This window comes from Candoia aspera, chromosome 1 (assembly GCF_035149785.1).
Source record: "Candoia aspera isolate rCanAsp1 chromosome 1, rCanAsp1.hap2, whole genome shotgun sequence".
Classification (NCBI taxonomy): Eukaryota; Metazoa; Chordata; class Lepidosauria; order Squamata; family Boidae; genus Candoia; species Candoia aspera.
The window spans coordinates 162,831,637-162,894,242 of record NC_086153.1 but is presented as its reverse complement, the minus strand read 5'-3'; the positions used below and the strand labels follow the sequence as shown (position 1 = coordinate 162,894,242).

The 62,606-nt window shown below is 39.6% G+C and overlaps 1 protein-coding gene and 2 pseudogenes across 3 annotated transcripts; all 3 read right to left on the bottom strand.

The window, feature by feature from the left end:
• The window catches only part of LOC134507072 (cytochrome P450 2K6-like), a 14,483-nt pseudogene extending 6,432 nt beyond the window's left edge, over positions 1-8,051 (bottom strand).
• A 14,315-nt stretch (positions 8,052-22,366) lies between these two features.
• On the bottom strand, positions 22,367-26,082 carry LOC134507015 (cytochrome P450 2K1-like; annotated as a pseudogene).
• Positions 26,083-30,810: 4,728 nt separating this feature from the next.
• On the bottom strand, positions 30,811-59,780 carry RHAG (Rh associated glycoprotein). Of its 3 annotated transcripts, XM_063317316.1 has the most exons (11): positions 59,593-59,730; positions 51,963-52,053; positions 45,260-45,443; positions 41,791-41,941; positions 38,909-39,056; positions 37,865-38,031; positions 34,636-34,773; positions 33,728-33,849; positions 32,865-32,938; positions 32,250-32,323; positions 30,811-31,016 (listed from the first exon to the last, which is right to left on the bottom strand). In XM_063317316.1, the coding sequence occupies exons 3-11, from the start codon at positions 45,421-45,423 to the stop codon at positions 30,936-30,938; spliced, it is 1,119 nt and encodes a 372-aa protein (XP_063173386.1). In that variant the 5' UTR covers positions 45,424-45,443; positions 51,963-52,053; positions 59,593-59,730; the 3' UTR covers positions 30,811-30,935. The 3 variants fall into 3 exon arrangements, with proteins under 3 accessions (XP_063173386.1, XP_063173378.1, XP_063173369.1); XM_063317308.1 differs by lacking the exon at positions 51,963-52,053 and having other exon boundaries at positions 59,593-59,780; XM_063317299.1 differs by lacking the exon at positions 59,593-59,730 and having other exon boundaries at positions 51,963-52,166.
• Positions 59,781-62,606: the final 2,826 nt, after the last annotated feature.

The window sequence follows — 62,606 nt, the reverse complement described above, 5'->3', positions numbered from 1 at the left end:
TATTTCATTGAATTATACTTTCATTTAACTAAATATTCAAATACTGAAATCCAACCAAATGAAAAGTGCTTACTTTGAATGTCAGGATACTTCATCATTAGTAGTACACCCCAGCGCAACGTGGTGGAAGTCGTGTCCATGCCAGCAGCAAATAAGTTATTCATAACAGCAATTAGGTTTTCATTATGAAAATATATTTCTGTCTTGTTTTTCTTCTCCTGCAATATATAAACAGTCTACCTAAGCATATTCAGTGTGCTCATATCAACTAAATAGCAGAGAGCTGGAGGACACTTAACAGCAGGAGTGTTTCCCAGAGCTTTGGAGTTCAGTCCCCAGGTTTCTAAATCAGTGACAAAGGATTGTGAGAATTGCAGTCCAAAACAGCCATAGAGTACTGAGTTCCCTATGATTTGTGATTCAGACATTCATAGGAATGGAAATAATGAGCATGAAATTCTAGAAAAAGTCTTCTAGAAATTCTTTCTTTCTTTCTTCTTTTGCCTGAAAGTCCCATGACTAGCTTACAGAGGTGAGTCAGTGAGTCTTTGCTTTCAGCCTAAAAATAAATGATAAGCAAAGGGGGCAACCAACCAACCAACCAACCAACCAACCCCACCCACATTTCTAAGAGTTGGAGATCTTAGAATGACAAGCTTCTGGGATGGAAACTCTTCCAGTCTTCTGATGGAATGACTACCAGTGTTGACACTTGAGTGAGGGCTAAAGGAAGCTTCTTCCACCAAAAAGGCCAAGGAAGATATCTCCTTCCTTCCTCTCCCTCTGCTTTGAAGCCTCAAAAACTGAGTTAAGTCGGTAAATGAAATAATCCCAGAGGGGGGAAAATATCTGGGGTAAGCATAAAAAAAGTCTCTCCATCATACTGAAACTTCTTCAGACATGAAAAACCGAGACAAATGAATTATTCAGTAATGTTTTCAAAAGGACCCTACGTTGAGTTCCCACATGACCAAAAATCATGATTTCATAATTGCCTGATATTCTATTAGTGCCTGGACAGGGCTTTCATTAGATAAGACTTTTACAACTACTTGCTACTTTTTTAAAGATGTCTTGAAAAAGAGATGTGACTTAGGAGGTAATTATTTTTAAAAATAGATCTCATTTCCATTGTACCTCAATCAAGGTCTAGTAGCAGGCATAACAGCTCAGATGATTACACCAAATTTAAAAATTATTATTATTATTATTAATCATAATAATAATAGCAACAGATTTGTTTAGATGGGCCTCATTCAAATTGAGCAAATTAATACTTTAGACAAATGTTTTGCTACAGGTAATTTACACTACATAAAGCATTTTACTATAATCTTCAAAATGTACTTTTACAGGAAACCTGCTTAGTTTTCACTTTAGAAGCTTCAATTGTCAGTGAAAGAATGAGATTTTATTTCCCATATTTAAATTTGTACCAGTAAGGGCCTGGAGGATCTTAATGAGCTAAAAGTATGAACGTGATATGAAAAGCTCAGTTGGAATTTCTGGCATACTTAAAATATTTCCTCACCTCTTCCTGTCGGACAAGAAATGAATCGATAAAACTCCTCTGGTCATTTTTATCCAGAGCTTTGAGGTGTTCTATGAAAGTGGCCTTTATGAAAGCATGGATTTCCTTTCTGTTATTCAGGATTGTGTTACGAGCACCAAAAAGGAAGCCAAATATGGGGAAGATATTATAGGGCTGGAAAAATACAGAAGGATAAAAAGAGTTAAGAAGAAACCCCAATACTTTCAAGACCTCTTCACGTGGACAATGCAAACATTTTTATTAAAACTGTTCACATTCCATAGTGGGAAAAGGTTGTTTTGCATGCATAAGCCATCAGTTTTTATCTGTCATAGTGAATCTTGAAACAGACGGAATACTAATCACAAATCCTACACTACATTAAATATGACACAGTGATACACAATAAACTCTTCTTAAAGTGGAAAAATAATTTACCAAGACATTAGGGCTTCCTGCCAGTTGGATGTTTTTATTGATTAGCTTTAGTAGTCTTTGAAATGTGGGATCTTCATACTCATATCACTTGCCAAGTAAAATGGACACTATGGTATTGCCGACAGCGGAATTCATAATTGCTGTGTTCTCAAATGGTTGTCCTATATAGCAAATATTAAAATTAAACAAAGCTATTAAAATAAAGTACAACTATGAAAGAACACCAGTTTTAAGGGCTCTTCAGTGCCTTAAGACTCCAAAGTCTTCCTGCCCACACCCACAGTACATTTCTCTAGGAAACGGATAGCCAGTGCTGGAGAATATGGAGATTTAGGCAAAGAAATATTAAATAGGATTTGAGTACATGAACTTCATGGGTGGCTCTAGAGGTAGGCTGTTAACTCTTCTACAGCAAATCCCTGGAGGTCTAGCTCTAGGTTTGAACCATCAGAAGGAAACATCAACCCACCTTCATAAGATTCAAATGTCTTTATCAGGATACTGCATTCCTCAATTATTTTATCCTCTATAGTCCTCTTGCCCATTCCATAGTCCCGTAATGCAGATAATGTAAACCGGCGCATCACTTTCCAATTCTCCCCGTGAGAAAAAAGGATACCTAAAGAAAAGGTGCAGAACTGAAAGACATGTTTGCACTACTGAAAATTTCTGCCATTGTAATGAAGAGAATGTGTGTGGAAGTTGTTTTAGCATTGCACAGAATCAGAAAGTCAGTGTGGGAAGTACATGTGAAATTTCATGTGAAACTTTTCTGTAACTCAGAAAATTACGTTTACAAAATCTATCCAGCTTGGAGACCAAATTGCCCAAGAGTGGTTGATTGCCCTATTGGAAATCAGGAGAAGTTTAGCTTGAAATTTTGCAGGATTGTCTTCAATTATCTTTCTCTCCTCTTCAGTCTTATCATATGGCAGGTGGGATCTTAGCTTCTATCTTGTCTCCTATGTTCTCCAACCCATTCTCCTACATCATTTCCATACTAAGCTTAGTAAGGAATTTCCATGGCTCTGGGCAGATATTGACAAGGAATACTGCCCCCTACATAGAATGAAAGAAGCTTACCAAAGCCTGCTGCAACTTCATCAGAAAGCTGGATATTTGGCCTCTCTGCAAATGCATCAGCTTGATTCACCAGAGCTTCCTTTACTGTTTTGTATCCAGTTAGTACCACCATTTTCTGGAATCCCAACTGAATCCTGAAGATTGGGCCATATACTTTTGATAACTAGAATTCAACACAAGAAAAAAAAAAAGTAGAGGTCATTCTGATCATCATGTAAACCCCTTTATGCACAAAAACAAGCCTAGATGTAAATCATGATTCATAGATCTAAGAGTAAAATCATGCCCTTTCTCTTATTGTCTGAAATCATACTGTGATGCTGCACTTGCTGTTCAGGGACCTGAAACCAAAGACCTGCTAGAACCTGGTAAAGATGGCAGAATTGCCTGATGGAGGCCTCTTCATTGAAAGCAGAGTGGGAAGTGGCAAAAATGGATCAATCCCAAATGATCTCACATAGAAATATACATCTGCCCAGAGTTGGGGCAGGGAGCACAGCAGGAGTCGAAGAGAATGGTGGAAAACCTGAGAACAATGGGAGGCAAAAGGAGAGGTTGGAGAAAGTGGCAAGAAGCACAGCAGAGGACAGAGGGGGAGATCAGGAATCCCACCCGTAGAGGTGGTGACCCAAACGAAACATTGGAGAAATGCAGCCAGACTGCAGGAGATAAGTCTTAAAGTAAGTCCACGCTGTAAAATCCAGCACTTTCTACAAGATAAATTCAAATTAATGAGTTCCATTTGGGGATATTATTAGTGCTTTGTATGGCCAAAACAGCCTCTGTATGCTTTGAAACTGTGTGGTCTAAAAACACTTCCAATACGTTTTCTATCACGTTATGTGCATGAATTTACTGATGCGGAAATTACAGGCAGAAGCCAGCCCTGCTTTTCAGCCCTTAGTAGTATCTTATCCTACAAAGAGTTTCTGCCTTTGTGGTTTCAAATGACAGATAGGTAGAAATTAATGGGGAAAAACAATATCTAACTAACCAGTGGTAACAATTCTTCTCATATGTTTATACAGCATTTGGCAATTATATCAAGTTTGCATATTCAGTTATAAAATAAACTTTAGTTTAAGCAAGGGTATTAGATGATTTCACTTTCCATTTATGCTTCAAAAACCTAGAAAATTAAAATATTTAACGTACTGTGCAGTATAAGTTGACTTTAGTCAGACATACAGTATATACTGTAACAGATTTACAAGTCAGGCTCCCAGAACGTAAAGTTCACATTGATCTATCTATCAGATATTCAAGAAATGCAACTTCCCTGGCCACTTGGGAGTGACACCTCTGAAGAAATTTCACCTGATAATTCCACAATCCATCCACAAATACTTGCAACACTTTTTATTATGACTGAATACAACATATGTCTTACAAGCGTAAATATTCAAGGACATTTGGACACCTTCAACTGAAATAGAAACCTCAAAGTTATCCTGATGCTGCAATATTTTAGCCTATTGGAGTGGTCAGTAGCTCCATGTGTGAATACTAAATAATAGCATCCCTATACCTTATGACCTAGATTAGTTTTATTTATTTATTTAATTTCTATCCCACCTTTATTATTTTTATAAATAACTCAAGGCAGCAAACATACCTAAGACTCCTTCCTCTCCTCTTTCCCCCACAACAGCAACCACCCTGTGAGGTGAGTTGGGCTGAGAGAGAGGACCTGGCCCAAGGTCACCCAGCCGGCTTTCGTGCCTCAGGCAGGACTAGAACTCTCAGTCTCCTGGTTTCTAGCCTGGTGCCTTAACCAATACATCCAAACTGGCTCTCCAAATACTCTCTCTCAGGTTCTTCCTCTTTAACTCATATAACTTATTTTAACTGCCATCTTTAATGTACAGTACATTTTATGTATTTTACATATGTGTGTGTATATACATACAGTATATACACACACACATGCATGAATACATAGGTACACATATACATATATACACATACACATACCGATACACATATACATGTATACATTTGGTCAAAGATGGTAATAAAGGCTTACCTACCTACCTATTCGCAAAAGGTGTGCTTTTTGCTGAGAACGAGAATGATTTGCAATGAATGTCCAATACATTGTATAAATCCATGAAGGGTCTGGATTTTAAAATGAATGTACCCAAGACCAAACTGGCTGCTTTGACAGGGAAAATGGAACAAACATTGCACCAAACCCTGCAGCACCCCACACAGTAGGGGCCAAGGGCGGGACCTCTCACTCCGATCAACACTGGCTGGTATTGGCCCTGCGGGAAGGAAGAGAACCAGCACAATACATTGCCTCCCACTCCCAATCCCCAGAGCCAATCCAGAAGGTTACCATGGTTGGCAGTATTGAAAGCTGCCAAGAGGTTAAGCAGAGCCAGGATAGATGCAGTACCCATCCTGCTCCCACCAGAGATCATCCAAAAGCACCAGAGATCATCCAAAAGCACAATCAATGCAGTCTCCATCCCATGTCCAGGCCTGAATCCTGACTGAAAGGGGTCCAGATAATCCGCTTCATCCAGCAGACACTTCATTCGTCTGCTGAAGCTGCTGTGTGACCACATTCTCCACATTCTCCATAACCTTCCCTAAAAAAGGGAGGTTGGACAGTGGACAAAAATTGTCCAATATGGTGGGATCCAGCAATGGCTTCTTGAGGAGAGGGTGAACGAATGCCTCCTTAAGAAGCAGAGGAACAGCCCCCTCTCTCAGGGATGAACTGACCACTGCTAGAACCCAACTATAAGTCACCCCCCTGGGCAGACAAGAGGAGCATGGATCTAATGAGGAGGTGGCTGAGCTCACAGTCATAAGGACCCTGTGCACTTCCTCAGGCCAAAAAAGTTCAAACCATTCCCAGGTAACAGGGCAAGACTGTACCCCAGGCAACTCCACAGGACCTGCATCAGTCTAGCTACTCCACGCTCCATGATGAAGTGAGCTGCAGCTCACAAAAGCTTATCTGTTAGCCAGGAAAGGTGCTGCCAGATTCTTTCTGATGTTATGTAATCTTCCAGATATTTTTGAATTCTTAATTTCCAGATGACAGAACTTGAGAGCTTGATATAAAATGTATTTAGTAGCAGGAACTGTTTCATTCAATTCTCAAGTTGTGCCTTTCCTAGAAAATGCAGTTAATCGATATTTTGAAATAGCAATTTATCTGTAATCAATTGTTTACATATTTTCCCAGAACAAAGTGTATTCTGTATTCCTAAGCATGTATAAAATTGCAAACTAAAAATAGTACAAGTAATGGCCTATATTTGAAAATGCATGTTGAATGCTAAAAGCTTTGTTTTGTTTCATAAACTTTTCCACCCAGAAATTGTATGTTGTAAGGTGAAATAGCTATGTGTATTTGAGAGTGCTGTGGATTCAATTTATTCCTTTGTGGATCTCTTCAGCTACCATAGCTGAGTTGTTGAATTATAAATAGAGCTGTGAGATTGGGGCAATAAAAATCCAGAGGTGTTAATTTTCTGTACTCTTTGCTTTCTGTACTCTAATGATCTTCTGGTACCCCAAATCATAAGAAGAGGGGGAACAAGACAACATATCAATTCTTGTTTGAATTCTTGTAATTTCTATTATCAATGCAGCAGGCATCTCCAGTTTTGGAAGTGAACTTCCTTTTATGTAGATAAGAGACTAATTTATCTAAAGAAAGAGTAGGATTGGAATCAAGTGATCTTCTAATCCCTGGGGGAACCATTGTTCTTGGTGCTCTCCCAAAAACTGCATGTTAGCACAAGCCCAAATGCATCAACATTCATCATGGTTAGTATTTCACCTTTCAGTTTGAAAGGAAATTTTCCATATGGCCCACAATGAGAAAAGCAAAAAGCCACTTGCTTCCTTACAAATGAAGGCTTACTTATGTAATTGTAACTGGTGACTTCAATGCAAGGCTAGACTCAAATGAGATCTTCTTTGACATGTTCCATCAACATCCTCCTGATTCAGATATACCTTTCCCTTTACTTACTCAGTAATCCAGGGATGAAATAGAGGACCATAAAGGGACTGTGTTTATTTCAAACATTTAATAGGCTAAATTTACAGTATATTCATCAGATGGATCAATCAGCAGCAGTGCTATACTGTGCTCCACCATCTCTGTAAGACCTCAATACCTCACACCCTCCTGAGCTTGCTGTACTCTTAATGGACATGATGAGACCTTCCAGTCAAACTGCCATGGAAAAGTCCTTTGCCAGTAACCAGCACAGATCAACTAAAAAGAAGGATGTTGGATATTTGTGCATTTGTTCATTTCTAATGGCCATAAAAATTATTGGAATATAATGTTTCCTATCCATTCCCTCCCAGAGATCTCTGTTGCCAAAGCATGGTATTCCTAAGGTAGGAAACCAAGTAATTTTGACACAGTGTAAGACAGTGGAGCAAGAGCCCTGTTCTACCACCTCTTGCAATGCACTAATTTTGACCTGAGGGAAAAATAAATTAACCCCTTGCCCCGCTTTAACAACAACCAAAAACCTCTCTCAATTTATCTGTCCATTGATAGGATTATGTCCACAAAAGGCACAACTAGGCCTGCCAAGATCTTGTAATTCTGCACATAACATAACATAGTTACAATCACCATTAAACAATAAAATAAAATCAGAATAGCTCCAAAATCTCTTGACCCGTTTTGTTGACATTTGGTAGTGTTCAAGAAATATCTAGTTGCTTCCATTGCCTTCAGTCACAATTTCAGTACTTTACCTTTAACATTGTTCTGTGGGGCCTTTTCAGATCCATAATGTGGAGATTTCCAAGAAGGGGTAAAATTCTTGGTCTTGGTGGAAGATTTTGGGGATTGTTATTCCAGGAACTGCTTGTTTTCAAAAGGAATACAGTCAGAAGAATAAAGAGGAGTGATATGGAAACAAGTTCAGTCCAATCCATTTCCTTTCAGTAAACAGTTTCTGTAGTACTTAAAATGAAAAATACAATAAAATTTGATCAAGGATAGTTCCTATACAATGATCTGCACTGATATCTGAAAGTGTTGCACTACCCTATATTTAAAAGCTTAAATACGTTTCCAGTGAATCATTATCTTGCCCAACATAATGAGGCATCTTTCCTGGTTTGTTTTGTTTTGTTTTGTTTTGTTTTGCTTCTTTTCAATGTGATTACTTTGTAATTGAGGAGGGTGGAATCTACATACTCCCAAAAGTTAGCCTACAGTCATTTGGACCATAGGTAAACCAACATCCTGGATTAGTAACCATAAATTTTAATTGATCTTGCTGAGTAAAGGGAAATTGTGAAATTTACTTGGGTAATTATTGAACTGCAAGTTGTGAGAGATTTTTTTTAATGTGTATTACTACTTATTTTGAGCAAACTAAGTTGTCATGCGCTGCCTGCCTCTGAATAATGCTCAGACACTGGTTCGATGGATCAGGCTCTGGTTTATTCACAGCGCAGTTACAGCGTCGGAAGAAAAAAGCTGAGAGTGACAGGAGCGCGCCGGTGCGGGGTTTAAATACCCCGCGCCGGTCAGCGCCCCCTCACTCGCGGTCACGTCACCCCCCTTTGTCCAATACGTTGCCCTGCCGGTGGGTGAGGGGTTGCGAGGCCCCGCTGGCGTTCCGGGATCGCCCATCATCGGGTTTTCTATTCATCCGGTGATTGCTGTCAGCTGGGCGATCCCCGTTGTATTGGCGCTGATGGCTCGGGTGTGCTCCGTGATCTGTTTAGTTATTGTTTGTTGGCCGTTAGTCGTTGTGAGTTGATGGTTACTTATCTTGAGCCCCTTCTCCTGTTTCCTTGCTATTGTCATGTGTGCCATTGCGCTGATGACTTCAGCTCAACGGCACTCATGACATAAGTTTTCTTGATGCAGCTGCACTTTGCCTGTGGAATACCATGATCTGGATTATATAGTGAACAGAGGGTGTGGATTTTTTAAACCTTGTGAAAAAGACTGGATTAATTTGCTATTCTTCAGATGATTTGGTTGGTCTGCCAATATTCAACCAATATTCTCTTGAGTTCTTTACAGATAAAAACAAGCCAAGTAAAAAGAATACTTTTGCTATCATGGCTTCCTCCCAAAATACCACAGAAATACCACAGACAGCTTTTAATATCATCAGACATGTAACCTTCTGTACTGCTTGGTGAAAATCAGCTTTGGAGGCAATCAGTATAATGGCATGGCACTGGCCCTTCCTGCTCACCCTGGTCTTTTCCTCCTCTTTCTTTCCTCCTCCTCCTTTCAATTTTCTTCTTATTCTATCATGTCATCCGCTTTGTGACTCAGGTGACATGGCAGCTCCCCTAACCCTGCATTTTCAGCTTTTCTCTTCCTCCACCAAGAGAAGCCATCAGACCATCTAATGGGATGCAGGCAGCGATCTTAATGACATCTTGGAGGCTCTCTTGGGTCTGCCCGTGGGTCATGTCCACAGCCCCAAGGCTCCAGCCTCTTGGCCCATCCAACTCTCCAGGCCATGGCTTTACTTCTCCAGCCATATTGGATAAGGCATTTGCCTCTCTTCTCCACAGGCATCACTTGTCTACCAGCTGCTCATTTTGCCCTTCAGATGGATCTCAACCACAGCTCCAGCTATCTCCAAACTTGAATGGTAGGATTTTATTAACTTCAAGCTGTTGTTTTCCCTTCCCCATTTTTCCCTACAACTTTCCCTCTTGTCCCCAAGGCAAGAATGCCCTCCATTCTCATGGCTTCCCGGGAGCTAATAGATACCCGATTCTTCCAGATAGCCTTTTGTTATGAGTTCTTTGTTTGCTTTGTATTTTATTTATTTATTTTGCCCACTTATGCTTTTGATTTTAATCCTATGTCAGCCACCCAGAGTCACAATTGGCAGCTTGGGTGACCATACAGAATGGTCTTTGGGGACTGATTGTGCAGCCATTGGCACCTATAAGGAATTAATGTAATGTATGGTTTATTGTTGTTGTTGCTCTAATATTATTAGTACCTGTAAGCTACCTAAAGTCCATTAGTAGTGAAGAGGGGATCTCCATTAAATAAACAAATTGCTCAACATTCTCATGAATGTGCTAGGAAGGATATTTTTAAGGATTTTGAGTGTGATTTCAGTCCCCAGCTTTATCTCCTTTACCATCAATTCTAGGAAAGTTCTAGATAAATTAATATTTCTTGAGGTCAGTAGAGAGCTATTGTGCTGCTCTGAGCCTCTTCTGTGAAGTAAACTAGGTAATTGCCTAGATGGCAAAATGAGAATTTGGCAGAAGGAACAAAGAAACAGTGGTAAAAGCAAGGAACCAGGAAACCTGGTTATAATCCTTGGCATTATATTCTCAGAACAAGACTTCACTGACTTAAAGATGAGCAAGCATGTACAGACATACACCTGAGAAGAAATAAGGTTTAAAGGTGTGTGGAGGCTCCCATGCAGATTTATAATCCTCCCAAAATATACAGAAAGGGCTTAATCATCGCTATCTTTTTTTCCCTCTCTATTAAAGGGGTTAAAGTGAGTTGATCAAAGCATCATTTAGCAAATCATTTTTGCAAACAATTTTTTCTACAATCTTCTTTTCTTGGGGTGGCTGAACTCCTATTATCTTAAGCATGCCTTACTCTGCCTCTCAGATGTAATTCCCACAATATACTAGACCTTGGAGCAAGCAGTTATTTTATGTTGACATAATTGGCAGTCCTACCCTGAGAAACTCTAGCTCCCAATCTCATCTCTTATATATAATTTGGATTTCTCTCTACTTCTTCCCCTTTCTTTATATAGGCAACAAATGCTGACTTCTGGATTCTCCTGAATTCTATTCAGGAGGTTATTTGTTTATTCATTTATTTATTTATTTGATTTAGAGGTAAAGGTAAAGGTTTCCCTTGACATTAAGTCCAGTCGTGTCCGACTCTAGGGGGCGGTGCTCATCTCCGTTTCAAAGCCGAAGAGCCGGCGTTTGTCCGTAGACACTTCCGTGGTCATGTGGCCGGCATGACTACATGGAACGCTGTTACCTGCCCGCTGAAGCGGTACCTATAAATCTACTCACATTTGCATGTTTTCGAACTGCTAGGTTGGCAGGAGCTGGGACTAGCAATAGGAGCTCACCCCGTCACATGGATTCGAACCACCAACCTTCCGATTGGCAAGCTCAGCAGCTCAGCGTTTAACCGGCAGCGCCACCGCATCCCACTTTATTTGATTTATATCTCTCCTTTATTTGTACAACTCAAAGTAGTGTACATCATGTTCCTGACTCCTGTTTTCCCCAAAACAACAGCAACAAAAAACTATTTCCACACAGCTTGGTCAGGGTTTCCATGGGAATGCAAAGAGAACCCTGGACTAGAAAATATAGCTGTACCACTAATGTGGAAATCTGAAGGTTGCCATTGTTGAGGTTTTCCTACTAATAGATTAAGACTGCTATTGTATCAAATCATTTTGGCCAGGTGAAGGGGTTGTATTAGATTGTCTCCTCTCACGTGCTTCATGCAAATAGCCTGGGGGAGGGGAGGACCTGCCCGGACTTGTTCTCACTTCCTTTTTTTTCTCACTGCCGATATGTAGCGAGTAAGGCTTGCTCCAAAGGGGGCTAAGTCCTTTAAATGTTTTGCTTTTGTTTTTGCTTTCTGTAAATAAATTATTTTTATAGAAATGCTTGGTGTGTGATTTTTTTGACCTCTCCTGGGCTAAAGGCTTTCCCAGCATCTGCCAACAGGTTATGTGCCCAGTAAACAATGCAGTAAAACCCAGAGAGAAAAGAGAGGTCAGCTCTACACCTCGTGCACAATTTAAAGACAGGTAGCAAAGACCTGTGAAGATTTTCTTTGGAGCCACCTGGAGATTTTCCAGCAACTGCCGGTCTGCAGGACTTAGAAGCTAGCTGAGGTGACTTGCAAAAGAAGGAAGAAGCCATGGCTGCCTCCCAGCCCTCAGCGATGCCTCTGGAGCGCCTATCAGAGACCAACTATTTGAATTGGGCCCTGAAGATGGAGATGTATCTTCGCAGAGAGAATCTTTGGCTGCAAATTGGTGAGCAAACCCCCCAAAATCCCAATGCTGAATGGCTGAGACAGGATGAGCGGGCTAGAGCCACCATTATCTTGGGAGTTGAGGACAATCAGCTAGTCCACGTGTGAGGCATGCAGTCTGCAAAGCAACTTTGGGACGCTTTGAGAGACTTATATGTAAAGGCAACAGCAGGGAGTAAAGTTACTCTGACGAAAAAGCTGTACAGAGCCTACCTTGCAGAAGGAGATAGCCTTCCTGAGCACCTGCATTATATTCAGCAGCTGTTTGTTGAGTTGCAGGAGAGAGGAATGGAATTTACACCTCTCACAAAATCATATATCCTCCTGTCCTCACTGAATGCAACGTGGGACACGCTGATTTGTACCCTGGAAGCTATGCCTGAAGCAGACCTCACCCCATCGTATGTTACACAGCGCTTACTCACTGAATGGGAGAAGAGAGAGGAAAGATCCCCCCCCCATCTCTTCTGGAAAGCTGCAAGACCAGAAAATGAGGGAAAAGAAGGGAAAGGAACCTGAGGCCACAGCACTAGCCAGCCAGCGATGCTTCACTTGTGGTTCAGCTAGACATTTGCAAAGAGACTGTGCCATGAGACCCAAGAGTAGAAAGACAGAGCAGAAGAACACAATGGCAACACAGAAGAAGGCTCTTCAGACAACCCAAATTGCACAGGTTGCTGAGAAGGGTAATTCTGATGTATGGGTGTTAGATTCTGGGGCCAGTTGTCATTTATGTAATTGTAAAAGCTCTTTTGTGTCACTGTCTAAAACTGAAAGACAAAGTGTATCTTTGGCTGATGGGTCTGTGACCAAAATTATGGGACAAGGTGACTTGTATTTATCCTGCTTAGGAGAAACTGTAAAAGGTGTGTTGTATGTGCCAAATTTACAATCAAACCTTTTATCTGTGGCACAATTGGCTGCAACAGGGTATATCATAACATTTAAGAAAAATGGTTGTGAGATACGTAAAAATGGGAAATTGTGTGCTACTGGTATGTTAAAAGACTCCTTGTACATTGTGCAAAATGCAAGGAAGCCAAGCTGCAAGGCTGCAGTTGGCAATACTCCATATCATGACCAATGTGTACACCTGATGCACAGGAGATTTGGTCATGCTAATTTCAAGTATATAGCACAAATGCCACAGCTGTGTGCTGACCTAAAGATAAAACCCTGTGATAAGTACTTAGACTGTGTAGTTTGCAAAGAATGTGAGTAAGCACAGTGACAGAGTTACAACTAGACCTTTGGAAATTGTACACTCTGATATTATTGGTCCTTTTGCTCCAAGTCTTGGACAAGCAAGGTATGCAATGACAATCATTGATGATTTCTCAAGATACACATTTATCTACATCTTAAAACATAAAGATGAGGCATTTGAGAAATTTAAAAGTTTTATGACATGGGCAAATGGAAAATTCCCTAGGCCTGTATCTGCACTCCAATGTGATAGAGGAGGAGAATACCTTTCTCACAAATTCAGAAGGTTCCTAGTGGAAAAAGGGATAGAACAAATTCTTTCTAACCCGTACACCCCTCAGCAAAATGGTGTTGCTGAAAGAAAGGGCAGAACCTTGCAAAATGCGATGGAATGCATGTTAAAAGATTCACGCTTATGTTTTAAGTTCTGGGGAGAAGCTTTATCGACTGCTTGTTATGTTCAGAACAGGTTGTATAACTCTATGATTCAGGACACTCCATTCCATTTGTTTTATGGTGTGAAACCAAAGGTAAGCCATCTTAGAGTGTTTGGTAGCACTGCATGGGTTCACATTCCAAAACAGCAGAGAAGGAAAGGAGGCCCCACAACAAAGAAAGCCATCTTTGTTGGCTATGAACAAAGCCAGAGGAGCTTCAGGTTCATAATGGGAGAGAAATTAATAATTAGCAAAAGCGCTTCTTTTGCTGAACAAAACTGGGGGAGATTAAATTCTAGCTCTCCAGTTGAACTGACCACCACAAGAGAACAGCAAGGACTTGCTGATGGTGATCTTTTGCCTGATGAGGACATTAAACCAGAAAAGCAAACTGAAGATCTGTCTGATGAGATAGATGCTTCTCAGGAAAGTGATAGGAGTCAAAATTTAAGCCCTGTATTACCTCGCAGATCTCAGAGGAGTAATAAAGGCGTTCCTCCATCACGTTTTCAGGCTGAAACAGTAAAGGCTTTTCACATATTCACAGAACCTGAGTCTTTAGAACAAGTGAATGCTTTACCACCTGAGATTGCACAAAATTGGCATTCTGCCATGCAACAGGAATTAGCATCCTTGAAAGAAAATAAAACATGGAAACTGGTAAATCTACCTCCCAATGAACGCTGTCTGGGTTGTAGGTGGGTTTTCAAACTGAAAAGGGATGCTGATGGCAAAATCCAAAAATATAAAGCAAGGTTGGTTGCAAAAGGGTTCACTCAAAGGAAAGATTTAGACTATGACAAGACTTTTGCATCAGTTACTAAAGGTGAATCAATTAGATTACTGTTAAAAGTTGCTGCACTCAAGGGAATGTCAGTTAACCACTATGACATTCAAACTGCATTTCTCTATGGTGATTTAGACCACAGATTATACATGCAGCAACCCCCTGGCTATGAAAAAGGGGAGAATCTAGTCTGTGAACTGCAGAAGTCAATCTATGGGTTAAAACAAGCTGCTAGATCCTGGAACCAAAAAGTAGATGAAAAACTGCAGAATTTTGGTTTTGAAAAAGGAAAAGCAGATCCCTGTGTATATATGAAGGACAAACAAGGCTGTATGTATCTGTGCATTTATGTTGATGATTTGCTGCTGTTCACATCAACAGAAAAACAAAGGTTTGATTTTGAAGCTTGCATGAAAAGCCATTTCATATTAAAAAGCCTTGGAGTTGTGACCAATTACCTAGGTTTGAAAAAAAAAAAACAGGAAGAAGAATGGTAGCTTTCTGTTAAACCAAAGGGGAGATAATGGTAAAGAAATGTGAATGGAAAGACATATAAAGTCAGAGAAGATTGGTTTGTATCTTAATCTGTAGTGTAAAAAGGGGAGTGTTGAGGTTTTCCTACTAATAGATTAAGACTGCTATTGTATCAAATCATTTTGGCCAGGTGAAGGGGTTGTATTAGATTGTCTCCTCTCACGTGCTTCATGCAAATAGCCTGGGGGAGGGGAGGACCTGCCCGGACTTGTTCTCACTTCCTTTTTTTTCTCACTGCCGATATGTAGCGAGTAAGGCTTGCTCCAAAGGGGGCTAAGTCCTTTAAATGTTTTGCTTTTGTTTTTGCTTTCTGTAAATAAATTATTTTTATAGAAATGCTTGGTGTGTGATTTTTTTGACCTCTCCTGGGCTAAAGGCTTTCCCAGCATCTGCCAACAGCCATTGCTTTACAAAACCCAAAGCATTGGGCAAAGGCATCCCCAAAACATGGCAGTTGAGCCTTTGCTTGACTACATCAACAAAAGGGGCACATCACCTCCTTTTACCCATTGTTGAACTGCTCCTATAATTTGGAAATTTTCTGTAGCTTTCCAGATTTGTTTCCATGATGATCTCACATGTGTGAGAAGGCATGACCCATGTTAACTGAGAGAAATACAGAAGATATAGTGTGGAAGGTGAAGGTATCTGTTGCAGCCTCAAAAAATAGTGTTGTCACCTGGGAGCCAATTGAAGACTTGGATTACCTTTCTGGGTTTTGCAAGCACTGAACATCCTGGGAATTAGAAACTGGAAGATCAGAGGGTAAGACCTCAAGGTTTCAGCCCAGTTGTATGACCAACTGGCAGGATAAAATCACATGAGCAGCTAACTGCCAAGTTGCCTAGCAGGTTAGCTGGCCAACCTATGAATTCTATGGTCCCTTCATCATGGGTTGTGGCCAAAGTCCTACCTTGTTGTTCAGCAAAAAGATAATCTCTCTCTCTCATTTTTTTTTTTAACTATAGGTTCTTGATGATGCCATCTGGAGCAGCACAGATGCCTCACTGCCAATTCCTGGCTTATGTGGTGGCCTAAAAAGTTTGCTTTATGATGATTCAGAGGTCTTCATTAAAAAAAAAAAAGTGGAGGGGAGGAGACTGCTGTGCTTTTCTTTATCAGCCAATTTTCTTCACTGTACTGGGATGTTCTCTTCACTTTCACCAAACAGCACTAATGGGCACAATTATGGCTGGTGTAGCATCCAGACATGAATTGAGTGATGTTTGCATGCAAATCTACACGTGGAAGCAACTTGCACCTCTCTCCTCTCATTCCTAGGTCTTTTGAATTCCTTAGCCACAGCTGTCTAGAAACATGGAACATTATTCCCTTTTGTTTCCTGTCTTGCTGTCACCTCAGACTCAGATGAGGAGACCAACAATGAGCAGCGATTCCAGAGTTGCCCGACGAACCACTGCCCCAGGTGCTGCAGGCAGAGGAGGTCTCCGGTAACCAGGAGTCACTGCTGCCGCAGGTCTCGAAAGATGAGGAGTCTGAGCTGCCACCCCCTCCCAGTGCAAGGGCTCACCAGGTGGAGAGGGGAGCAGAGCAAAGGCACTCTGCAAGGCTTCTCACAAGAAAGGAGCCGCACCCTTCCAAATGAGCAACACCAGGGCTGCTTCTATTTAAGAAGAGTGGTGGGCTCCAGCCTCTCTGTTGGCAACAACCGTTTGTTTACCCAGACTCCTTGTGCCTTGACTACTGATTTGAAATCTCATGACTTGGACTCTGGACCTGGACTGGCTGATGAACCTCTTACAATGTTTGGACCCTTGGACTTCGCTTGGCCATTCTTGTGTGCACTGTTTTGGATTGGAACTCTTTTAAGGCAAGCTTGCTGAATTTTGGGGGACTTGTTTCTCTACTGTGTGTGTGCATTTGCACTCACATTTCCTTTGTTTATTTACTTCACAAAACTTACCAGTAAATGTTGCAGCTACCTCTCTGTGTGCTTGAGGGTGCTTGGCCTGGGACAGGACACTTGCCATAATTCAAGTAACAGTCTTAGTTCACTTTTCTCTTCTTCCAGTTCTTCTTACTTAGTTTTCTTTACTTAAAATCAAGAATGATTAGAGTCCTGAAATCCAACCAAAGGAAAATAACTTCTTTGGGTCCCAGGATTGTTTATCATTTAACAGAACAATCCGGCTCAGAGTGGTTGAAGCCATTTCCATGCCAGTCGTAAATCAGTTAATCTTAATCAGGGAGGGTTTCATTATGAAAATAACCACAGATCTTGTTTTTATCTTGCAATGTAGCCTCAAATACTTAACAGGCTGAAAAGCAATGTGTGGGATAAGCACTAAACACACACACACACACACACAATCTCCAAAAGGTTGATGCTTTAACAGGAGCAACAAACTCAACAAGCTCCATATCCAGTCAGGAGCTTAACCATGGAGATGATAAATTAAGTCAGAGGCCAGGACTGGGCAAAGATCACTGCTCTGCAGCTTAGGATCCTATTACTGCCTAACCAAACACGGTTAACAACAATCCATGAACCTTTCCTCTCCGCCACTGCTGTAAAGAGGTTTTGTCTAGGAAAAGATACACAATAGTAACATGTGCAACTTGCATGTTTAGAGACTGGGGAGGCAAAGCAAGAAAGATCAAAGTCTTTCTTTGGAAAGCAGCTGATTTTGTTTGTCTTTGGATTGTTGTGTTCATCGTTGTCTTTCGAAGTAGCACACTGATGATAAAACTGGAAGAACTTGGAGACACCACGTTTTTGTTTAAAATAATTTTAACCCCCCCCCCACTCCTTCTTTTAGCCCAGCTGTCTCTGAAAAACACCTCTAGAGGAGCTCTGTCCCTGTTAGAGGTTTTTTTTAAAAAATGTTTCCATTAATTTGGTAAGGAATACTATGTACATAAAAGAAGCCTAAGTAAAAATAAGTGAAAACAGGGATGGGGGGAAAATAAAAGGAAAAAAGAAAATATAAAAGAACCAAAAAAGGTGAGGAAAAAGGAAAAACAGAAAACAGAAAGGAACACAACATTTTGAAATTTCAATACTTTTTTCAATATAAAATCCTTAATCATAATGACATAGTAACTGCAGGGAGACTATTCTATGCACAAAGATGGAAAAATATTAAAATACCCACAAGGGGGGAGTGGATTGGGAAGATGGTGGTACTTGCAGAAATAGTGAAATTGACCTGTTTGATCAGGGAGAAGACAAGTACTTTTATAAAAGACTGGAAATTTATTCCAATACATTATTGAAGTTCAGAAGTACACCCAATCTTAATCCTAATCCTAGGATATAAAATACTGTAGTTCTTATGGATACAAATAAAATCATTCTTAGGAACAAGGAAGGTAATGGCATTTACACGTTTGTCACTAAAAATGAGTTTTTTGTCTCATTCCTCATTGACCCTTGCAAGATCTCTGTCATCTCATGATGGCAACAAAACTTTTACACCAAGGAAAAGCTGATAAATAAGGAGAAGCCAATAAAGGAGGAGGTAGAACCAGCCAATCCAAATCCCAACCATTATAAAATGGCAAGATTTTGCTGCATTCTAAAGTGAGTAGAACAACTTCAGTGAACAAAAGGAATTAATTACCAGATTCATAAGTGACAGGTATTTATTTATTTGAAAATATTATCTGGCTGCCTATATTATATAAAACAACCCAACACATGAAGAAATATAATAATTAAAAAAACCCACAAGAATAAACTCTAACCCACCATCAGCGCCATAAGAGTATCCCCTCAAGAAAAAAAGGTTGGGCTCACCTCCCATCCTGACCCAATGCTTGAGGGAAGAACCAGGTCTTTTCAAGGCCTGATGGAAAGCAAGAGAGGTATCTTGTGGGGGAAGGCTGTTGGAAAAGGATTACTTCTGAGGCCCACCAGATGACAACATTTCATAGAGTGGACCTGGAACAAACTCACCCCATCCAATCTAGCTGGACAGGTAGATGCCCTCATAAAGAGACGGTCCCTCAAATAACCTGGTCCTGTGCCATATAGGACTTTAAAGGTGATAATCCACACCTTGAATTGCAGCCAGAAAGAAATTCACGTAGCAGTAGTGTAACAAGGAAGAACCATGGGACTCCCAAACCTGTGTGTGCTGCTGCAATCCTGGACCAGCTGAAGTTTCTGAGTGGTCTTCAAAGATAACCCCACATAGAGTGTATTGCAGTAGTCCAAACAAGAAGTAACTAGGGCATGAGTGACCATGAGCAGGGCTTTTCTCAAAATGGCAGCAATCATATTCTCAGGACAATCTATATTCCATGCACCTGGTGAAGTGGGCTGTGACCCATAAAATCTTATGAATAACAAACAAATTAGGTTTTGAGATAGCATAAGACATATTTGTTTCAGAGACAAAAAGGCTCTGGAATGTATCCAGTGTGTCAATGATCATTCAAGAAGGGAGATCTTGTGCACATTCCTCAGGAGGAAGGCAATGATAAATTTGTTGACTCTATTGATTTTCCTTTTCATTGCTAAATTGAAGACATGATTCTAAAATAATATTTGATATGTGTGTTTTTTGAGCCATTTCCTCCAGTTTAAAGTTCTTATACCCTGCTTCTCTAAAATACAGTCTATACATTTGCATTTTACATACTACATCTTCATTCCTGTATCCATTTTGACATGTGTACATACATGTTAATTTACAGATATGAATGAGGAACATGTGGGAACTACATTCCTGTGTAAGTTACTGTTTTGATTTGGAGATGGTCCTATCATCTTTCAGGATGAATATAAGTAGCATCTCAGTTGTCTTTCCATTGAATGCATTCCCCTTGATGGCCATCATTTCATTTCATAGATGCCTCTGGAAGAGAAGCAGGGAATAGTCCTGTTTTAAGGATTGTACTAAACCAAAAATAATCTCTTGGGGCTACAGGCCATTGGTGGGGAACCCAGGCAACAGTTGCTAGGACCTGAGGCATCATCCTTTCTCTTTCTTTTTCTCCTTCCTATTTAGCTAGTATGTTGGGGAATAAATATCTAAGGCTCATGAATAATCTTTGGTAAAGCAGGGAGTTACAGAGTTGAAGTTACTTCACATGTATTGTTTCCCCTTTGACTCCCCCTACACTCACAAATCACATCCTCATACTTAATAAACCACCACCACTCCCTCAATTATTGCTGCAGCTACAGTAAATGGAAAGAAGGGGAGGGGATGTAACGTTTAATGTAGTCACTGGAAAAAGCAGTCAATCAAGGTATCAGGAACACTTGTGGTGACATTACAGCATGCATGTTGGTTGGGGACATGAATGTGTGTGCATTTCTATTTGCAAAAGATTAGATTCAATGCACTTCCTTCAGCAGTTATGGATGGTAAATATCAAAAAATTCCCTTCTGCAAACGACTTTGCCTCTGTGACTCCCACACCACAGAGGATGTTCGGCATCTCCTGTTGCACTGTAATTTCTATTTGAACCTGCTGAGGTATCAATCCAGCCACTCATAAACGAATTCCCAGGGAGAGACAGCCAACTGTACATCTCCTATTTCTTAGCAGACCATGAAAGCACTATCACCCATAATGGAGCCAAACTCTGCCTCACTGCTAGAGAGTGAGGCAACCAATGCTGTCCAACAAAACGGCATTTCTTTGATACCTTTAAGACACTTTCCCCTCCCTTTCTTCCTCTTTAACTCATATAACTTATTTTAATTGCCATCTTTAATGTCCATTATGTCATTTATGTCCAAAAATGGACCATGTCCAAAAATATTTGGTCCAAAAATGGACCAGAAATGGACCATGTCCATTTATGTCATGATTGATACAATAACTAAGGGCTACACTACAATAACTAAGGGCCACACACACACATTGGTAAAAGACTGTAATAAAGGCTTACCTACCTAACTATTTGCAAAAGGTGTGCTTTTTGCTGAGAAACTGAGAGATTTGCAATGAATGTCCAATACATTGTATAAAGCCATGAAGGGCATGGATTTTAAAATGGATGTACCCAAGACCAAACTAGCTCTCTTTGACAGGGAAAATGGAACAAACATTGCAAGTTCTATGTAAATGGGGACTGAATTTATGTCCCTTGGTAAATTGTTTACTAAAGATAGGAAAGTGTAGTCATACATATATATTTCATAAATGAGAAACTTTTCATCAGGGTAACATTGCTGCTCAGACAGTGGGGTCCAAGCAGGGAAAGGATCCAATTCTCTTGCTTATTTGGGAACCAGTTTTTCTTCGTGGAAATAGATGTTCCTACCTTACCCATTAAAAACTAAAAATATATGGCTGGTGCATTTGATGTTTTGTCCAAGTCAGATCTTCACTGGTTTTCATCTGAACACAGTTTCAGATTTAGCTGCAAGCAGAGTTTTTAGTGCTTTGAAGAGACACATAAATTATGCAAAAACAAGAGGCCACTTGGTTGATTGTTCTTTATGTCATGATTGATACAATAACTAAGGGCCAATTTTGATGTATCCTTTGTCTACTACTGATTTTATGGGACTCAGCAGAATGATAAGTGGTACCCTTAACATTTAGGAGAATGCATAGATCAAGGTCACCAAAACACCACACCCAAAAACTAGACATTGCAAGAAAGGCTCCAAGAGGGCCAGATGCAGCTAAGCAATCCAGATTCATGAGTCTCTGAATGTCCCTAGTTTTAGGAACATGGTAGAGCACATAGCACGTAAGTCTTGGAAGGTGTTGTCAACCCAACTGCACGAGTCATGTCCAGGTTTTCTTTTGATAATCCAGGAGCTGGCTGGAAGGTGAATCTCTGCAGAAGACTCATAAAGAAATGAACATTTCTGCTCTGGCAAGGATCTCACCTGGACATGCTCTCCGACCTGTAACAAGGTATAGCAAGCAGAGGATTTGGGTTTATTGGTTTTGTAAATAACATTTTATGCCACCTTTTCATGACATACTGGTTTGAGAGTTCAGCTCAGGGACGCATACCTAGAATATCGTTTCAGATAGACCTCCCAAATGATGTCTGTTCATATATTACAGTGGAAAACATAATATTACAGAGCAATTACAACACAGAGACGGAGTTCTGTTTAGTTTCTCTCAAGATAGAGCCTGCAATACAAAACTAGCGAAACTGCATAGAAATTTCTCCACCACGAATTTGGTGAAGAATTTTGGAGGGTCAGTCATATACAGTTCTAGTTGATACTGTCACATTTACAGGGTTGAATGTAACTCTTCTTGGTGACAGATATTTAGTCCAGAATTACTGGGAGTATTTCCCCTTAACTTATATATTTTTCATCCGTCTGTTCTTAGTGATTGAAATACATTTTTTCAAACAGATTTAGATTCTAGTCTTTCTAAACCCTTTCCTGTAAGTTGACTGGAAAATGGAACCAAAGTTGCACAAACCTCCCATTACAAGAAGTAGTTGACATAGGATATACATATTGGATATACCTCCATATATACGTGTATACTCAAGTGGAAGAATGATGAGAAGATTGCACCACGTTAAAAAAAAAAACGTATTTTGAGTTATCACAGTTTTTCAATATCACTCATTAGATTCTGCATTTTGTACTGAATCCTGAATAATGCACTCTGCCTTGCCCACAAACTAAATGAGCTCTTAATAATTTTCAGATGAATAATAATTACCAGAATTGGTGAGCTTCTCATAATCTGGACACTTTCTGTTGCCAAGCTCAAAAATTTAATAAATCTTGGATCTTCATATTCATATCGCTTCCCAAGTAAAATGGATACTATGATATTTCCAACAGCTGCAGTCATAATTGCTCTGAATTCAAATGGTTTTCCTAGAAAACAAATATGGAATTTCATCAAAATATTAATATAACATTAGCATAAGTGTTAATGTATTTCATTGTCTTGGTTCTAGCATCAGTCTCCTGTTGCACTGAATTGTTAAGTTCATTCTCTCAGAAATCAGTGCTTTGTATTGGTTTATGTGAATAGATAAAGGGAGGGGCCTATGGGAAAAAGCGGACCATGTATGTAATCTTGTAAGGGGTGGAGAACTACTAATTTGACTGTACTTGTTGGAAGAAAGGTTGGGAATTGCTTCTTTAAATATTCTTTTTTTCTGTCTCTCTTCTTTTCTCTTTTTTCTCTTCTTCTTTCTTTTCTTTTTTGCACTTTGTATTTCTTTTTCCTATTCCTTTCTTTTTTTCCTGATTTCAGTTTGTATTGTCTTTTAGCATTGTAAAACTAATAAAAAGTTTTTTTTTAAAAAAAACCCTACAGTCTTGGGGGTATGGAATATGTCAGAAAGGAATCTCAACCCTTTCAAGGTCCCATAGGATAGGTAAGCTATTGAGCCAAAGAAGAAACACCAGCTCACCTCTGTAAGATTCAAACGTCTTTATCAGGAAATTGCACTCTTCTGCTATTCTGCTTTCCATAGACCTCTTACCCATTCCATAGTCCTGTAATGTGGTCAGCGTAAATCACCTAATCACCTTCCAGTTCTCACCATGGGAAAAAGCTACTCCTGAAAAAAAAAGGGGGGGGGAAGCAAAATTTCAACTGATTGTGACTGTTTACAATGTAGTTTTATTTATCTATCTATCTATCTATCTATCTATCTATCTATCTATCTATCTATCTATTCCATGAGACTAAGGGTAGATCTTGCTATTATCAGCCCATACCTGATTAGATACTTTCTAACTATACATGCCCTCAGACTCATTACAGTGGCTTGGATATGTGTAAGGAAAGGTCTTGTATATTTGAGATGCCCCAGTGAAGGGACTGTGACAGGACATACAGAATTAAATAAAAGAGTTAGGATAGCAGATAGGAAGGACAGCTCAGCTCCTAGATTGGGGAAAATACTACTTGGAAAGTGACTTACTTATACCATAAAAACAAAGGAGACACTGCATGTAATGGTGAAAAAAATCAATTTTAAATAAAGCATTTATAAACCCCTGCCTAATGCTTAAATGGTTGCAAATGCCTTGAAACAGATATCCAGTGCATTTCTGTATAATTTATGTGCTAACACCCATTGTGACAGCCTTCCCAATCTTGGTGCCCTTAAGATGTGTGGACTTCCACTTCTAGAATCTCCCAGCAAACATGGCCATTGGGGAAAGTTGCTTTAGATCTTCTTCATGATCTTTCACAGTACAGGCTGAATCACTAAGAGGTTCTTTATTTCTGAAATTGCTTTTTATTCCTAAACAAAGGATTGAGATTTTGTCCTCTCTTCCAAATTACAGAGGGTTTACTTTATCCCACAGAACTCAGTGACATCTACAGAGAAGAAAGGCCTACAGTCATCTCATCATGGATAAGAACATTTCTTGAACATTCAGTTGCATTTCTCAGTTTTGCTACCTTAGTGTTTGTCTAAATCAGTGTTTCTCAACCTTGGCAACTTTAAGATGTATGGACGTCAACTCCCAGAATTCCCCAGACAACTTCCAGAATTCCGCAGCCAATTCTGGGAGTTGACGTCCACACACCTTAAAGTAGCCAGGGTTGGGAAACATTAGTCTAAAATGCATGGGAGAGAGTCAAGTATCTCTGCACAAAAATATCCTGATAACCACTAGAGGAAGACTTTGAGGAAGAAGTCCATGGCCCAACTTAACAGAATGATTACAAAGACACTCCCAATGCAGAGAATTGGCTTGTCACTTTTTAAAGAAAGTGAATAAATATACAGTATGTTACCTTTAAAAAAAAAAAAACACCCCATGGGATCATTCATTCCAGAATAAACAATTATCTGAAGATCCTCACCAAAACCCTTTGAAAACTCCTCAAATATGGGGACGAGGGCCCTCTCAGCAAACACATTAGCCTTAATCACCAGAGCTTCTTTTACTGTCTCATATCCTGCTAGAACCACTGTTTTCTGGACTCCCAGTTGGCTTTTGATGACAGGTCCGAAATGTTTTAATAGCTGGAAAAAAAGAAAGGGCGAGAGATACAGTTCTGGACAAAAAATGGCCCTTTACAAAGAGGAAGGAGAATGCAATTTACATCTGACAGATCTAAGATACAGGTTTACAATAATAAACATATTTACCTAAGAGAAAAGACCATTTATGAAATGTACAGAACCAAGTAGCAAGACGTTGCTGCAGATGCTAGATTTCACTAATACGCAATGCCAAGTAACCATGCCTTGAACTGAACTGAAAATAAGTGATTAAGAATACATTCTAAATTATTAAGGAAAACAGAACTGGAATATCAGTGGATCATTGTAGTTCAGCACATTCATTTCCTTCTAGCAGCAGTAGATGTTGAAAGAATGGTGCAGTACCCCAACCTTTTCCCTGCAGTTCTTTCACAGAATGTCTTTTATGAAAATTTTCCACTAGTTTACTGGATGCAGAAATATCTGCTTCCAGAAGATCACTGCTTTGGAGGCCAAGAATAAGGGAGAGTGAGGCCAAGAAGGCTGTGGGAGAATGACTGAGAAGAGAGGACAGAAGTGGAATTCTCTGTGTAAAGAAAGAACAGCTAAAGGAAAGGAAACAACACAAGTATTCAGTACTGTTGCATTAAACACAGGAGCTCGAGAATGTTGTGCTCGTCCAAATATTGTTGGAATTCCCTTCCCTAAACCTTGCTCCACTGGCCAGGCTGGCTGAGGTTGATATGCATTTGATTACCACAAAAGTGGCAGACACAGGTTCCCTCTCCCTGACCGAGGTTACATCTGTAAGGAATGACATGAGCCATCCAGTTTAATGAAAGCATTCCATTCTTCACCCACCTCTCATTGGTTGGAGCAAGTTGTCATTTCTCTGGCCTACAGAAGTAATCAAACACTGCAAACTTTGCCCTGCAATGGAAAGAATGAAAAATGTTACCTATAATATTGTCTGGTAAGGTTTCTTCAGATCCATTTTGTGGAGATTTCCAACAAAAGGTAAAGGCCTGGGTCCTGGTGGAAAATCTTTGGAGCTTGTCTCCCAGGTGTTGCCCATTTTCAAGAGGAGCATAATCATAAGAATAGATAAGAGCAGTATTGAAACAGGAACCACCCAACCCATTTCTTTTTAGTAGGCAGGTTATTTAGTGGCTCTAATGAAAAGATTGCAATACAAATTATCAAGGATAGCATCTGCCAACTGAAAAGATCCAAAAAGGACAGAATCATTAGGCAGGGTCTAGGTGATGTGTCAAGCCCAGACCCCTTACTGTTAGAAAGACAGAAAGGGTCTTTCACACTCCTCCTTGTAAGGAATTTTGAAGACATCCTGGAATTTTCTGAGCATTTCTCCCATTGAACTCTTTACAGGTATGGAACTAAGAATGCATGGGGTTTTCTCCTCACCAGTTAGTTCAGAGAAAGGGATGAGAGGGAAGAATATTCTTGTACTTGAGCCATTTTAAAGCCATTTCCTCTGCAGTTAATTTTCTCTGATTTACTCCTAGACACACATGCACTTACATGCTATATGTGTGGCTATATATTTTCACATAAACCTCAGAGTTACCCTGTAACAAGTCAGCATATATGTTTAGTAGTTACTTGGTTTATCCAATAAAGATCCCTTCCCCTATCCAAGAGAATTCAAGCTGTCTGGGATGTATTATATCATAGACAGTATATTAATATTTTAAATTGGTAGGTAATCTTGTTTTGCCTTGGAAGACTTTTGGATTCTTATTTCGCCATATCAACAGAATGGCCTATTCTGATATAATTTTCATTGCTCACTCTGAGGATACTGTTTTATCCTTCTGCAACCATCCTGCTTTTATCATTCAGATCCATGGACCATTCACCACACGTCTCCATATATATTTTGCAGATTGAAAAAAAAATATTATCAGCCTCTCCACAAATAAGTTAACAAGGGCTCATAGAGCTCTAAAGAAAATTAGAGAGACATTGAAAACCCTCTGCTAGTAGAAAATCATTCATATATCATTCATATATTCTTCTAGGGGAGATTTTCAATTTCTCTCTAAGACCGCTATGAGTCCCTGCCATCTCATTTCTGACCTCCAAAGAGTTTATTCACTCAGGTATCAACTGATCACATGTATCCACTACCCCATAAATCCCCTAACCCAGCTGGTTTCAGAGGGCTTCTATGTGGTAGAATAAATTCAGTCACTTATGCAACTTTTTAAAATGGTCTTTCTGAGGAGGGAGCCAAAAAGGGTTTAAATGCTAGTTCAGCATTTGCGTATGATCAGATGCAAGAGGGCAGAGATACAATATTCAGCCAGGATAATCACTGATTCATCATCTTAAAAAGCAGCAAGGATCCTTCAGGTTAGCTGGCTTGCTCAGCAAATGTTCTGGCAGCCCTTGTCCACTTAAATGGATAAAATAGAGCCAAATAGAGGGTATTAAAGGTACAGGTAGGACTTGATTAGTGTGGTTAATGAATCCCACAAAATGGTTGCACTATTCAAATTTATGCTATTCAAAGGGATATTTCTACAGAAAATATAGTCATTGGTTCCAGCTCAACGGAAATAAGCAATTAAAAATTTAATCATACATTTTAATATGTATGTTAATGAAACATTACAGTAAAGGATAAAAAGAATATACTTACAATTTAAATTTATGGTTAACAAAGTCACAGAATAGTTATAGAAAGCAAAACAGAAACAAAAGAATTCTACCGTAGATTCAGGCATTCTAACATCTCGTCCTATTTTAGCATTGCTATGACCACATTCATGTTCAATCACATCAAATTTTTGCTCTAAAGTAATAACAAGCCCATTCTTTTTAAAATTTGTATTATTTTCCTCTGATGGCATCTTCCTTTTCTCCATTGTGCACACACACAAAAATTAGCAGGGTCTAAAACCCCAACCTCAGTTGCACCCACGTTAGCCTCACATTCACTGAATTGTGGGCCACATTAAATGCAGCCTGGTATCAATTTACAATTTGCACTAAATCGAATGTCACATTCAAACTCACCCTATTCACAACCTACCGGCACTGACATAGCAATACTGATCTGAGATTTGAAGAGCAGCAGAGGTGGCTGTCAGGGAATGGTTGCTTGATTTGACTCTGTCTGATACACATATTTATTTTTTCCGGTAATATTTTTATTAAACATTTTTGAAAAAGGAAAAGAAAAAAGGCACGCAAGAAAAGAGGAAAAGAAAAAAGAAAAAATAAGCCACAAAGTAATACATAAATATCAGTGCCAAAAGGATATAAGATACAAAATTAAGTGGGATAAGTCTTTTTGATTTCCATTAGTTCTGAAGTATCAATAACACAATGTGAAGATAGAGGTTTTGCCATTGCTACAGATTATATTATTTAGGACTTTTTATGTAAAATAGGTATTTATGTAAAATACCTATGTAAAATATGAAGTATTTTACATATTTTATATATATTTTAGAAAATACGTATATTTTTAGATACCTATCTAAATATGTTTATGTCTAAAATATGCCTATATTTTTAGAAAATATGTCTAAATTTGTGGAATTAAATATGAAAAAAAATTCTAGAGAAAGTTGCCTTAGATATTAATAAATGGATTATAATTCCATTAACTTGGTGGGGTAAAGTTAATGTTATTAAAATAAATATCACTCCCCAATTAATTTATGTATTAAGAGGTATATCAATGTTAATTCCAAATAATTATTTTCTTTGGAGAGTTAGTATATTGAGGAAAGTTATAAGGGAAAATAGACCACCTAAGCATTCATTAGCTAACCTGAGATTATCTTTTGAGGATGATGGTTTTAATTTACTAGATTTTCAAAAATATTAATGGACTTATATTTATTGGCTACATTGATGTGGAATGAACTTTTAGCAGAATATCAATCGTGCAGGCTTTTTTGGAAATTTTATATTTATTTCATGTACAAAGCTAGTTACTTTGCAGGAATGTCAAGTTTAGTAATACTTAATTTAAAAAAAAAAGGTTGGAAAGGAAATTAAGGTTTTAGAATTTATTTTATTCTATTATAAATCAGTTTCCAAAATTGTTGAGCTTTACAACACTGCCATCAAATATGGAAAAACGATCACACCTGACCATTACATTTCCAACCATTTTTGGTATACGAGCCGTCCATTTCAGCCATCAATAGTGAAGTAATGTCAGCAGTAAAACACACCAATTTTCTTTAAGTAAGCAGTACAATATTTGGTGTCCATTTAATTTATTCTGCTCTTGAAATTTCTATCGCTGCATATCAATTATTGTGTCTAAATACTGCATCCATTTAATCATACAATCTTTAACTTGTTCACTTGCTGAATCATACTTCACCAAAAGCTTATAAATATGGCTTAGCAAATGCTCCAGATTTTGTGTAATGAGGTTTTCAAATTCAATCAAATCTCTAAGTGTTTGTTTTTTGCAATTCTTTTAAAATATACTGCTTATTTGAAAATATTTCAGCTGGTCAGATAATTTTCACCATTCCACAGAAAGGAGCTCAAAATAATTTATCGTCTTCATCTTATTAATAATTAAATCTTGCAGTTTATACAATGTTTATCTACTAAGTAAATTTCTCTGTGCTTTCCTCTTCATGAAAACAAATGCTTAATAACGAGGCAAGAGGTGATAAGTATGGAGTGATTTTTTTACTATGTTTATCCCAAACTTTTAATACTCTGCTTACTGTTGCACAACTTCTTAAAAGCTGTCTATTTCTATTTGTAAAAGTCCAAAGATATTTATCCAAACTCTCCTGCTTCCTTGATACAAGTAATGTAATACTTAATTTTAAAGGCAATTAAATGCCACAATCCTGCTGGCTTTCTACCAGTTCAGATTGGCATGGGTTCCTTCAAGGAATCACAGGAAGTAAACTTTGTTCAGAGAAGTGATAGCATTGGGTTTTCTCTCTCCCCCTATCTACATTTCACTTGGTAGCATTAAAGCGACACAGTCATAAAGCAATTCTGGCAGTCTCGGTTGCCATCATTAACTGAAGACTGTGTGGGTTGTTAAGCAAGAACCTCTCATGACCATGACTTCCAACTTCCTGTTGGCTTCCCCATTGACTTTGCCAGCAAGGAATGTCAGAAATCACAATTGTGTGACCATGGGGACACTGACACAGCCAGAACTATGAGGACCCGTTGTAACTACCATTCGTTCAGTGTCATTGTAACTCTGTTTGAAAACTTCTATGGATTAAAGGTCAGGTTTTGAAATGACTGTTGATGCAGAAAGTTTGCTAGCAATAAAATTGGACTTTACACTCCGGATATGAATACGTTAGTACAACGTTAGTACAACGCAAGCAGGGCAAGCCACGGTATATAAACTGAGAGCAAGGCCCACTCGCTCTTTGCACTGAAGATGTTGCCTAGTCTGGTAATGAAACATCTGCAAGAAAACAACAAGGCTCAGGGAGCACCAAGGACTTCATAGTAGTACAATATACATCAAGTGAGTTATGAGCTGTGACCTGCAAAATAATTTTCAGAAAGTTTGCCTGGAAAAAAAACAGGATTAGAGTTTGTTCTGGCTTTATTTTTCTTTTCTTTTCTTTTTAACTAATTTTTATTGAAGAATTTTTTACAGAATAAAAACATTTAAAGGAAAAATAAAATAAAGTGGTGAGAAAAGAATAAAGAATGGAAAGAAATAGAAAAGAAGAGAAAAAGACAAAATATAAATAAATGACTTCCAATCTTCTTTACAGCAGTTATAAATGCATTTGAATTTTATCGTCTCCTTCTAAGGTGACATCCTAACTCCCTTCTTTCCATAAGCTACCTTTTCTAATCATCAAACCCATTAAGTCACAAGTACTTTTTTATTGTTTTCAGCAAAAAGTCCACAAAGAATTTGTTCTGGCTTTATTTTTCAGCAAAATAGAAATAGGTACAAAAAAACAATAGATGTGATGGATATTTAATCAGGAATTGAAAACATCATGTGGAAAAAAAGTGCATGCGTATAACTCTTTCTATGCTTCTACGTTGAGTTTGCTGGGATCTTCTTCATAATGCATATTGCTTTCCAGAAGTGCTTCTCTATCAGTGGGAATCTAGAAGGAACAGCACACAAATAGAGATTGATTCAAGTAGGTGACATTTCACCTGTCTGACTCAATTTCACCCCAGCTGAATTTAACTGAGGCTTTTGAGTCCCCCTCTCTAAGCACTACTAAATCTCTGGGCGTAATCCATTGGGAAGTGGCATTCTCCTCCCTTATAAGTCCAAATTAACTGAATGGGAATTTGCAGAGAAAATGCCCCAGAAGGATTGTACCTCTCTTTATACCAAGTTATTGGTTTAATAGATCCTTATATCAAAGTAGCCATAGTTGCACCATTACTGAAGATAATAGACAGTGAATCACATCTCACCTTTCTGCCCTATTGGTTTTGATTATGTGTCAGACCAATGAAATAAATGCATTAGATTGTAGTTCCTTAATTCCAGTGGAATAGAGTTCTTCTAGAGGAGTTTTTAAAATGCAAGAGAGTGGCAGATGCAGGTGCGGTAGTCTTTCACCTTCTCCATGTGGTAGTTGTGTTTGGATAGGTATTTACAACTCTCAATAGAAGGGTGATCTTTGCATAATCAGGCTTCGCACTCCCATGGACTTCTAGTATTGCTCAGTTTCCTTTTGTATAGGTAACATACAGAAAAGTCTCCCACAGTGGTGGACTAAACTAATAATCACCCCCTCTTTGACTCTTTCTTTTCCAAATACCTGCTGTACTTTGCCCTTTTTCCACCCATCTGTAGCAACACTGTTAGCATTAGAAATATAAATTAAACAATATTCGGAAACATCTCAAGAAGAGATGGGCAGCCATGGCACTACATGCACCAATCACCTGTCTCGTGTTTACATCTCCCTGGGTCTCGCAAGACCACATTGTTGAAAAGTTGTGATTCAGAACACACATGCACACACAACTAAACTGCAAATAGCTGTGTTAAGCCCCCAGGAGGTGTAATTAAGCTATTTTCTGTGCATCAATTAAAAAACAGCCCAATTTCAAAAATAATTTAATAATAAATAGGCCAAAATTTCCCCCCATCCCAATTTCTGGTGACACCATAGTACTGGTGATATAAGACTGTTCCATCCAGAGGGAAACAGCTGGCTAACATCCAGAGCAGGGCTTTTCAAACCTTTCCACGCCACAGAACCGATTAGTTAATGTGTGTGCGTATCGGAAGCGAACAGGGTTCATCCTAATGGGGAAAAAACGGGCATACGTTGCCACAAATTGCTGTTCTTCTCTGTGTTTGAAATGTGTCCTACCTCCCAATATACGGAGTCATCATAGCAGTTCTGATCAGGTGGCTGTCCCAGGAAAGGCAAATTGAGAAGTAATCCTGTGTCATGAGGAGGAAACACAGCGCAGGTTATCAGTGGGAACATTTTCTATAATAAGAGACATGAAGATTGAATAGAATACTGAAAACACAGGAGCAATTGTACTCTCCTATTCCTGCAAATGGTGTTCCACTGCCAAAGCAGACTGTTTTTTCATATATATATATATATACACACACACACACACACACACACACACACATACATACACATACATACACACACATACATACATACACATACATACACACACATACATACATACACACACATACACATACATACATACACACACACACACACACAACACACACATACACACACACACACACACATATTCCTACATTGATTGTAACAGCATGTTACTTCATTAAGTAAACACCTAAGAAGGAACAGTTTTGCAAATTATTATTCAGTTTTTTAAAAGGCATACATCTGCATTTCTATCTGTCAGTATCCATCCATCCATCCATCCATCTACAGAAGTTTGTCATCTGCATGAAGTTCACAGCTTCCTGGAGGTGGCTTTATTTTACTGACCTGTGAATGCTCCTCCTACCAGAGCAATTGCAACAGAGCAGCCTAGAGCAGCAGCCTGCATCCCAACAGATATTCTGTGAAAAGAACAAATGAACTCTGTGTCATCCGGAAGCCTCGTGCAGACTTCTCTGAGGACTATTTCTGATCGTTGGGGTGTATGTGGACACGCAAAATCACTTCTGCCTGGCCCACCAGCAAAGCAGCTGTGAAAGTGCCTACCACATGCAGACAGCCACTGGGGAAAGCCTTTGAGGATGCAGCTGCTTTCGCACTTTGCCGAGGGGTGCTTTGCTTGTGCTAGTGCGTTTTGCAAAGCAGCCCATTCAAATGCTTTGTCCTCCTCTAAGAGCACGCTGGATGAGCAAGGCCGTTCTGATGAGTCCTAGGACAAGAACGCAAGTCACAAGGAACTTGCTTTTATCTCTAATCTCCCCTTCCTACTACTTTTCATTCCCCAGGGCCTCATATGGTTGCAGATCCCTACCCCCTCATACCCGAAGGACGGACAGCCACTGCTGTGCTGATATTACTGAGTAATCAGTGGCCTAGGGCTTGACCCATGGCCAAATGCCACTACCGCTGACTGGCAGATCAGCTTGAACAATAAACAGGTTATACCAAAATTACTTATTGTCGGAGAGGTTGGTTACTCTGGGCTTTCATCTTTGTTTGGTTTTGCCAAGACATCACTATCAACCTTGTTAAAAGATTGTTTTACCAGCAGAGAAAAACTATCTAAGATCTATTGCCAAGTGAACCATTCTTGCAATCTTCTTGGTGACAGCTTATGTCTCAAAGGTGATCTATAAATCTGTCCAGTAAATAAAATAATAGTAAATACAACAAATACAACAACAACTCACGTGCTGTTAACCTGCACAGCAGCTGCAATGATACTTGCAATGCCTCCCAATAGTCCAGGTAAGCCATGTAGATTATGGACACCGCAGGTGTCTTGAATTTTCAAGTTGGAGGCCAGAAATGGCTAGAATGGAACAAAAAGTTATTTTGGAACTGCTTTAAAAAGAAAATAAAGTTAGCTTGTCCTTCTTTTTCCTCTTCCATTCTACACAAACCAGCATGCTTTATAAACCATATGTAATTCTGCAATACAGCTTCTTTAAAGATTCGTTTGAGTCTGCGGTCCTACAAACAGATGGGATGGGATACAAGTATTCTGGCTTTCACTGGAATAATACAGCAGACTTACAATGCAACACAAAGTCTCACTTAAACACACATGAACCAGGGCTTTCCACATGCTTCCTTCTGATTGAAAGCACGTAGTATAATTCTGCATATCTGTAATACAAAGATATTGGTTGCACTAGATACTGGCATGTTTCCAAATGCAATTCAAGCTGCAGATTATTACTTACAAAGCCCTGTGTAGCTCAGGGCCTGGGTACCTTTGAGATTGCCTATCTTGTATAGTTTTTGCCCATCCAATCCAAGGGTGCACATAATGCTTGCTGAAGAAGCCACCTTCTTCAAGGTTGCTTCCTGTGATGGAAGTCTGGCAGACCCTGGGAACTTGGAGGAGGGAGGAGAATGGCAGTTGCAGAAGAGATTCCTTAGTACCATGTGCCACAAGAAGTATCAATGCTAGTATCCATTAGGTAAGCCTTCTCTAAGCAGGTGTCCTAGTACTAGACTACAGCTCCCAGAATTCTAATGAACATGGCTTAGAATACTGGAAATTATAGACTATGGAAGTTGCTAGGCTGGAGAAGCTGCATTAGAATTACTTTTCTTTACAAAAAATACTCACAGTTAAGTATTTGTATCCAATAACTGAGATGATTCCTGCTATGCTACCAATTAACATAGCCCCAAAGGGCAAGATGTTCAGGTCAGCACATGACCCCACAGCAACACCGCCTGCCAAGGTAGCATTTTGAATGTGTACCTGTATGAGGTGTAAAATATGGCAAGTGAGAGGATATCTCTAACGCCAAGAGACAGGACTCTCTGTTGAAGCAAAGGATATCTATTTGCATTAAATTATCTGACAGTACCATGGAATTGTGCATCCACACATTACCCATGAAATAAGATACATAAAAAAGCTGCCTTACATGAACCAGACCAACCCACAGGTCTCCAGAACCAAAAATCTGTGTTTCTACTAACCAAGATTCTTTTATTAGAGAAATAACCTGGAACCAATCTGTACAAGATATATGACCTGCCACTAGTTTAAAATCCATGAACACACTATCTCTTCTTGGCAGTGGTCCACCAAACTCACACTGTTTGATTGTGATTTAACTTTTATAATTGAAACTTGGGAGCTTCATATATGTTGAATATGCACACTATAATGAAGGGCAAGGGCAAGGTGGATGGATGATATTCTAGAGGTGACGGACTCGTCCCTGGGGGAGCTGGGGGTGCTGACGACCAACAGGAAGCTCTGGCGTGGGTTGGTCCATGAAGTCACGAAGAGTCGGAAGTGACTAAACAAATAAACAACAAAATACCCAGGTGTACATTGTAGATCCCCTATAGTGATTGACTGCCTTCAAGCCTGCTGGTAGGTGAAGATCCTGAGTAGGCCTTCTCTGACCATACAGATTGAGCAGAGAGATTTAATCAGGGAAAGATGGTCTCTTAGATACCCAGTCCCCAACTCATTTAAGTTTTTAAAGGTAGCAACCATATGTCGGCAATGACAAATCTTGATAAAATAGTCAAGAGCAGAGACATCACACTCACAACAAAGGTCTGCATAGTTAAAGCAATGGTGTTCCCCGTAGTAACATATGGCTGTGAGAGCTGGACCATAAGGAAGGCAGAGAGAAGGAAGAGAGATGCTTTGGAACTGTGGTGTTGGAGGAAAATTCTGAGACTGCCTTGGACTGCAAGCAGATCAAACCAGTCCATCTTCCAGGAAATAAAGCCAGACTGCTCACTTGAGGGATGATATTAAAGGCAAAACTGAAATACTCTGGCCACATAATGAGAAGACAGGACACCCTGGAGAAGATGCTGATGCTAGGGAGAGTGGAAGGCAAAAGGAAGAGGGGCCGACCAAGGGCAAGGTGGATGGATGATATTCTAGAGGTGACGGACTCGTCCCTGGGGGAGCTGGGGGTGTTGACGACCGACAGGAAGTTCTGGCGTGGGCTGGTCCATGAAGTCACGAAGAGTCGGAAGCGACTGAATGAATAAACAACAATGAAAGGCAGGGCCGCTGTACTGTTAATTGTTGGGTAAAGAAATAATTTTATTCTCTTCAGTGTTTCTCATTCCTCCATGACAAGAAAAGCTTGCCAAACAACAGTGGAATCCACAAGGACCCTGTATTTGGGAATTCTCGTCATCCAAATGACGTTATTGTGATAACATGCCTGTTAATTTGGGATCAATGGTGTTGGAATTTGGTTATTCCTATGTCTCTGATATCTGTGTGATATCACATATCAAATATTTGTATGCCTGTTGAATCTATTTGGTTGCTAAGAGCTGACCCTTACTTGATGGCACATAATCAATCAATCAAATGTATGTAATTGCAGGGCAGCCACTACTTTGATCCTTGTTATTGCAGTACAAGAGCAGGACATTGTGAGATATCCAAAGCATGGCTAAATCCTTTCCTTTTTAGTTATTTAAATTCTATAAGCCATTCTTTTCCAAAGAGGCTTGACAACAAAAGGGACACCATAAAATAGCAATAAAAACACTGCTTCAAATAAATAGCATAGAAAACAAATTCAAAAATATAGTAGGAACAAAATCAGAAATGACAAATTAAAACAGTAGAAAATGCCTTCAATTGAAGTTCAGGAATCTCAAAGCAAGAGCACAAAGAGCATCTCAAACCTCCTTCAGAAAGCAGTCAAGAATTAAGGTGCCATCACAAAGATGACCCTGGACGTGATGCATTACAGAAGCAGCCCCCTGGGCCAATCTTAAGGACTGAGCAGATTCATATCAGCGATGGCAATCTTCTACAAAAACCGGTCTTCAGGAAGAACGCTTGAGGAATTTTGTCATTATGATTTCATAATGCACATCCTGATCCAATGTGCGGACTGAAACTTATTTGCTCAGGCAGGTTTTTGTTGTTGTTGTTGTTGTTTGGCACTTCTCAAATATTCAGCTTCAAGTTTATGTCTATTTTGAAGATGACACTTCCAGAAATTAATGTTTTGAGAGAAAATATATTTAGAAAGATATCTTGGGGTGGGGGAGGGGGAGTGAAAAGTTGTTTAAAAGTGACTCTAGTTAGGGTTCTCCAGTTTTTTATGGTTTTTGCAAATCAACACTAACTGTTTAAATGGAACCTGGAAAAATACTAGTAATCTTGATCAGAGTAATATTCTCTGTCACCATCTTCTACCAGCATCCAGGGAGAAACTTTTTAAATCTGAGTCTTTAAAATAACCTCCTGCAGAATTTCATCCTAGATATTTGTAATCTAGAATATCTACAAAAACATGTAATTATCCAGTTGGGGTTTAAACCTCAGAGGTACAGCCCTCAAGCTGTGCACACTGCAAAAATGTTTCAGAAGAAATGCTTTAAACCACATGCAAGCATAGTACCTCTCTAGTAGTCATTAAAGCACACTTTTTTTTCAAGCTTGCATGAAGTGTGAAAAGAAGTGTTGCTTTAATTAATCAAATTATTAAAATAGTGCATATTAATGCCACATTTAGGGCAGCCACATTTCTTTTCAGGCTGACAAGGAGAGAGGTGCTGTGCTTGTGCTTGTCTGGACAAGCTCCAAATAATTTTCAAAGTGCGCAGAGCGCTATCACATAGTAGCAAATCTTAACCATATTACCTTTTGAGCCTAGTGTGTCACACAGTACTTTTGTAGATGGCATACATTCTTATGTGCTTTTTACAATCCATGGAACAGCCCTGGCTTGGATTAATAAGACATAGTATCTTCTGAGAAACTTTGTTATACTGCTGTAAAGCATTTGGTTAGTTCAAGTAGGCCTCCATCATTTAAGGGGATCACCAGAGTCCAAGACAATGCTTACCATGTCCAGTTTGCCTCGGTGTTCAACCAGAATAGAGAAAGCAAATGTGGTGAGGGTGCATGCTGCCAAAGAGAAATATGTGTTCATGATTGCCCTCTGCTGGTCCTCTCCTGATTTCGCAATGGCCGAGTTAAAACTGGGCCAAAAGAGCCAAAGGAAAAGAGTACCTGGAAAAGGAAATTTGTCAGTGTTGACTCCTGGAAACTGCCTGGCCTAGTCCCAGTTTTCTTGGCAAGATTTTGGAAGTGGTTTGCCCTTGCCTGCTTCCCAGGGCTGAGAGAGAGTGACTGGCCCAGGGTCCCCCAGCTGGCTTCCATGCCTAAGGCGGGACTAGAACTCCCAGTCTCCCGGTTTCTAGCCTGATCCTTAACCACTACACCAAACTGGCTCTCCAGCTGATACTACAGTTTCATATATCAGTTGTAATCGGACACATCAGGGTTAGATGGAGAGGTGAACCAGCTTTGAGTTCCTGCTGTACAGTATAAACCCACTCAGGGTAGTATTTAACTTTTACAGCTTTGGGGGAGATTTTGTTGCTTACATTATACATCAGTCTTTTTATCTTTAATACAACATCCACGTGAAAAGAATAATGAATCTGAGTCAAAGTTACTGTGAGATCACTTATTAAGTGCTGATGCCTCATTTAGGCCAAAAGGCATCTACTGGGAGAATGAAGACCCTGTCTGAGCTGCAGAAAACAGATAAAGCTCAGACAAACATGACCTATGTATGCAAATGTACAGTGTGCTTGGTCATCCTCACAATGAGGCAACACTCCACAGAAGTAGCATCTGAGGCCAATGGATGGATGTGGGGTTCTCCTTCCCTCTTCACTCCTTTCTACCTACTTTTGAACGCAAAGGGCTGTGCATTCTGCTTTTAACTGACTGATGTTTGATTGTTTGTATTGCAGTCATTTTTATTTTGCTGCCAACTAGTTCAAGATGATTACATTAGACATGCTATTAAAAACTAGTTAATTGATTAAAAACAGCTGCATGGAATTTATCTTTAGCATACAACGAAGTGCTCACTCACCAATCATAGCAAATAAGTCTGAATGGTAAACAGAACCTTCTTTGACATGTCCCTTTTTCAGGCCTGGTCGGTAGAGCATTCTGGCTACAGCCAAACCAAAATAAGCTCCGAAAGCATGAATGGTCATGGATGCCCCAGTATCCGTGGCCTGCAAAATGTCAGTAGGAGCTTCAACACTTAGCTACAGACCGGTAGCAGAATGAATCACTCTCTTAGGGCCATTCCACCATACCCTTCCAAACAAACAAGTAAACAGCAATTCACATTTTAATTTAAATAAATAAATGCAAATTAGCACATATATGGATTTTAATAAACAGATGTGTCCTTTTTTTTCCTGTGTGTCAGTGTCTGAAGCAGTGGTGCCAATGTACCAGAGCAATTATGCAAAACGGTCTGCAGAATTTGCTTCCCTTTGTGTCCCTAGGCTTAATGCCCAGGGGCTGATCGTGGACATCAGTTGATATGTGTACTGTTTACAGTGTTCTTAAATACGTTAAATTGGGATTTTTTTTCCTGGATCAGTCCCTGCATGTTAAAGACATCTAATAGGTTCTTCTTGGCTATATCCCCAGTATTTGGAATCTATCATGCTATCAAGAATGACAGATTTTTCAGGCATGGGAATTGGTTAAAATAATTATTATACAATATTAGGAGGAGAAATCAATATCTGATTTGCAGGAATAGATTTTTGACATTTCAGGGTTTTTTTTTCCTTTCTACTATACAGGAAGAGTTCTGAGAAGTATGTTAAATGTTTCTGGAGTTGTTCCATTAATGACATAATTTCCAGGGCTTTTTTTCCCCCTCTTTCCCTTCCCTCCCTTTGTACAGTGGATTTTTTTTTTTCATTATTTATGAGGAGCAACTGAGAGGCATTTATGTTTTGTCATATGGGCTTCTGAAATTAAAAGCTGAAAAAGACCTAGATCTGAGTGAGGAAAAATAAGTGTGTGTGCGTGCGTGCATGCGCGTGGGCGTGGGCATGGGCGTTTCCTGGAATAATGGAGTGGATTAGGAAAGCAAAGGGCAGAGGGAAGTAGAAAACAAACATAATTTTAGGTAGTAAAATGAAATAAATCATGAGAAGGAAGACTCAAGTGGGGAAAATGTTTATGACAAATTGATACAGTGCTAACTCAAAGTTTGGTTGTTGCATTAGAAGAGCATGAGAGCACCTGCTGAATCACTCAGAGCCTTATACAAGTCTTCATTCTTTTTCATTAAGTGGTCAGCCGGATATATATATTACATATAGCCTTTCCCAATTCTGTGTTTGACAGATGAGTGGGTGATCCATAGTGCCTGGGAATTCTGATAGTTTTAGTCCCAAAATGTCTTGAGAGGATTCATGATAGGAACACTGGTGTCATCTTCAGGTCACTACTGAAATTACTGGATTATCTTAAATCTCAGACCTTCATTTCTATTTATAAACTAGCTGGAGATTATCAGACTTGGAGATTAATTGAACTGAAACTGAAATAAGTTTGAAATATTTGATTTGGTTTTCCACATTGAAGCAATTCTTTTAATTTATTCAGCATTAAAAGAACTCTCCATGGGAAAAATCCACTCACTACTTTCTGTTGCAGATTACCTTTCTGGAGACAACATGTACATGCAACAAAAACTTCCTCTAGTAATTACAAACTTTGGCCAGATAATTTTAAAATTCAGCACTAATTTACTTAAAAACTCCAGCTCATTCCTTATTCTAAATATGACTTTAATCTCATAGGTTTCCTTGGCATGGCATTTAATCATATTTTTCTCTCAACTGTCAATTTTAAGATGTCTTTGCATCTTATAATATATAAATTATAAGATGCAAAATGTAACTTAAATTAAATAAATTGTAGTCTTTAAAAACAGTACAATTTTTAACTTTTTTTCAGGTCTTCGACTGTTCAAAACTGTGAAGAGAATCAAACCCTTCCAAACAGTCATTCTTTCTAATACTATTGTAAATAGCCATTTTTAAAGTATTCTCTCTCTCTCTCTCTCTCTCTCTCTCTCTCTCTCTCTCTCTCTCTCTCTCTCTCTCTCTCTTTCTCTCTCATCTATCTATCTATATCATCTCTATTTTATTCAAGCTGTTTAAAGCTGTTGTCATCACCAGACCTTGCAGGAGTGAAATTCATTATTATTTGGGCAAATAAAGAACCCATCCTGTGTTGCTTAGCAATTTGCCCAAATTTGCCTTTCCCAGGATTTCTGTAGTCATGGGAAGTTGTGAGTTGGAGGAGAAGAATCTTGTGCCACAGCATGGAAATAAAGATGGGTGCAAAGATGTGATGATTGTGTTTGGTGTCTGGAGCTCAGATCCCAAGTCTCTGACTTTTGTTTGGTTCATTGTCTTGGGCAAACATTTGTTCCCATCTACTTTTGCACTTTGTTCTAAAGATGGTCACCTGAATGCCCCCTGAAAACTTAAAAAGCACCCAGGAAGGCAATCAAATTCTGCATGTGTACAGCTTTGAGTGTTCAGCCACACATTGCTTCTGAACTTGGTGTTTCCATTTAGAATAGGAAAACCAAACAGGAGGGATTTTCGTGGATGGAACTGGCAACTGGCAACCATGAGATGGTTGTATTATTTATTTATTAATCAAATTTATCACCACCCATCTCCCAAAAGGGACTATTTGTGTAGGATGTTGGTTCATTCTCCAGCAGTCTTATTTATATTTATGTTGAATTGTTTTAAATTGTTATTTTAGATTTGTTTTGTTCGTTTACAGACAAGGAGGTAGTCATTGTCACTAGAGAAGGTCTTATAACCCAATAAACCAAAAATACAAAGGTGACCTAGAAGACACAATCCCCCGATAAATTGGCATGACGATCTTAGTAAAATAGAAGCAGAAAATGCCTACCTTTAGCACATTCACCACAAGATGTTCATTGCATACAAAGACAGTGATTTCAAAAATGGTCAAAATCAGCATCTGAACTGGACTTGTTTTCCCCAGGACAGCTCCAAATGAGATCAGGACAGCTGCTGTGCTAAAGTCTGCATTTATCATACTTTTGATTTAATGAGGGAAAAGAAAAACTAAGTTATGTATGTATTAGGTTAGTGAGAATCAATAAAGCACATAATGAAGTAAAATAAATGTTATTTATTCATGCTTTTTTTTTTTTAAAGCATGAATAAAGTTATCCTGGCATCATGAATTACAGCTTTTATGGTCATGGTAAATCCATTAGTATTTTCTCCAAGTCATAAATTTCATACAAAAGCAAACTCAACAGGAGACAGAAGGCGAGAGAAGAAGAGCTACAACTTAATGAACTGAGTCAGCTTTCAGGAAAGTTTTGCAGTTGTGAGCCCTAAGACAGGAAATCATGAAAACCTTGATGGGACAGCACTGATCTAGTTATTTTACCAAGCCCAGGTTGCATCCTAAATATCTGCGGTGACTTCAGTTAGCAGGATACTCTTAAGTAGCACCTTGCTGTCTCTAGCTGGCCCTATACCACTTTGTCTTTTGATGCTGGCTTCAGATGCTGGCTTTCTCAAGAACTAGATGAAGGACATTCCTGGTCAGGATCCAGGTTAAAAACATTTATTGACTCAGCATCATTGCTGGGTAACGGCAGAGGATCTTATTCTTGGGATGAGCACTCTTGCTTCTATTCATCATCTGAGGGGTGCTCTTGAGGTCAGGCCATGAGAAGATGTTTAAGAAGTACCTTCTGGATAATATTATGTGTAACTTGACTCTAAGAGACTTTGAATGCCAAGCTAGTAGTTGTAAGAAGTAAAGAATTGCCTTATTTCTCTTTTTATTCTCTTTCTGTATTTCTCTTATAATCAATAAAATAAATGATTTTACATCTCAATACTGCCCTGAAGAAGATATTACAAGTAAGACTTGGAAAACGGACAAGGGGGAGCAGCAGCAGGAAAAAAAAAACTGTTATTATGTCTAGTCTGCTCCTGAACATCTTGAAAGAAAGCAGTGAATATAGATAAAAAACATACTGGCTTATTAATGAGTGATGACAGGTAAGGTAAAGGTAAAGGTTTCCCTTGACGTAAAGTCCAGTCGTGTCCAACTCTAGGGGGCGGTGCTCATCTCTGTTTCAAAGCCTTAGAGCCGGCGTTGTCCATAGGACACTTCCGGGTCATGTGGCCAGCATGACTCACGGAACGCCGTTACCTTCCCGCCGAAGCGGTACCAATTAATCTACTCACATTTGCATGTTTTCGAACTGCTTGGTGTGCAGGAGCTGGGACTAGCAACGGGAGCTCACCCCGCCGCGCGGTTTCGAACCGCCGACCTTCCGATCGACAGCTCAGCGGTTTAACCCGCAGCGCCACCGCGTCCCTCTGATGCTTTATTAAAACAGCTTTTTGATAATCCTACATAATCAGGTGCAGAATTTTCTCAATTTCATTTTCTTCTTTTAAAAATGGGACCCTGAAATGTCTGCAACTCCTTTTATTCACTGGAAATGTATTGCAGAATATTGTATAGGAAATAGTGTGCAGTGCCTTCCAACAATTAACTTTAGGAGAGGTTTGTATAAAGTAGGAGGCACTTATCTGGACATGACGAAAGGCTTGGCAGATGCTTTTAATTTAGAAAAGTTTGTTTGTATCTGATGTGACAATATCAATACTACATTTGAGGATTACAATACAACACTTACTTCTAAATTTAGGAAATAATATCCTGCTTTTTAAAAGTGGACAAAATAACTATAGATAAGAAACTGGTGTGTATCAGTGCCCATTGCTAATTTTTGTGATAGTCATAACAATGAAATTACTAGCTAGAGGGAACTGTACCTTGCATTTTCAATTTGGGAAAAAACTTTTTTTTCCTGGCAACAGCTTAACTTCTTTTTTAGCAAAAACATTGAATTCATTTCTGCAATTCAATGAACATAGCACCCCCTTGAGGAAAGACACCATTTAGACATCTTTCAACAGCTATATTTGGACTGCAAAAATTAAAAAAAAGGACCAACATTTCTGGAAGCTCCGGTAATCAAGTTAAAATACATAATAGATACCCGCAAGTGAAACTAATTTTAGCTGCACTTTGAAGAAATATACTCTGTTATATATTTTATACTTTGAAAAATTGAATTCCATACTATTACACAAAACTACGCTTAAACCATTGTCAAGAATGAACATACGAACCAATGCTGGGAGACCTATTTACTCTTTACGGTTATTGTGAAGGCTCATAGGATGCTGGAAAAAACATTTTGATTCTTTCCAAAACATTATAGGACTCAGAAGCCATACTGGGGACTGAACCACCTCCTCGATCTTGTAATGGTCTGTGGGAATGACCTTGGCAGACGGGAGGAAGAGCCGCAGACTAGAGGTATCTAGTCATGCAAGAGGTATCTCAGCCCATAGAAGCAAAAGAGGCGTGAGAAGCATTTCAGAAGGGACCCTCCCTAGTTTTCTGGAGAGTAAAAGTAAACAAGGGGAAAAAGACTTTCAGACTTGCAAGGTTCTGTGGGCTGAGATACCTCTTGCATGATGGTTGTCTAGTCTGTAGCTTTTCCTCCCGTCCATTACAGATCTTAATAGAACAATTTTTCCACCCCACAAAAATGAAAGGTTGGGATTGTGGGCCTAGTAAGGGGTGGACGTTGGCTTAAGAAGGAGGAAAGATAAGCTGCAATCAGTAAGGTATCAGCTGCCAAATTGCCAATAGGAATTCTCTGCCCATGGGCATAGTCAGGATATATGTATTCTAGCTTTCATAATACAGTTTCATTCACCATTGAAATTTCTAAACAATAAAGTCCAGTGAAACAATTGGGCCATAGCCAAACCAATGAAAGGCTTAAAATGTGCTATACAATACTAGTGTTGTTCGTAAAGAATGAATTTATTTATTTATTTAGCATTTAAATCAGAGATGGTGAATTTTAAGGCCCTCCAGCTATTACAGACTGACCCTTGCTATGGCTCCTAGAAGATATAATTCAATAATGTCGGTGGAGTCAGAGGTTCCTACCCTTGCTAAAAGCCAAGAAGTAGAAGGAATGTTTCTTTAGAGAATGTGTCCCTAACTAAGGTACCTAAGCTTCCCTAGGTACCACAGGCTTTATCTCAGATGGAGGAAATGGGTCTAAAAATTCTTAGAAGGTTTGAACATCTGAAGAAGTTGGTATGGGACACAGTGTTTCTGAGGCAAATTTACTTGCCAGTCTTATCACCACTCACCATCTCTAGCTCACCATGGTTTATACCATTATCTTTAGCACAACACTTTCTGGGAATTCTAGTAGGAATTCACTTGGAGGAAGCTCTTGGTAAACAATCTTAACATCTAAAGTCACTGGTGCTTATCAGGAAGTTCTCCTTACCTTTCAATGGCATTAGGGATAGTATTTGATTGCATGTGCCAAAATCCTTGTAGGAGGATGCCCCACTGGATGCCCAAGGCAGCAATGAGCAAGTTGATGCCAACACTGCTGAAGCCATATTTTTTCAGGAAGGTCATCAGGAAACCAAACCCAATAAATATCATCACATGAACATCCTGAAAGACTAGAAAGAAAATTAAGAGAAAAAGATGTATGATAGGCAACATTAGGGAAGATGTTTCTCCTGTCAACTTACTTTCATTTTTTCCTTCCCAAGGCAAGTTTTAAAAGGGACAGTTAATTATTTCTGGTAACATTATCACATGTCCTCTCCTCTAGAATGAATAAATGAATGAATGAATGAATGAATAGCTTGTTGTTTATGTAGCTCAAATTTTCATAAAGCTCCTTCCCTCATCCATTAAGAAAAACCCATCATGAGAAACAGATATATTCAGTGCCCATGAAGTGCTGATGGTTTCAGGAGCAAAGGAAGGGGGGATAGAATGGAATGGATTATCCTGGAAAAGGGAAGGTGCTCTTAGCTGGCAGAAACTTTTCACCAGCAAGAGCAATTTCTCCACCCTCTGGGGGAACTGAGTAAGAAGAAGAAGAAAAAGTCCCACCTCAGGGTGAGAACTTTCTACAGTTTTTACTTACATTATCAAGAAACAGCATACAGGCAACGAACAGGTACAATAATAACTTTAAACCACAATAGGCTGTTGAATGAACAGCCACCTTAAAAGTACAGAACATTTTTAAAGGCCAGTGCATGTTTAAACAACCCAACTCTAACCGCTCCCTTGGCAAATAAGCTCGCTCTAATTGCCTTGGCCTAGAGTCTTGAATAGCAGTTCTTCTCTCTCTTTCCCTCCGGACTCCCTCCTTCTAGACTCCAGATTGCTTCTCTCAGCTTCTCCTCCTCTTGACCTTCCAAACCATCATTCACCCCATCCAAAACCACTGGGAGATTCCCTCACAGGCAAAACTTCCAGCTCCTCATGCTCCATGTTGGCCAAGCTGTCAACTGATACTCGGGAGTTCTTTGCACAAAATCTCCTGCCTTCTCCCCAGTGCCTCCTCCTTATCATAAGTAGTCTTTCTGCTACCAGAACTTTCTGCTCTGTTGGTTTCAAACACCATTCCTGCCTTCTTTCCCACTTTCTTCTGCCTTCCTACCCAGAGTAAAGGTACTTTATACATTCTGTGTCCTGCTCCCTCTAACTGACTTGCATAAGGATAGTTAAACTATGACTGGAGCCAGCAGATCAGATCAGATCAGATCAGATCAGATCAGATCAGATCAGATCAGATTACTCTGGTTTATATGCTACTTCAATTCAAAGACTCTGAGTGACTTACTATGCACATGCACATGCAGAGAGAGAGAGAGAGAGAGCAGGATTATAACAGTAAGAAAAGAGATGCAAGGAACAACTAACAACATCCAGCCCAGAGCATCTGCATCTCAGGGATAATGTGTCCTTTCATCTCATCCCTAAATGTTACTCAGAACAGTCACATTTTGGAGGGTCTTCATAGGAATACAGCAGTCCAGACATTCTCTCAGTGCTGGGACCCTTAGCAAGCCTTCTCACTGGATAAAATGGTCTCAGAGATATCCAGGCCATGAGACATGTAGGATTTTAAAAATGATAACCAGCACTTTGAACTGCACCCAAAGCTAGTCAGCAACCAATGCAACTCCTGTAGTATTACAAAAATGAACATGTGCATAACTAACTGGACCAGCTGGATGATCTTCAAAGGCAGTCCTATGTAGAGTGCATGGGGCCATGAACCCAAGAAGCCTCCTGATTGCAAACAGGAACATCCGAGTCCTGCCAAATTCAGGTACAAGAGTGACCAATGTGGTTTCCATCCTATGCCTAGGACTTAATTCTGACTGAAAGGGTCTATGTAATCCATTTCATCCACGGCTCTCCACAGCTGCAACCCCAACACATTCTCAACAACTTTCTTTAGAAAAGAAGGTTCAAGGCAGGCTATTGGTTATCCAGAAAAGCAGGTTTGACCAATTGCATCTTGAAGAGGGAAGGCACTACTGGTTGGTGGCACAATCACTATGTTCTAGAATGCATTAAGCACTACTTGCAGCCAGTTTCAAGTAACTTCTCCAGAGGTTTTCACTAACCAGGTGAAATAGGGGTGTAATCCAGAGATGGCACACCAAACAGGACACAGAACCCTGTCCATTCCTTCAGGGACCACAGAGTCAAAGCAATTCCAGATAAGCTCACCAAATGAGGCCTCTGCCATATCAGCTCCAGCCAACATCCAATTCTAAATGAATGTGAGCACTTTCATCCTTCTGACTTCATATGAATTCACTGCAATGGCTCAGCAGCCAATTTTTTGGCCCAGCTTTCTCGAATGGTCAGAGTAACTTTAAACAAATCTACTGATCAGCTTTACTGAGTACAAGAGGAAAGAAGTAAGCCCGCTTCACTGTTTTTCTTGCTACAGTGTAGACTAGAATTTGAGCTCTTCCCCATGTTCACTCACATTCATCTTCACCAGCATCATTCTAGGCTGCAGTTTCATATTCTCTTCTGTGGTTCCATATTCCAGATCTCCTCGGTACACCAAGGAGTTCCCTTGGCACAGTGGGCAAAGAGAGGCTGCTCAGGAGCAGTCCTATTAAACTGCAGCTTTTCCAATATTCCAAAGCTCAATTGAGTATTCATCAGAACTAACCACCAGGGCTTGAAGATAATCCCCAAGCAACCTTTGGAAACCCAGAGGAACCATTAGGCACCTGGGGTGAACCAATCAAATGGGTCCATACCTCCCTGTAGAGGTCACAGGCACTGGTTGCCAGGAAAACCAGAGAGTGATCTGACCATGACGAGGGACTGAGAAAAATGTCCCCTGTCACATTTCAGTTGCTCTGGAATGGGTTTAGCCCATGATCACCTAGGATAAGGCTTGTAAGTTCATGGTGGCCATGAACTCACAAGCCACATCTAACCCCCACCCCAAAAGAAGTCTCTCAAAACCAGTAAGTTAGGGGACTTCACTGCCAATCCTATGATGAGGTTCAGCAGCTCAGGCAGGGATGAAGCTGTGCAGCAGTGAGGCCAGTGCAATATCAACACCCTCAACTTGTTCCTCCAAGCTAAGCATATGAGTAAGACCTTACAGTCAGTTATCCCAGAACATTGTGTCTGGTCACCTGCAGAGTCTCCTGGATGACAACCAATACTCATCCTTCCTTCCTTTCCCTGGAGTCATGGCTGATGCAGCACCTGATAACCAGACTGGCACATTTTAGACAGTATAACACCCTCCTCTGCACCTATCCAGGTCTTACTTGTACATACCAGGTTTGCCCTCAAATCCTAGACAAGGAGAGATTTATTACAGGCAGATTGGAATTCAGAGGTGGAGCCCACAGTTCACTGAACCCCCATTACCTAGTTCCCGAGACGAGAGCCAAATGGTTGGAAGCATGGATTGGGCTCAAGTTTCAATTCACCCTTCTTTAGAATGAAACCTCTGCTTCCCACTTTATCTGTCCTAACAGTCAGGAACCACGCTGAGACAAGGAATAGGTCTCTAGTGTTTTATTACTGCTACATTAGACAGAAAATCCTAACAAACTGAAGAAGCGTGGGAAAAACCCAGACAGATAAACCCCAAAAGTCAAGGCGGGTCTGATCTGTGTCTCTTTGAATGGCTGCTTAACTCCTCGGTACTACGCATGTGTTTTCCCCCCTGGATAGGGGCCCCCTCCTGCTCACCATCAGTACTCATGACATTATCTGTCCATTACTACCTCAATGCTATTTCTCCTCTCTACTCCTCTATTTCCTCTTACCTCCTACTTCTAGGCAACATATGGGGATGCCTAACTTACCCTACTTCTTTTCATCCTCAGCATCCAACCCCACCAAGCCTACTTATTCTTCCTCTGTTTGGTCTTGACAAAGTCATCCCACAGTCACTACTCTTATCCATCCACACCTCCTTCTATCAAGTTACTCCAGTTTCTAATCCCAACCTCCCCATTCCCCCAGATTCCACTCATCCCCAAATTCAATAGAGACAATCCCTCACAATTTTATCTCCCAGGGGGAAGCATCTGCTACCACTCTCTACCCCTCAATCAGGGATGGTGGTTCACATCTTCAACTCTCCCACCTCTTCTTTCCCCAGTCCAGTCTACCACAGTACCTTCCAGAACCAGCTCAGATCATCTAACTCTCCACTTTTACCTTTTGTCTTTGAGGAGCCCATTTCCTGCATCCTGCATTTTAGCTGTTTAGCTTAACTTTATCCTTTCCAGCTTTGCATGAACTTCATTGCAACCACTGTGTTATGTGTCTTTTGGCAACTAATTGACTTTTTAAAAAAAAGAAGGTTGAGGGGCAAAAATAAAAAAAATCAGTGGGGTTACTTCCAAGAAAATTGGTTGAAGAATCAGCTAAATGATTTGAATGAAGAACACATTAAAATTATGGGGCACTTTTACTTTTTACTTTTTTACTTTTTTTACTGTTTAACACTTCGAGGGTTCATATTTTTTCAAGGCAAGTAGTTATTCTCCATTTCTCCTTTCTTCCAGTGCCTCACTGTATACCTGTATGCTGATACCACATTCTCACTAGTGGGTGCAATTTCACATAATGGTAATTGGTCATCACAATTATCATCAGCATTGCAAAATTATTCAGATCATAATTTGTGCCTTGTGTCTACTTGACAATCTAAATGTTTACAAAAAAAGAAACTACTGTACATACTGTGAACAACACAGAACAGCAAGCAAAGTTTATTGTATTTACAGAAAAAAGAGAAAGAGAGGAAGATGGATGCAGTGGTTTCAATTTAAAGAAACGTGAATGGAAGCAGAATATGCCTTAATATTAGTTCATGACCTCTTGTGCAAAAGCTTACAGAGAGTTTTCTCTATCAGAAAGTATCAAATTGCGTTATATATCTGTGACAATATTTCAGGAAATTACAAGACGTTTTGTAGATAAAGTCTGGATGATAAAGCAAGTCTTAAGCAGTAGTTACCACATATAGAGAAACTCATCTGGATCCAAGGTCATTTGGTTCCTGTAGGAGTCATGCATATGTCAATGCAAAAATAACCCTTCCATGAAAAACACTTTTGATGGAACAACTTTTAAAAAAATTGGTGAGTTAGAGAGGTCTATAGATCAATGACAGAACATGTGTTTTGAAAGCAGAAGAGCCTAGGTTCTGTCTTTGGCTTCTCCAATTAGAAGGATCAAATAGCAAGAGATTAAAAAAGAGTTTGGACTTGAGATCCTGGTCAGCCACTATCAGTCAGAAAAAAATAGTTCGATACATGAAATGCCTCACTTCATATAAGGTAGCTTCTTAGAAAAATTGTAACCGAATGTCCCTATCTAGGTGTATTTGATGCCTAAGCCTTATTATTCCAGTATTGGCTGGGGATGTCTGAAGCTACTATATCGCACGTGGGGGTAGGGGAATTGAGAAAGATTCCTCTAAAAATATGGTAATTTAGTTTTTTCTATGTTGCTAGGTCAATGAGAGCATGTTCAGGATAAATGTCCTAGCTACACTAATGCTTTGGTTTAATTAATTAAACTTGGCCAACTTTGGCTGAAAAACTAAGCAGGGTCAGACCTACTTAGTATTTCAGTGGGAAACCACTAGGACATCCTATGACTGTGGGCTAGACTGGGAAACTGATAAAACATCTTAGAAGCAGACAGTGGCAAACTATTTATGCCCTGCCGCCAAGCAAACTACATGGCCATGTAACTTGACTCAGACACTTTACATACACATGGCTTAAGTGCTGTTCCTTCCATTCAAAAGAGAATTGCAGCAATTGTAAGTAGATTCACCTTTCTTCACAGGATGAATCCCCATTCACAACTGGAATAATAATAACAACAATAATAATAATAATAATAATAATAATAATATGAAACTATCTATTTATAATAAATAGTTTATGAAACACTTGCAAAGCATCCTAGAACATTAGCTCAAAATACTAAAATGTGGGTAAATATATGTATGTCCTACCATATTTAATGACTAATGACTTACATTAATGCATAGACATGTTGCCAGGCTACAGTGGAATGAAGCTCCTTCACTATAATTTTTAATAATATATCTGTGGATCTTACAGTTCCAGAAAAAAAGAATTCCCCCTCTCCAATAATGCCAGAAACTTGTGGGACACTCACTCCATCTTTGCACTTTTAATCTGCAAGTCAACAGATGTCTGTGAGTAGGTGGAAGATAGGAGTCCAAGGAAGTTTATGAGAAGTCAGAGAAATTCAAATTCCAAGACATACACACTCTCCAGACTTGAGGAACTTCCTAGAAATGGGAAGTTAAGACATATTCAGACAGAATATGTCAAGTGGCTAGCTTGCTAACAACAAAATTATCAGAAGCATCACATCTTTCCCCAAATTTTCTCCATTATAGTATTTTATGTTTGCATCTAAGCATTACTTTGCACTATGCCCCGTATTAAGAATGATGTCCTTTCCTTAGAAGGAAACTTTAGCACTTGAATGAGGCACGTGCCACCCGTTTATGATGTGGAAGAGAGTGCAAGAAGCTTCCTAATTAAATTGCGCACAATGTTAGAACAAGCCAAAGAACAGCTAATTTTCACCAGATAGCTATAATTTATTAACCAAACAACAGCACTTACTTGGGTATAACTCCAGACCAGTGGATGGTTTGCTCAAGCTGTCCCCTGCACTATATCTTACAAATATTCCAAATAAAATGATAATGATCACCTGCAAAAGAATGGCAAGTACAGGGAATCTGATCCGCATATTGGTGGAGAAAGAATTTGAGCTGGGCATCTTTGCAGGAGTTTGTCAAAGAATGATAATGACAAATCCTTGTTTGCTGTAAGTGGTGTCGTGTCATAATGACATAGCATAAGCTCCTGCTTGTTAAAGGTCAATCCCACTGAAGGAGGTTCTTAACTTTACTAAATGGTTCCTGCTTAGAAAGTTGCTTTTATTCATCTTTAAGATTTATATCCATTCCTTCAAAACTTTCCCAGGACAGCAACTTTTATATCTATATAATACAAGGAAATGATCAAAGACATCAAATGACTTGTGTTTGTATAGTTTTAATATTGCATTATGTCTGACTGCTTTCTCATGCACCTTGTTTAAAATATATGATAAATTAAAGTAAATTAATTTATGAATTTGCATCTAAGTGCAAAGTCCAAAAAGTTTTTCCACAGTATTACAGCTACACATTATACGCACAACCGTATGTTTTCACAGATAAGACAAAAATAAGGGTTTTTTTCTGCCAAATTAGTAGTACGACAAATGACAGATAACACTTTTTTTTAAATGTGAGCTTCCTTTTTTTTTACTTTCTAATATGCAAGAGTACAGAAATATACTCATAAATATAAAATAAGTGAGTTATCAAAGTGGAAATATTTTTGAAAAGTTTTTAAAAATATTTTGTGAAATGTTTTAGAATGAAATAAGCATTTATAGTATGGGTGAGCAGACACTCTATGAATTTATTCAATTTGAATAGCACCCTGCTTTAACTCAGGTTATTCGGAAGGCTGCCGCATCTGACAGGTCTGAATTCAGTTAGAATCAGCAGTCTAGTTCTCAAATAGATAGTAACTGGAAACCAAGTAGCCTTATGGATGAAACATTATAAATTTCAAATAAATATGCAGTGGGATTTTAAAATTATTATTCTAGGTATTTCAAGTGCTTTTCTCTTAAAACAAGTGTGGATAACTTTCATTTTTTCATAGAGCTGACTTATCTCAAGAGATCAAGGTTCAGATTAATGGGTCAAATGTGGGACTACAGAAGACCAGTATTTATGGGGGGCTCCCAAATAAAGACCTCTTTATTTCAGTAGAGGAGGGTTAGTTATTATGAAAATGGCTCACTGCACAAAAAGTTGGCCCAAGCTAAGAAGCCTGTAAAATTTCAAAGTGTTAGCAAGTAAAAGGAGTTACTTTGGAAATGACACCCACTTTAAGTAAGAAATTTGCATGTTTTCTGAATAGGCAACATGGTTACAGAACCAAGGTTAATGGAAAGAAGTGTAAGACAGTTTTCTTAATTTATTTCTCCATAGAAATTACAACAGGACAGGACTAGAACTCAGATGCAGAACAAATATTGGCACAGAAAGAAGGATTTGAATATTCCATTTCCTAGCTTAAACAATCGGTGTTATACTTCCACAGATCTCTACAACTCAAACAACACTCTTGTAATTTCTACTCCTGGGAGACAAATTGAATAAAAAGCAAACTAACTTTAGAGAAGTTCTGTGATACACAGTATATCTGGATAACTCTTCATCTTGATCTTCCTATACCTTTACAAATCATTAATGTACTTTCAAAAAGATTCTTAATACAGCACTTGTGTTTTCAAAGGAACCTCATTGTTTCAGGTCAGCCCCAAATCTATCCAAAGCCACCCAGAATGGTTAGCAATTTAGCAGAATCTGATATGCACCTCTAATCATACTAGACTGGGACCCAAGCACTGGTGGGATTACCAAATTTGAATTAAAATGTTGTACTGGTCAGTGACCGTAATAAAATCAGTTGAATTGAAATTGAATTAAAATGTGATTGTCCGTTTGTTTGTTTGATCAATTTAGAGGCTACCTGACTCCTAATAACTCTGAGTGACCATTAAAAAGTAAGAACAATATGGTGAAAGAAAAAGAATTTATCAGTGGCCCACAAACAGATGTGTAAACAAAGAAATAAAAAATCCAACAGGGGCTCTACCATCAACCTGCCCCAAGGCCTAGGAGAATGGCCAGGTCTTCAGTAACTACCTGGATGCCATCCTGGGGGATATCGTTCCAGAGAGGAAGTGCCATGACAGAGAAGGCACACTTCCTGGGTCCTGCTAGATGTCATTTCTCAATATTTCTTAACTGAGGGGACCCAAAGTGCACTGAATGTTGGAGTTGTTTCATTCACAGGGAAAATAAGATGGATTTCCAAACTGTAATGGTAAGCCCTAGAATTACAGATCTTAATCTGTTTTATGTAAGTGTCAGGCTCTGCCTGCTACCCAGTAAAAACACAGACGCTAGAGTAGGCTTAGGTTCTGGATTTATTTGAGTAACAGTATGCATGCCCTTTAAGAAAGCTGAGAGTGAGTGGAGCGCGCCGGAACGGGATTTAAATAGCCCGCACCGGTCAGCGCTCCACCCCTCCTTACTCTGGGTGGGCCCCCGAGCCCCGCCGGTTCCGTCGTCGGTAGGTGAGGGGTCGTGGAGCCCCTCCTGTGCTCCGGGCGTTTCCTCGATTGCTTCCCTGGCCGGTGATGGTTCATTGCCGGGCGATCAGGTTCGTGATCTCTTTGACAGCTCGGGCACGCCTCTTGGTCTGGTCTTGTCAATTGCTTTCTTTGCAACATTGTATCTTTCTCTTCCGTGCCTCCGCTAGAGTTGATACTTTGTTGCCAGCACCTGTTGCTCTCTTTTGTTACCTAGTTGCCTTTTCCCTTAATCCGCCAGGGACCCATTTCCCTGCATTGTCATGCGAGCCGTTGCGATGTCACAAGCATCGCAACGGTGATCATGACAGTAAGAGAGTTCCATATCCGCTGCTCTTAATACAAGATGGTGCTTGCTTCATTAGATAGCCTTTCCTAAACATCTATGAAATCAGTTGACGTGATCCTGAAAATATAGGAATTTGTTTTAATTATCACAATGAGTGGCTTTCACAGTCTTGCCATACAAGAACCCATTTCTGGTTTCTACCTTTTAACAGTAAAATCTAGAGATGAGGAGCAACAAACTCTGTAGCAGACATAGGATGGGGAAAGGATTCGGCCTAATGTTGTAGGGCCATTGTGGATCTTTCAGTATAGTTGGGCTTTAAATATTTTTAAAAATTAGGTTGCCCAGTTGTTAGTAATTTCCACACACACACACACACTAAAGTAGGGTCTAAACTGACAGGACATGAGTCTCTATGAGTTGCATAGTTGTTGGCAGTATGACACGACAAATGCACCATGAAAATTCTCAGGGCCAACTCCAGTCCTTCCCTTTGGCTCACCTAGAATATAATTTGCAAGGTCGGCCTTTCCATTTTTTAGTGACTCATGAGTGTTGCAAGAAGAGCCTGGACAATCAGATCCTGTTAAAGGGAATGGAAAGGCTTTTAGGATCTTGGATTGGAATTTATCGAACAATATGCAAGTTTTCCACAGTATATACTGTATTTGTTCTATCCCTTAATTGTTTTCAAATTCTGGGATAAAGCATTGGGAATGAGGCACAGGGAATAAAGTCAGAACTAACAGAAAAGAATGTTAGTGATAAATTGTCAGAAATAGAGGTCAGCAGTGCTTGCAGTTTTCTGCCGAAAAGGGGGCAGTTTATGCTGCTGCCAACAATATTTCAAAGCTTAGTAAAAGTGGTTGTTTTGTGAAGGGAGCCCCTTGGAGAATGATCCACATCATAAGTAAGAAACTTGTGTGCTTTCAGAAAAATAGGCAAAGAGGTTACGGACTGATGAGTAATGAAAAACAGTATAAGACTGTTCTCTTAATTTATTTCTTCATAGAATTACAATAGGACCTGAGTGGAAAACAGACGTGGAACATACTTTGGCACAGAAAGTAGAATTTGAACATCCAGAATTTCCTAGCTAAGCAGCCAGAACTACACATTCACAGATCCTCACAGACTCGGGCAAACATCTAACAAACAAAACTAACAAAAAGTGAACTAACTCCAGAATACTTCGGTGACACATATGGAGAAATCTCCTTTCCTTCGTCTTTGTTTTCATACAGTTCAACAAAACACTACTGCAGTTTCAGGAAAACTGAGAATTAGTCTGCTTCAAAGGAATCCCTCTTTGATTCAGGTCAACATCACATCTATTCAAAGTCATCCAGAACTGTTTGGGATTTAGTTGAATCTGATATGCACGCCAATCAAAGTCTGAGAGAGAAGTGCTGCAAGTATTTTATTGTCTTCTATTCCAACAGAAACAGTTTTGTGCCTTCTGCCATCAAACTATTAAAGCCTAAGTCATAGGGTCAATTTTATATGGAGCTCAGGACCATACCCCAACTACATCTTCAGAAACAACACAACCCAAATTTCTGAAAGTAGTATTTCAGATTCTTGAGTGTATCTCTAAAGCTGCCTTGCAGCTGGAGGTTGGTCTAACTAAGGTGGAGACTGCAATGGCTTCCTCAGTGTTCTTGCTAATTTAATTTGACCTGGAAGCAGACCCAACTGGATGAACAGATGACTTATGGCCTCTCCCAGATTTTTTGCTGTCCATGGGCTCTGTTCAGACTAGGATGCTTTTTAACCAGTGAGTTCTGAACAGCAGAATAAATAAGGTCCTGGAAACTCTGCCTGATTGCAAAGCATCTCAGTCCAGACAAAAGCTTCACAAGCACAGGGCATTAGCAGTGAGGATATGCCCTGAATCTGAGCCTGCAGCCAACAAAATATCTTGCCACCTTGGAACTGTCTAATGATTGGAGACCCTTCCCTCAAGCTAAATAATCCTCCCATCTGCTTTGCTGGAAGATAGGCTTACTAGGACTTCCTATGAAAAGCACCCCTGGGCATGTCTTGCTGAAGTGTGAATTCTATGGGTATCTTTGTGATATGGTTATTATGCTCCTTTTAGTCAATTTGCCAGGCCATCCAGATGACTTCCACCTCACCTGTCATTTTGGGACCGGAAGCCTGTTACAGAAAGTCCTCCCATGTAATTTTAAGCTAGCTTTCCCTGACCTGTTGTCCTCCAGATGAATTCAAATATTTCAACACATGGAATTTCCAGCCAGTATGGAATAAAAACTAAACCAATCTTTCCACCAGGCACCAGACCAATCAGATTCCTGACTCAGCCCCCATCCTAGCCCAACATGTGGGGAAGAGTCAAGTCTTCACAGCCTTCCAGAAAGCTAAAAGAGTAGGGATCCCTCAAATTCAGCTGAGAGGCTATTCCAAAGTATAAATGTTTCCCTACACAAAGGAAGTAGCTATATACATGAAAGAAGCTTATAAGAAGTTGGTGTTAAGGGCCCCCATCTCTTTCTCCCACAAGAGGGGACAGCAGAATAAACTTTAGTTTTGTTATAGCAGATTTCTGTCTTGAAATTATATGTAATCTAGGAACTGTAGTTTAAAAGGGACTCTAGTCAAGTGTTTAACTACCCATTAAAAAAAAAACATGGATTTTTTTTTTTGTGGGTGTGTTTTACCAATTAGAATTTATTGTAAAGTGCAATTCCTGGTGCACGTTTCATGACAAACCTTTCTGCTAAAGCATGCAGTGCTAAATCATTCTTTTGCATTATCTGTTGATGTAGCCAATAACTAGTATTTGGATTCTGTTCCAGGCCTAGAGGACCTATGCTCATCTTCTTAGGCCCTTGGTGTTTTCTCCTTGTTCTAACATCCCAAATCATAATTCTATATGCATTTTTCCTGTTCACTCTCTGTTTTGTCACCACTTAGATGCCAATTCCCTTCCTTCTCCAACTGTCCTTATTTTTTTCATTTCACTTCCTCTCTGAAAACCCTCCTTCCTCAGAGGAAAGAAAAGTGGGTCACAGATGGCATTAGAAAGGGTGGAGGATCTTTCCTTATTTGCAAACTGTCTACTGCTTTCATTCTTACTCATAGTATATTACCAAACCTGCATCTAGGCGCAGAGACATGTACTGAATCTGGGTGTTTCATCACAATGACAAACATTCAGTGTAACATTATGATGCAAGCTCCATCCCTCACGTACTTGCGTGCAATGTTGCAACACACATACAAAAGGGGCAGAGATTGCCTTGTGACACATTGTTCTCCCCACAGACACCCATATCTAGACAGTTATTGGTAACCAAACTGATGGGATATGTATATGCTATACATAATTTCTTGATAAAAGGTAAATGTAAAGGTTTCCCTTGACGTAAAGTCCAGTCGAGTCTGACTCTAGGGGGCGGTGCTCATCTCCGTTTCTAAGCCTTGGAGCCGGCGTTGTCCATAGGACACTTCTGGGTCATGTGGCCAGCATGACTCACAGAACGCCGTTACCTTCCCGCCGAAGCGGTACCTATTGATCTACTCACATTTGCATGTTTTCGAACTGCTAGGTGAGCAGGAGCTGGGATTAACAACGGGAGCTCACCCCACCGTGCAGTTTCGAACCGCCGACCTTCCGATCGACAGCTCAGCGGTTTAACCCGCAGCGCCACCGCATCCCTATTTCTTGATAGTGATGAATTAAAGCCTCAGGAAACAAAAGGATGTGTTTGCAAAACCTGTCATTTTGCACAAACATGTTGTTGAGGCCTCTCTTGCCAATTGGCTTCTAGTACTCCTCCGCCTCCCCAGAGTAAAGATTTCCACCACTACCACCATTTGGGTAGGAGAGTAAGGAGTAGTAACATTAACCTCAAAATGGGATGACTGAATTCAAATGCAGGATGTGTATGTAAAGGGGTACTGCACCATAGGCTTTCAATTTCACACAGCTAATCCTAACCCTCATTCTGATAGGTGATCTCTGCTAGAGTGAACAATAACTAACAAGTCTTCTATCCCTGGAATGTGGATGGATGAAAAGTCTTGTGAAATGAATTAATTGAGAATTGAAGTATAACATAACTCTCTGGATTCACCTGTTTTCTGCATTCCTTGCCTGAAGAGCCGCACACTTAATGACTTGCCAGTTACATAGGCCTCTCGGCTTCAGCTTTTTTCTTTTAATAGGATCAATAAAACAGCAAAGCTTGCAACTGCCTTGGGAGTGGCAGATAATAACTGGATTCACTTTGTAACCCTTCAGATATTTAACAAGACTTCTTTGTCTGCCAGTTCATCCACAGGCTGGCAGATGTTGAATAACATACCAGGTCAAAGGTTTTTCTGCTGCTATTTGTGCAATAATCCTAAAGCTTCTTTTCCCCACCTTCAAATCAGTCTTGATTCCTGGTGGCGATACAAACAAGTTCATACGGTTTTCCTGGCAACATTTTTGAAAGTGGCTTGACCTTGTCTTCTTCCTAGGGCTGAGAGAAAGAGACTGGTGCAAAGTCACCCCACCGGTTCCCATGCCTCAGGTAAGACTAGAACTCAGACCTCCTCAGTCCTAGTCCATCACTTCACCAAACTAGCTCTAAATCCCAAAGCTACTTTGGAGTTAGATCTATTCATAGTTTCTTTTCACTCCTGTTTTTAGGGAAGCTTCCAGGTTCTAATCCTCATAGCAGGCTGGTTGGCACTTCTTGTTTGCCCCAGCATGAGCCCAAGCCACTCACCCTTTCTGGATAGTAGGAATGCAAGACGTCCTCAACTCTTCCCCATCCTGCAGCAAATGCAACCTCCACCAGTATTTTCTTGCATTGCCTCAAAATTAAATGTTTTCCACTTTGTGATGGAAGAGGAGATAACAACCAGTTTGTCTACTGTGCTTCATGGCATTGTTGGTAAATGCCTCTGCTCCGATTGACAGGTATGTACTGCAGCAGGAACAACCCCTTCCTTTCAGTCCTTGGTCACTGCCCTCCATAACTGTTTTATTTTGGGCTGTTAAATCGATTGCCCCATTCTGAAGACATGCACTGAACCGTTGAACCATTAACTACCCAAAGTAAACAAGTTCGCATAACCTGCTAGATGGTTAACTGACCTGGTTATGCCTATGGCATGAATACAGACTCCTCTTCATACTGGTGGCTATATATTGCCAAAACGGCCTTTTACTTTTATTTCTTATATATAATTTTTCAAAAATTTAATGCTGTTTACTAAGTTAACGCATCAAAGTGCAGCTGTACGCAGACACAATAACCAGCTTTACAACCAAGGTTCCTTTCTTGCTTTTTCCATCTGTGGCTCCCTAATCTCTGCTGCATCCCATTGTCATGGGAGGCTTCCAGGAGCACAAGAAGCAAAAGTTTGCTGGTTTGAATCCAGGCAGAAACAAGTTTTCTTTCATTGTTGCTATATTTCTTTTCTTGCTACCAGCTTTTAACCTGGTATTACTGAACTGTTGACAGCTTTCTTGGGCATCATTGATAAAACGGTAGCAGACATGCACTTATGATAAACACATACATTGTTTCTGGTATGAACCATCATAATTAAATTAAATCCCCAGATTTCTATAGACCATATTCAATTCTAATCTAGAGAAGACCAAAAACAACAACAATAAAAAAGTGTGGCAGTAGCGGTAGTGGTGCTTCAGGATCAAAGGTGCATCTCAGGAAAGTGGAATCAGTTAGGCGTTTTTCTCATTTCCTGGGAGGGAACTGGCAGCTACGTTCAGGGGACTAGATCAAACCTAGATAAAAATAATCCAGTCTAACTCATTTAGTTCTTGAAAGCATTCAGTGGATACTTAAGAATTTGAAACCCAGGTTGTTCTGATGAACTTTCAGAACTGTCCACAGGACTGCCCTCCCTCTCAGACAATATTAAACAGATATGTTAGATATGTACTGCAAAGGAGAGTATTTGCAACAATTTTGTGATGATTGTGCCAGTACTACTCCTACTGCACAATAGCAAACAAACAAACAAATAAATAATTGCAAAAGCTACTAGCTAAGGTTCCCCTCATGAGTGAACAACCCACAGAGAGCTGCTCTGGGCTGATAAGGGCATTCTTCCTACACTTCACAGAACTAGAGAAGGCCTTGCTCCTAGGACAGACTTCACCAACCTTGACATGTGGGGAGAGTAACTCCCAGACTGGTTAGGCTGGGTGGGATTCTGGCAGGTGTAGTTTCATTTTCTGCAACTTCCCTTTCCAGAAGCCAGGATGAAAGCTCAATTGCTATGCTTTCGCTTTTGCCATAGTTATAATTTTGAAAGAAAAAAGTTATTGAAAACTTCTTATAGGGTGTTCCTACCTAAAGCAATGGGCCAAAAAATTCATGCAAGAAATGTGACTTGGAAACGATCAGAAACTTGTGCTACTGGCACAGTTTTCCGTTTATGAAAGTTGACTTCCGTATTATACACCAATTGTAGTCACTTCATGTGACCTGGGAATGTGGTTTGGAGGTGTGCAAGCCCCTGAATTGGGGCAGAGCTTTAAAACCATGACTCAAAGTCTGTTGCAGAAAACTCTCAATGACAGGCCTGCTCTTCCTATAAATTTGATCAAATGACTCCACCACCAGAAAAGTTATGATGGGTTTAAAGAACATAAATTTTGTGTTTGCTCATAAACATTGCTGTGAGCAAACTAACAGATGTCAGTCATTCTTATCTCTCTACAGAAGGCCAAAGGGAAAAAAAAAAAGCCACACTGCTGAAAGCAATTGTGAACACAGAAATTCCTTCCTAGCTCTGTTGGTCACAGCTAAAGTTTGCAGGAAAAAAGTGTACTCTAAAATGATAGGTTGTTTCATTGAAAACTGGAGCTGGGAATCCAGGTTGCTGCTCCTTTCTCAATTAAGACAGAGCTGGTTTTGTTTTCTGAGCGTATTTGAACAACAGAAAACAAATGCCTTTAGGATTACACACAGTTTTCTTTCTAACACCTCCTTTCATTTAGAATTTTCATTTTATGTACTGAAAGGCAAAAATGAAATAATTAAGACAAGACTGAAGTGTTATTAATTAGGTTGAAGAATGTGTAAAGATGTCTAAATATGTTCTGTGCACAACCCTACTGTATGTATTATTTCGTTCCATCAATTTTTTTTAATATGTTGAAAGCCTGTATTTTGCTATTGTTTGCAATTTTGTCTAATCTACAGAGTTTTGTATATAACCAATCTAGATTTTTTAAAACTTAGCTACCCATAATATATGCTTTTTAAATGTAACCTCCCCTAGTAAGTTTTTAAGTGTGTATTTTTTTTCCCCAAAATTCATGCTTCGGACAGATAAACATTTCCTCAATATATTGTATAAATCCTGGTGCAGGGGAATAAAATAGCTAGTTAGTTTCATTCATTGCTGGGGTTTGTATCATACCTGAGACATTTCTTTCAAATTATGTTTGAAAAATGTCCATACATATTACCTCGTTATATTTGTCAGCGGGAAAAACACTCCCAAAAGAATTCCAATCCACAAGGTTCGATGATTCAGAGAAAAGGCTTTATTTACGCGTTTGCAAAGGCGGGTCCCTCCGTGCAAGAAGGAACCAAGAACAAAGCTAGCTCAAAACCTTTATACCCTAACTGTCCTCCCCCTCCTTCGAGGGCTCAGCTCACAATCTTCCTGTTTCCCAAGCATTCTTGAGTTAGTTACTAGGTTTATGTGTTTATGTGTCCGGGATGATTCTGCCATCCTTATCTCTTCCTCCTTTCAA

Coding starts and splice junctions, on each gene's coding strand:
- RHAG (XM_063317299.1), bottom strand. CDS start 52,122: ATGCCCAGCTCAAATTCTTTCTCCACCAATATGCGGATCAGATTCCCT. Junction 45,444..51,962: donor TGGTCTGGAGTTATACCCAA/GTAAGTGCTGTT, acceptor TTTTCTTTCTAG/TCTTTCAGGATGTTCATGTG. Junction 31,017..32,249: donor ATGACTCCGTATATTGGGAG/GTAGGACACATT, acceptor TGTTCCTTCTAG/ATTCCCACTGATAGAGAAGC.